General features: G+C 28.1%; 2 long non-coding RNA genes across 2 annotated transcripts; both read left to right on the top strand.

Annotated features, from left to right (window-relative positions):
- Positions 1-34,145: 34,145 nt before the first annotated feature.
- LOC129005926 (uncharacterized) lies at positions 34,146-35,984 on the top strand. Its single transcript, XR_008491882.1, has 2 exons — positions 34,146-34,226; positions 35,037-35,984. It is a non-coding gene; the product is annotated as an uncharacterized LOC129005926 (long non-coding RNA).
- Positions 35,985-48,237: 12,253 nt separating this feature from the next.
- Positions 48,238-50,074, top strand: LOC129005924 (uncharacterized). The gene is made up of 2 exons (XR_008491880.1): positions 48,238-48,318; positions 49,127-50,074. It is a non-coding gene; the product is annotated as an uncharacterized LOC129005924 (long non-coding RNA).
- Positions 50,075-72,089: the final 22,015 nt, after the last annotated feature.

A 72,089-nucleotide genomic window follows, 5' to 3' on the forward strand; every position in this document is an offset into this window, starting at 1 on the left:
TTTTAACATATTACATTTTAACATGTTACATTTTAACTTGTTACATTTTAATATGTTACATTTTAATATGTTACATTTTAACAAGATAAAATGTTACATTTTAACATGTTACATTTTAAAATGTTACATTTTACGATGTTACATTTTATCATGTTACATTTTAACATATTACATTTTAATATGTTACTTTTTAACATAATACATTTTAATATGTTACATTTTAACATGTTATATTTTAATATGTTACATTTTAAAATGTTGCTTTTTAACATGATAAAATGTTACATTTTAACATGTTACATTTTAAAATGTTACATTTTAACATGTTACATTTTAACATGTTACATTTTAAAATGTTACATTTTAACATGTTACATTTTAAAATGTTACATTTTAACATGTTACATTTTAACATGTTACATTTTACGACGTTACATTTTAACATGTAACATTTTAACATATTACATTTTAACATGTTACATTTTAACATGTTAAAATGTAATATGTTACATTTTAACATGTTGCATTTTAACATGATAAAATGTTACATTTTAACATGTTGCATTTTAACATAATAAAATGTTACATTTTAACACGTTACATTTAAAAATGTTACATTTTAGGATGTTACATTTTAACATGTTACATTTTAACATATTACATTTTAAAATGTTACATTTTAACTTGTTACATTTTAAAATGTTACATTTTAACATAATACATTTTAATATGTTACATTTTAACATGTTGCATTTTAACATGATCAAATGTTTCATTTTAACATGTTACATTTTAATATGTTACATTTTAACAAGTTACATTTTAACATGTTACATTTAAAAATGTTACATTTTAACATGATACATTTTAAAATGTTACATTTTAACATGTTACATTTTAAAATGTTACATTTTAACTTGTTACATTTTAAAATGTTACATTTTAACATTTTTTATTTTAAAATGTTACATTTTAACATGTTACAATTTTAACATGTTACATTCTAACATGTTACATTTTACGACGTTACATTTTAACATGTATCATTTTAACATATTACATTTTAACATGTTACATTTTTACTTGTTACATTTTAATATGTTACATTTTAATATGTTACATTTTAACAAGATAAAATGTTACATTTTAACATGTTACATTTTAAAATGTTACATTTTACGATGTTACATTTTATCATGTTACATTTTAACATATTACATTTTAACATGTTACTTTTTAACATAATACATTTTAATATGTTACATTTTAACATGTTATATTTTAATATGTTACATTTTAAAATGTTGCTTATTAACATGATAAAATGTTACATTTTACCATGTTACATTTTAAAATGTTACATTTTAGGATGTTACATTTTAACATGTTACATTTTAACATATTACATTTTAACATGTTACATTTTAACATAATACATTTTAATATGTTACATTTTAACATGTTGCATTTTAACATGATAAAATGTTACATTTTAACATGTTACATTTTAATGTGTTACATTTTAACATGTTACATTTTAGCATATTACATTTTAACATGATAAAATGTTACATTTTAACGTGTTACATTTTAATATGTTACATTTTAACATGTTACATTTTAACATGTTAAATTTTAATATGTTACATTTTAACATGTTGCATTTTAACATAATAAAATGTTACATTTTAACATGTTGCATTTTAACATAATAAAATGTTACATTTTAACACGTTACATTTAAAAATGTTACATTTTACGATGTTACATTTTAACATGTTACATTTTAGCATATTACATTTTAACGTGTTACATTTTAACATGTTACATTTTAATATGTTACATTTTAACATGTTGCATTTTAACATGATAAAATGTGAAATTTTAACATGTTACATTTTAATATATTACATTTTAACATGTTACATTTTAATATGTTACATTTTAACATGTTGAATTTTAACATGATAAAATGTTACATTTTATCATGTTAAATTTTAAAATGTTACATTTTAACATGTTACATTTTAAAATGTTACATTTTAACATGTTACATTTTAGCATATTACATTTTAACATGATAAAAAGTTACATTTTAACGTGTTACATTTTAATATGTTACATTTTAACATGTTGCATTTTAACATGATAAAATGTTACATTTAACATGTTACATTTTAAAATGTTACATTTTAACATGGTACATTTTAAAATGTTACATTTTAACATGTTACATTTTAAAATGTTACATTTTAACATGTTACATTTTAAAATGTTACATTTTAACATGTTACATTTTAACATGTTACATTTTACGACGTTACATTTTAACATGTAACATTTTAACATATTACATTTTAACATGTTACATTTTAACATGTTAAATTTTAATATGTTACATTTTAACATGTTGCATTTTAACATGATAAAATGTTACATTTTAAGATGTTGCATTTTAACATAATAAAATGTTACATTTTAACACGTTACATTTAAAAATGTTACATTTTACGATGTTACATTTTAACAAGTTACATTTTAGCATATTACATTTTAACATGTTACATTTTAACATGTTACATTTTAAAATGTTACATTTTAGGATGTTACATTTTAACATGTTACATTTTAACATATTACATTTTAACATGTTACATTTTAACATAATACATTTTAATATGTTACATTTTAACATGTTGCATTTTAACATGATCAAATGTTTCATTTTAACATGTTACATTTAAAAATGTTACATTTTAACATGATACATTTTAAAATGTTACATTTTAACATGTTACATTTTAAAATGTTACATTTTAACTTGTTACATTTTAAAATGTTACATTTTAACATTTTTTATTTTAAAATGTTACATTTTAACATGTAACAATTTTAACATGTTACATTTTAACATGTTACATTTTACGACGTTACATTTTAACATGTAACATTTTAACATATTACATTTTAACATGTTACATTTTAACTTGTTACATTTTAATATGTTACATTTTAATATGTTACATTTTAACAAGATAAAATATTACATTTTAACATGTTACATTTTAAAATGTTACATTTTACGATGTAACATTTTATCATGTTACATTTTAACATATTACATTTTAACATGTTACTTTTTAACATAATACATTTTAATATGTTACATTTTAACATGTTATATTTTAGTATGTTACATTTTAAAATGTTGCTTTTTAACATGATAAAATGTTACATTTTACCATATTACATTTTAAAATGTTACATTTTAGGATGTTACATTTTAACATGTTACATTTTAACATATTACATTTTAACATGTTACATTTTAACATAATACAGTTTAATATGTTACATTTTAACATGTTGCATTTTAACATGATAAAATGTTACATTTTCATTTTATCATGTTACATTTTAATGTGTTACATTTTAACATGTTACATTTTAGCATATTACATTTTAACATGATAAAATGTTACATTTTAACGTGTTACATTTTAATATGTTATATTTTAACATGTTACATTTTAACATGTTAAATTTTAATATGTTACATTTTAACATGTTGCATTTTAACATGATAAAATGTTACATTTTAACATGTTGCATTTTAACATAATAAAATGTTACATTTTAACACGTTACATTTAAAAATGTTACATTTTACGATGTTACATTTTAACATGTTACATTTTAGCATATTACATTTTAACGTGTTACATTTTAACATGTTACATTTTAATATGTTACATTTTAACATGTTGCATTTTAACATGATAAAATGTGAAATTTTAACATGTTACATTTTAATATATTACATTTTAACATGTTACATTTTAATATGTTACATTTTAACATGTTGCATTTTAACATGATAAAATGTTACATTTTATCATGTTAAATTTTAAAATGTTACATTTTAACATGTTACATTTTAAAATGTTACATTTTAACATGTTACATTTTAGCATATTACATTTTAACATGATAAAAAGTTACATTTTAACGTGTTACATTTTAATATGTTACATTTTAACATGTTGCATTTTAACATGATAAAATGTTACATTTAACATGTTACATTTTAAAATGTTACATTTTAACATGGTACATTTTAAAATGTTACATTTTAACATGTTACATTTTAAAATGTTACATTTTAACATGTTACATTTTAAAATGTTACATTTTAACATGTTACATTTTAACATGTTACATTTTACGACGTTACATTTTAACATGTAACATTTTAACATATTACATTTTAACATGTTACATTTTAACATGTTAAATTTTAATATGTTACATTTTAACATGTTGCATTTTAACATGATAAAATGTTACATTTTAAGATGTTGCATTTTAACATAATAAAATGTTACATTTTAACACGTTACATTTAAAAATGTTACATTTTACGATGTTACATTTTAACAAGTTACATTTTAGCATATTACATTTTAACATGTTACATTTTAACATGTTACATTTTAAAATGTTACATTTTAGGATGTTACATTTTAACATGTTACATTTTAACATATTACATTTTAACATGTTACATTTTAACATAATACATTTTAATATGTTACATTTTAACATGTTGCATTTTAACATGATCAAATGTTTCATTTTAACATGTTACATTTAAAAATCTTACATTTTAACATGATACATTTTAAAATGTTACATTTTAACATGTTACATTTTAAAATGTTACATTTTAACTTGTTACATTTTAAAATGTTACATTTTAACATTTTTTATTTTAAAATGTTACATTTTAACATGTAACAATTTTAACATGTTACATTTTAACATGTTACATTTTACGACGTTACATTTTAACATGTAACATTTTAACATATTACATTTTAACATGTTACATTTTAACTTGTTACATTTTAATATGTTACATTTTAATATGTTACATTTTAACAAGATAAAATGTTACATTTTAACATGTTACATTTTAAAATGTTACATTTTACGATGTAACATTTTATCATGTTACATTTTAACATATTACATTTTAACATGTTACTTTTTAACATAATACATTTTAATATGTTACATTTTAACATGTTATATTTTAGTATGTTACATTTTAAAATGTTGCTTTTTAACATGATAAAATGTTACATTTTACCATATTACATTTTAAAATGTTACATTTTAGGATGTTACATTTTAACATGTTACATTTTAACATATTACATTTTAACATGTTACATTTTAACATAATACAGTTTAATATGTTACATTTTAACATGTTGCATTTTAACATGATAAAATGTTACATTTTCATTTTATCATGTTACATTTTAATGTGTTACATTTTAACATGTTACATTTTAGCATATTACATTTTAACATGATAAAATGTTACATTTTAACGTGTTACATTTTAATATGTTATATTTTAACATGTTACATTTTAACATGTTAAATTTTAATATGTTACATTTTAACATGTTGCATTTTAACATGATAAAATGTTACATTTTAACTTGTTGCATTTTAACATAATAAAATGTTACATTTTAACACGTTACATTTAAAAATGTTACATTTTACGATGTTACATTTTAACATGTTACATTTTAGCATATTACATTTTAACGTGTTACATTTTAACATGTTACATTTTAATATGTTACATTTTAACATGTTGCATTTTAACATGATAAAATGTGAAATTTTAACATGTTACATTTTAATATATTACATTTTAACATGTTACATTTTAATATGTTACATTTTAACATGTTGCATTTTAACATGATAAAATGTTACATTTTATCATGTTACATTTTAAAATGTTACATTTTAACATGTTACATTTTAAAATGTTACATTTTAACATGTTACATTTTAGCATATTACATTTTAACATGATAAAAAGTTACATTTTAACGTGTTACATTTTAATATGTTACATTTTAACATGTTGCATTTTAACATGATAAAATGTTACATTTAACATGTTACATTTTAAAATGTTTTATTTTAACATGTTACATTTTAAAATGTTACATTTTAACATGTTACATTTTAGCATATTACATTTTAACATGATAAAATGTTACATTTTAACGTGTTACATTTTAATATGTTACATTTTAACATGTTACATTTTAAAATGTTACATTTTAACTTGTTACATTTTAAAATGTTACATTTTAACATTTTTTATTTTAAAATGTTACATTTTAACATGTTACAATTTTAACATGTTACATTTTAACATGTTACATTTTACGACGTTACATTTTAACATGTTACATTTTAACATATTACATTTTAACATGTTACATTTTAACTTGTTACATTTTAATATGTTACATTTTAATATGTTACATTTTAACAAGATAAAATGTTACATTTTAACATGTTACATTTTAAAATGTTACATTTTACGATGTTACATTTTATCATGTTACATTTTAACATATTACATTTTAACATGTTACTTTTTAACATAATACATTTTAATATGTTACATTTTAACATGTTATATTTTAATATGTTACATTTTAAAATGTTGCTTTTTAACATGATAAAATGTTACATTTTACCATGTTACATTTTAAAATGTTACATTTTAGGATGTTACATTTTAACATGTTACACTTTAACATATTACATTTTAACATGTTACATTTTAACATAATACATTTTAATATGTTACATTTTAACATGTTGCATTTTAACATGATAAAATGTTACATTTTAACATGTTACATTTTAATGTGTTACATTTTAACATGTTACATTTTAGCATATTACATTTTAACATGATAAAATGTTACATTTTAACATGATAAAATGTTACATTTTAACATGATAAAATGTTACATTTTAACGTGTTACATTTTAATATGTTACATTTTAACATGTTACATTTTAACATGTTAAATTTTAATATGTTACATTTTAACATGTTGCATTTTAACATGATAAAATGTTACATTTTAACTTGTTGCATTTTAACATAATAAAATGTTACATTTTAACACGTTACATTTAAAAATGTTACATTTTACGATGTTACATTTTAACATGTTACATTTTAGCATATTACATTTTAACGTGTTACATTTTAACATGTTACATTTTAATATGTTACATTTTAACATGTTGCATTTTAACATGATAAAATGTGAAATTTTAACATGTTACATTTTAATATATTACATTTTAACATGTTACATTTTAATATGTTACATTTTAACATGTTGCATTTTAACATGATAAAATGTTACATTTTATCATGTTAAATTTTAAAATGTTACATTTTAACATGTTACATTTTAAAATGTTACATTTTAACATGTTACATTTTAGCATATTACATTTTAACATGATAAAAAGTTACATTTTAACGTGTTACATTTTAATATGTTACATTTTAACATGTTGCATTTTAACATGATAAAATGTTACATTTAACATGTTACATTTTAAAATGTTACATTTTAACATGGTACATTTTAAAATGTTACATTTTAACATGTTACATTTTAAAATGTTACATTTTAACATGTTACATTTTAAAATGTTACATTTTAACATGTTACATTTTAACATGTTACATTTTACGACGTTACATTTTAACATGTAACATTTTAACATATTACATTTTAACATGTTACATTTTAACATGTTAAATTTTAATATGTTACATTTTAACATGTTGCATTTTAACATGATAAAATGTTACATTTTAAGATGTTGCATTTTAACATAATAAAATGTTACATTTTAACACGTTACATTTAAAAATGTTACATTTTACGATGTTACATTTTAACAAGTTACATTTTAGCATATTACATTTTAACATGTTACATTTTAACATGTTACATTTTAAAATGTTACATTTTAGGATGTTACATTTTAACATGTTACATTTTAACATATTACATTTTAACATGTTACATTTTAACATAATACATTTTAATATGTTACATTTTAACATGTTGCATTTTAACATGATCAAATGTTTCATTTTAACATGTTACATTTAAAAATCTTACATTTTAACATGATACATTTTAAAATGTTACATTTTAACATGTTACATTTTAAAATGTTACATTTTAACTTGTTACATTTTAAAATGTTACATTTTAACATTTTTTATTTTAAAATGTTACATTTTAACATGTAACAATTTTAACATGTTACATTTTAACATGTTACATTTTACGACGTTACATTTTAACATGTAACATTTTAACATATTACATTTTAACATGTTACATTTTAACTTGTTACATTTTAATATGTTACATTTTAATATGTTACATTTTAACAAGATAAAATGTTACATTTTAACATGTTACATTTTAAAATGTTACATTTTACGATGTAACATTTTATCATGTTACATTTTAACATATTACATTTTAACATGTTACTTTTTAACATAATACATTTTAATATGTTACATTTTAACATGTTATATTTTAGTATGTTACATTTTAAAATGTTGCTTTTTAACATGATAAAATGTTACATTTTACCATATTACATTTTAAAATGTTACATTTTAGGATGTTACATTTTAACATGTTACATTTTAACATATTACATTTTAACATGTTACATTTTAACATAATACAGTTTAATATGTTACATTTTAACATGTTGCATTTTAACATGATAAAATGTTACATTTTCATTTTATCATGTTACATTTTAATGTGTTACATTTTAACATGTTACATTTTAGCATATTACATTTTAACATGATAAAATGTTACATTTTAACGTGTTACATTTTAATATGTTATATTTTAACATGTTACATTTTAACATGTTAAATTTTAATATGTTACATTTTAACATGTTGCATTTTAACATGATAAAATGTTACATTTTAACTTGTTGCATTTTAACATAATAAAATGTTACATTTTAACACGTTACATTTAAAAATGTTACATTTTACGATGTTACATTTTAACATGTTACATTTTAGCATATTACATTTTAACGTGTTACATTTTAACATGTTACATTTTAATATGTTACATTTTAACATGTTGCATTTTAACATGATAAAATGTGAAATTTTAACATGTTACATTTTAATATATTACATTTTAACATGTTACATTTTAATATGTTACATTTTAACATGTTGCATTTTAACATGATAAAATGTTACATTTTATCATGTTACATTTTAAAATGTTACATTTTAACATGTTACATTTTAAAATGTTACATTTTAACATGTTACATTTTAGCATATTACATTTTAACATGATAAAAAGTTACATTTTAACGTGTTACATTTTAATATGTTACATTTTAACATGTTGCATTTTAACATGATAAAATGTTACATTTAACATGTTACATTTTAAAATGTTTTATTTTAACATGTTACATTTTAAAATGTTACATTTTAACATGTTACATTTTAGCATATTACATTTTAACATGATAAAATGTTACATTTTAACGTGTTACATTTTAATATGTTACATTTTAACATGTTACATTTTAAAATGTTACATTTTAACTTGTTACATTTTAAAATGTTACATTTTAACATTTTTTATTTTAAAATGTTACATTTTAACATGTTACAATTTTAACATGTTACATTTTAACATGTTACATTTTACGACGTTACATTTTAACATGTTACATTTTAACATATTACATTTTAACATGTTACATTTTAACTTGTTACATTTTAATATGTTACATTTTAATATGTTACATTTTAACAAGATAAAATGTTACATTTTAACATGTTACATTTTAAAATGTTACATTTTACGATGTTACATTTTATCATGTTACATTTTAACATATTACATTTTAACATGTTACTTTTTAACATAATACATTTTAATATGTTACATTTTAACATGTTATATTTTAATATGTTACATTTTAAAATGTTGCTTTTTAACATGATAAAATGTTACATTTTACCATGTTACATTTTAAAATGTTACATTTTAGGATGTTACATTTTAACATGTTACACTTTAACATATTACATTTTAACATGTTACATTTTAACATAATACATTTTAATATGTTACATTTTAACATGTTGCATTTTAACATGATAAAATGTTACATTTTAACATGTTACATTTTAATGTGTTACATTTTAACATGTTACATTTTAGCATATTACATTTTAACATGATAAAATGTTACATTTTAACATGATAAAATGTTACATTTTAACATGATAAAATGTTACATTTTAACGTGTTACATTTTAATATGTTACATTTTAACATGTTACATTTTAACATGTTACATTTTAATATGTTACATTTTAACATGTTGCATTTTAACATAATAAAATGTTACATTTTAACATGTTGCATTTTAACATAATAAAATGTTACATTTTAACACGTTACATTTAAAAATGTTACATTTTACGATGTTACATTTTAACATGTTACATTTTAGCATATTACATTTTAACGTGTTACATTTTAACATGTTACATTTTAATATGTTACATTTTAACATGTTGCATTTTAACATGATAAAATGTGAAATTTTAACATGTTACATTTTAATATATTACATTTTAACATGTTACATTTTAATATGTTACATTTTAACATGTTGCATTTTAACATGATAAAATGTTACATTTTATCATGTAAAATTTTAAAATGTTACATTTTAACATGTTACATTTTAAAATGTTACATTTTAACATGTTACATTTTAGCATATTACATTTTAACATGATAAAAAGTTACATTTTAACGTGTTACATTTTAATATGTTACATTTTAACATGTTGCATTTTAACGTGATAAAATGTTACATTTAACATGTTACATTTTGAAATGTTACATTTTAACATGGTACATTTTAAAATGTTACATTTTAACATGTTACATTTTAAAATGTTACATTTTAACATGTTACATTTTAAAATGTTACATTTTAACATGTTACATTTTAAAATGTTACATTTTAACATGTTACATTTTAACATGTTACATTTTACGACGTTACATTTTAACATGTTACATTTTAACATATTACATTTTAACATGTTACATTTTAACATGTTAAATTTTAATATGTTACATTTTAACATGTTGCATTTTAACATGATAAAATGTTACATTTTAAGATGTTACATTTAAAAATGTTACATTTTACGATGTTACATTTTAACATGTTACATTTTAGCATATTACATTTTAACATGTTACATTTTAACATGTTACATTTTAAAATGTTACATTTTAGGATGTTACATTTTAGAATGTTACATTTTAACATATTACATTTTAACATGTTACATTTTAACATAATACATTTTAATATGTTACATTCTAACATGTTGCATTTTAACATGATCAAATGTTTCATTTTAACATGTTACATTTAAAAATGTTACATTTTAACATGATACATTTTAAAATGTTACATTTTAACATGTTACATTTTAAAATGTTACATTTTAACTTGTTACATTTTAAAATGTTACATTTTAACATTTTTTATTTTAAAATGTTACATTTTAACATGTAACTATTTTAACATGTTACATTTTAACATGTTACATTTTACGACGTTACATTTTAACATGTAACATTTTAACATATTACATTTTAACATGTTACATTTTAACTTGTTACATTTTAATATGTTACATTTTAATATGTTACATTTTAACAAGATAAAATGTTACATTTTAACATGTTACATTTTAAAATGTTACATTTTACGATGTAACATTTTATCATGTTACATTTTAACATATTACATTTTAACATGTTACTTTTTAACATAATACATTTTAATATGTTACATTTTAACATGTTATATTTTAGTATGTTACATTTTAAAATGTTGCTTTTTAACATGATAAAATGTTACATTTTACCATATTACATTTTAAAATGTTACATTTTAGGATGTTACATTTTAACATGTTACATTTTAACATATTACATTTTAACATGTTACATTTTAACATAATACATTTTAATATGTTACATTTTAACATGTTGCATTTTAACATGATAAAATGTTACATTTTCATTTTATCATGTTACATTTTAATGTGTTACATTTTAACATGTTACATTTTAGCATATTACATTTTAACATGATAAAATGTTACATTTTAACGTGTTACATTTTAATATGTTATATTTTAACATGTTACATTTTAACATGTAAAATTTTAATATGTTACATTTTAACATGTTGCATTTTAACATGATAAAATGTTACATTTGAACTTGTTGCATTTTAACATAATAAAATGTTACATTTTAACACGTTACATTTAAAAATGTTACATTTTACGATGTTACATTTTAACATGTTACATTTTAGCATATTACATTTTAACGTGTTACATTTTAACATGTTACATTTTAATATGTTACATTTTAACATGTTGCATTTTAACATGATAAAATGTGAAATTTTAACATGTTACATTTTAATATATTACATTTTAACATGTTACATTTTAATATGTTACATTTTAACATGTTGCATTTTAACATGATAAAATGTTACATTTTATCATGTTACATTTTAAAATGTTACATTTTAACATGTTACATTTTAAAATGTTACATTTTAACATGTTACATTTTAGCATATTACATTTTAACATGATAAAAAGTTACATTTTAACATGTTACATTTTAATATGTTACATTTTAACATGTTGCATTTTAACATGATAAAATGTTACATTTAACATGTTACATTTTAAAATGTTTTATTTTAACATGTTACATTTTAAAATGTTACATTTTAACATGTTACATTTTAAAATGTTACATTTTAACATGTTACATTTTAAAATGTTTTATTTTAACATGTTACATTTTAAAATGTTACATTTTAACATGTTACATTTTAAAATGTTACATTTTAACATGTTACATTTTACGAAGTTACATTTTAACATGTAACATTTTAACATATTACATTTTAACATGTTACATTTTAACATGTTAAATTTTAATATGTTACATTTTAACATGTTGCATTTTAACATGATAAAATGTTACATTTTAACATGTTGCATTTTAACATAATAAAATGTTACATTTTAACACGTTACATTTAAAAATGTTACATTTTACGATGTTACATTTTAACATGTTACATTTTAGCATATTACGTTTTTACATGTTACATTTTAACATGATAAAATGTTACATTTTAACATGTTACATTTTAATATGTTACATTATAACATGTTGCATTTTAACATGTTACATTTTACGATGTTAAATTTTAGCATGTTACATTTTAGCATATTACATTTTAACATGTTACATTTTAACATGTTACATTTTAAAATGTTACATTTTAGGATGTTACATTTTAACATGTTACATTTTAACATATTACAATTTAAATGTTACATTTTAACATTTTTTATTTTAAAATGTTACATTTTAACATGTTACATTTTAAAATGTTACATTTTAACATGTTACATTTTAACATGTTACATTTTACGACGTTACATTTTAACATGTAACATTTTAACATATTACATTTTAACATGTTACATTTTAACATGTTACATTTTAATATGTTACATTTTAACATGTTGCATTTTAACATGATAAAATGTTACATTTTAACATGTTACATTTTAACATGATAAAATGTTACATTTTAACATGTTGCATTTTAACATAATAAAATGTTACATTTTAACACGTTACATTTAAAAATGTTACATTTTACGATGATACATTTTAACATGTTACATTTTAGCATATTACGTTTTTACATGTTACATTTTAACATGATAAAATGTTACATTTTAACATGTTACATTTTAATATGTTACATTATAACATGTTGCATTTAAACATGATAAAATGTTACATTTTAACATGTTTTATTTTAAAATGTTACATTTTACGATGTTACATTTTAGCATGTTACATTTTAGCATATTACATTTTAACATGTTACATTTTAACATGTTACATTTTAATATGTTACATTTTAACATGTTGCATTTTAACATGATAAAATGTTACATTTTAAAATGTTACATCTTAATATTCTACATCTTATTATGTTGCATTTTAACATGATAAACTGTTACATTTTAGCATGTTACATTTTAATATGTTACATTTTAACATGTTATATTTTAACATGTTGCATTTTAACATGATAAAATGTTATATTTTAACATGTTACATTTAAAAATGTTACATTTTACGATGTTACATTTTAACATGATAAAATGTTACATTTTAACATGTTACATTTTAATATGTTACATTATAACATGTTGCATTTTAACATGTTACATTTTACGATGTTAAATTTTAGCATGTTACATTTTAGCATATTACATTTTAACATGTTACATTTTAACATGTTACATTTAAAAATGTTACATTATAGGATGTTACATTTTAACATGTTACATTTTAACATATTACATTTTAACATGTTACATTTTAACATAATACATTTTAATATGTTACATTTTAACATGTTGCATTTTAACATGATCAAATGTTTCATTTTAACATGTTACATTTTAATATGTTACATTTTAACAAGTTACATTTTAACATGTTACATTTAAAAATGTTACATTTTAACATGTTACATTTTAACATGTTACATTTTAACATGTTACATTTTAAAATGTTACATTTTAACATGTTACATTTTAAAATGTTACATTTTAACTTGTTACATTTTAAAATGTTACATTTTAACATTTTTTATTTTAAAATGTTACATTTTAACATGTTACAATTTTAACACGTTACATTTAAAAATGTTACATTTTACGATGATACATTTTAACATGTTACATTTTAGCATATTACGTTTTTACATGTTACATTTTAACATGATAAAATGTTACATTTTAACATGTTACATTTTAATATGTTACAATATAACATGTTGCATTTAAACATGATAAAATGTTACATTTTAACATGTTTTATTTTAAAATGTTACATTTTACGATGTTACATTTTAGCATGTTACATTTTAGCATATTACATTTTAACATGTTACATTTTAACATGTTACATTTTAATATGTTACATTTTAACATGTTGCATTTTAACATGATAAAATGTTACATTTTAAAATGTTACATCTTAATATTCTACATCTTATTATGTTGCATTTTAACATGATAAACTGTTACATTTTAGCATGTTACATTTTAATATGTTACATTTTAACATGTTATATTTTAACATGTTGCATTTTAACATGATAAAATGTTATATTTTAACATGTTACATTTAAAAATGTTACATTTTACGATGTTACATTTTAACATGTTACATTTTAGCATATTACGTTTTTACATGTTACATTTTAACATGATAAAATGTTACATTTTAACATGTTACATTTTAATATGTTACATTATAACATGTTGCATTTTAACATGTTACATTTTACGATGTTAAATTTTAGCATGTTACATTTTAGCATATTACATTTTAACATGTTACATTTTAACATGTTACATTTAAAAATGTTACATTATAGGATGTTACATTTTAACATGTTACATTTTAACATATTACATTTTAACATGTTACATTTTAACATAATACATTTTAATATGTTACATTTTAACATGTTGCATTTTAACATGATCAAATGTTTCATTTTAACATGTTACATTTTAATATGTTACATTTTAACAAGTTACATTTTAACATGTTACATTTAAAAATGTTACATTTTAACATGTTACATTTTAAAATGTTACATTTTAACATGTTACATTTTAAAATGTTACATTTTAACTTGTTACATTTTAAAATGTTACATTTTAACATTTTTTATTTTAAAATGTTACATTTTAACATGTTACAATTTTAACATGTTACATTTTAACATGTTACATTTTACGACGTTACATTTTAACATGTTACATTTTACAATGTTACATTTTAAAATGTTACATTTTAGGATGTTACATTTTAACATGTAACATTTTAACATATTACATTTTAACATGTTACATTTTAACTTGTTACATTTTAATATGTTACATTTTAATATGTTACATTTTAACATGATAAAATGTTACATTTTAACATGTTACATTTTAAAATGTTACATTTTACGATGTTACATTTTATCATGTTACATTTTAACATATTACATTTTAACATGTTACTTTTTAACATAATACATTTTAATATGTTACATTTTAACATGTTATATTTTAATATGTTACATTTTAAAATGTTGCTTTTTAACATGATAAAATGTTACATTTTAGGATGTTACATTTTAACATGTTGCATTTTAACATGATAAAATGTTACATTTTACCATGTTACATTTTAAAATGTTACATTTTAGGATGTTACATTTTAACATGTTACATTTTAACATATTACATTTTAACATGTTACATTTTAACATAATACATTTTAATATGTTACATTTTAACATGTTGCATTTTAACATGATAAAATGTTACATTTTAACATGTTACATTTTAATGTGTTACATTTTAACATGTTACATTTTAGCATAATACATTTTAACATGATAAAATGTTACATTTTAACGTGTTACATTTTAATATGTTACATTTTAACATGTTACATTTTAACATGTTAAATTTTAATATGTTACATTTTAACATGTTGCATTTTAACATTTAAAAATGTTACATTTTACGATGTTACATTTAAAAATGTTACATTTTACGATGTTACATTTAAAACTGTTACATTTTACGATGTTACATTTTAACATGTTACATTTTAGCATATTACATTTTAACGTGGTACATTTTAACATGTTACATTTTAATATGTTACATTTTAACATGTTGCATTTTAACATGATAAAATGTGAAATTTTAACATGTTACATTTTAATATATTACATTTTAACATGTTACATTTTAATATGTTACATTTTAACATGTTGCATTTTAACATGATAAAATGTTACATTTTATCATGTTACATTTTAAAATGTTACATTTTAACATGTTACATTTTAAAATGTTACATTTTAACATGTTACATTTTAGCATATTACATTTTAACATGATAAAAAGTTACATTTTAATGTGTTACATTTTAATATGTTACATTTTAACATGTTGCATTTTAACATGATAAAATGTTACATTTAACATGTTACATTTTAAAATGTTACATTTTAACATGTTACATTTTAAAATGTTTCATTTTAAAATGTTACATTTTAACATGTTACATTTTAAAATGTTACATTTTAACATGTTACATTTTAAAATGTTACATTTTAACATGTTACATTTTAAAATGTTACATTTTAACATGTTACATTTTAAAATGTTACATTTTAACATGTTACATTTTAACATGTTACATTTTACGACGTTACATTTTAACATGTAACATTTTAACATATTACATTTTAACATGTTACATTTTAACATGTTAAATTTTAATATGTTACATTTTAACATGTTGCATTTTAACATGATAAAATGTTACATTTTAACATGTTGCATTTTAACATAATAAAATGTTACATTTTAACACGTTACATTTAAAAATGTTACATTTTAGGATGTTACATTTTAACATGTTACATTTTAACATATTACATTTTAACATGTTACATTTTAACATAATACATTTTAATATGTTACATTTTAAAATGTTACATTTTAATATGTTACATTTTAACATGTTGCATTTTAACATGATAAAATGTTACATTTAACATGTTACATTTGAAAATGTTACATTTAAACATGTTACATTTTAAAATGTTACATTTTAACATGTTACATTTTAAAATGTTACATTTAAACATGTTACATTTTAAAATGTTACATTTTAACATGTTACATTTTAAAATGTTACATTTTAACATGTTACATTTTAAAATGTTACATTTTAACATGTTACATTTTAAAATGTTACATTTTAACATGTTACATTTTAACATGTTACATTTTACGACGTTACATTTTAACATGTAACATTTTAACATATTACATTTTAACATGTTACATTTTAACATGTTACATTTTAATATGTTACATTTAAACATGTTGCATTTTAACATGATAAAATGTTACATTTTAACATGTTACATTTTAACATGATAAAATGTTACATTTTAACATGTTGCATTTTAACATAATAAAATGTTACATTTTAACACGTTACATTTAAAAATGTTACATTTTACGATGTTACATTTTAACATGTTACATTTTAGCATATTACGTTTTTACATGTTACATTTTAACATGATAAAATGTTACATTTTAACATGTTACATTTTAATATGTTACATTATAACATGTTGCATTTTAACATGATAAAATGTTACATTTTAACATGTTTTATTTTAAAATGTTACATTTTACGATGTTACATTTTAGCATGTTACATTTTAGCATATTACATTTTAACATGTTACATTTTAACATGTTACATTTTAATATGTTACATTTTAACATGTTGCATTTTAACATGATAAAATGTTACATTTTAAAATGTTACATCTTAATATTCTACATCTTATTATGTTGCATTTTAACATGATAAACTGTTACATTTTAGCATGTTACATTTTAATATGTTACATTTTAACATGTTATATTTTAACATGTTGCATTTTAACATGATAAAATGTTATATTTTAACATGTTACATTTAAAAATGTTACATTTTACGATGTTACATTTTAACATGTTACATTTTAGCATATTACGTTTTTACATGTTACATTTTAACATGATAAAATGTTACATTTTAACATGTTACATTTTAATATGTTACATTATAACATGTTGCATTTTAACATGTTACATTTTACGATGTTAAATTTTAGCATGTTACATTTTAGCATATTACATTTTAACATGTTACATTTTAACATGTTACATTTAAAAATGTTACATTTTAGGATGTTACATTTTAACATGTTACATTTTAACATATTACATTTTAACATGTTACATTTTAACATAATACATTTTAATATGTTACATTTTAAATTGTTACATTTTAACTTGTTACATTTTAAAATGTTACATTTTAACATTTTTTATTTTAAAATGTTACATTTTAACATGTTACAATTTTAACATGTTACATTTTAACATGTTACATTTTACGACGTTACATTTTAACATGTTACATTTTACAATGTTACATTTTAAAATGTTACATTTTAGGATGTTACATTTTAACATGTAACATTTTAACATATTACATTTTAACATGTTACATTTTAACTTGTTAGATTTTAATATGTTACATTTTAATATGTTACATTTTAACATGATAAAATGTTACATTTTAACATGTTACATTTTAAAATTTTACATTTTACGATGTTACATTTTATCATGTTACATTTTAACATATTACATTTTAACATGTTACTTTTTAACATAATACATTTTAATATGTTACATTTTAACATGTTATATTTTAATATGTTACATTTTAAAATGTTGCTTTTTAACATGATAAAATGTTACATTTTAGGATGTTACATTTTAACATGTTGCATTTTAACATGATAAAATGTTACATTTTACCATGTTACATTTTAAAATGTTACATTTTAGGATGTTACTTTTTAACATGTTACATTTTAACATATTACATTTTAACATGTTACATTTTAACATAATACATTTTAATATGTTACATTTTAACATGTTGCATTTTAACATGATAAAATGTTACATTTTAACATGTTACATTTTAGCATATTACATTTTAACATGATAACATGTTACATTTTAACGTGTTACATTTTAATATGTTACATTTTAACATGTTACATTTTAACATGTTAAATTTTAATATGTTACATTTTAACATGTTGCATTTTAACATGATAAAATGTTACATTTTAACATGTTGCATTTTAACATAATAAAATGTTACATTTTAACACGTTACATTTAAAAATGTTACATTTTACGATGTTACATTTTAACATGTTACATTTTAGCATATTACATTTTAACGTGTTACATTTTAACATGTTACATTTTAATATGTTACATTTTAACATGTTGCATTTTAACATGATAAAATGTGAAATTTTAACATGTTACATTTTAATATATTACATTTTAACATGTTACATTTTAATATGTTACATTTTAACATGTTGCATTTTAACATGATAAAATGTTACATTTTATCATGTTACATTTTAAAATGTTACATTTTAACATGTTAAATTTTAAAATGTTACATTTTAACATGTTACATTTTAGCATATTACATTTTAACATGATAAAAAGTTACATTTTAACGTGTTACATTTTAATATGTTACATTTTAACATGTTGCATTTTAACATGATAAAATGTTACATTTAACATGTTACATTTTAAAATGTTACATTTTAACATGTTACATTTTAACATGTTACATTTTACGACGTTACATATTGACATGTATCATTTTTACATATTACATTTTAACATGTTACATTTTAACATGTTAAATTTTAATATGTTACATTTTAACATGTTGCATTTTAACATGATAAAATGTTACATTTTAACATGTTGCATTTTAACATAATAAAATGTTACATTTTAACACGTTACATTTAAAAATGTTACATTTTACGATGTTACATTTTAACATGTTACATTTTAGCATATTACGTTTTTACATGTTACATTTTAACATGATAAAATGTTACATTTTAACATGTTACATTTTAATATGTTACATTATAACATGTTGCATTTTAACATGTTACATTTTACGATGTTAAATTTTAGCATGTTACATTTTAGCATATTACATTTTAACATGTTACATTTTAGCATATTACATTTTAACATGTTACATTTTAACATTTTACATTTTAAAATGTTACATTTTAGGATGTTACATTTTAACATGTTACATTTTAACATATTACATTTTAACATGTTACATTTTAACATAATACATTTTAATATGTTACATTTTAACATGTTGCATCTTAACATGATCAAATGTTTCATTTTAACATGTTACATTTTAATATGTTACATTTTAACAAGTTACATTTTAACATTTTACATTTTAAAATGTTACATTTTAACATTTTTTATTTTAAAATGTTACATTTTAACTTGTTACATTTTAAAATGTTACATTTTAACATTTTTTATTTTAAAATGTTACATTTTAACATGTTACATTTTAAAATGTTACATTTTAACATGTTACATTTTAACATGTTACATTTTACGACGTTACATTTTAACATGTAACATTTTAACATATTACATTTTAACATGTTACATTTTAACATGTTAAATTTTAATATGTTACATTTTAACATGTTGCATTTTAACATGATAAAATGTTACATTTTATCATGTTACATTTTAAAATGTTACATTTTAACATGTTACATTTTAAAATGTTACATTTTAACATGTTACATTTTAGCATATTACATTTTAACATGATAAAATGTTACATTTTAACGTGTTACATTTTAATATGTTACATTTTAACATGTTGCATTTTAACATGATAAAATGTTACATTTAACATGTTACATTTTAAAATGTTACATTATAACATGTTACATTTTAAAATGTTACATTTTAACAAGTTACATTTTAAAATGTTACATTTTAACATGTTACATTTTAAAATGTTACATTTTAACATGTTACATTTTAACATGTTACATTTTACGACGTTACATTTTAACATGTAACATTTTAACATATTACATTTTAACATGTTACATTTTAACATGTTAAATTTTAATATGTTACATTTTAACATGTTACATTTTAAAATGTTACATTTTAACATGTAACATTTTAAAATGTTACATTTTAACTTGTTACATTTTAACATGTAACATTTTAAAATGTTACATTTTAACTTGTTACATTTTAAAATGTTACATTTTAACATTTTTTATTTTACAATGTTACATTTTAACATGTTACAATTTTAACATGTTACATTTTAACATGTTACATTTTACGACGTTACATTTTAACATGTTACATTTTACAATGTTACATTTTAAAATGTTACATTTTAGGATGTTACATTTTAACATGTAACATTTTAACATATTACATTTTAACATGTTACATTTTAACTTGTTACATTTTAATATTCTACATCTTAACATGTTGCATTTTAACACGATAAACTGTTACATTTTAGCATGTTACATTTTAATATGTTACATTTTAACATGTTACATTTAAACATGTTGCATTTTAACATGATAAAATGTTATATTTTAACATGTTACATTAAAAAATGTTACATTTTACGACGTTACATTTTAACATGTTACATTTTAGCATATTACGTTTTTACATGTTACATTTTAACATGATAAAATGTTACATTTTAAAATGTTACATTTTAATATGTTACATTATAACATGTTGCATTTTAACATGTTACATTTTACGATGTTAAATTTTAGCATGTTACATTTTAGCATATTACATTTTAACATGTTACATTTTAACATGTTACATTTTTAAATGTTACTTTTTAGGATTTTACATTTTAACATGTTACATTTTAACATAATACATTTTAGCATATTACATTTTAACATGTTACATTTTTACATGTTACATTTTAAAATGTTACATTTTAAAATGTTACATTTTAGGATGTTACATTTTAACATGTTACATTTTAACATGTTACATTTTAGGATGTTACATTTTAACATGTTACATTTTAACGTATTACATTTTAACATGTTACATTTTAACATAATACGTTTTAATATGTTACATTTTAACATGTTAAATTTTAATATGTTACATTTTAACATGTTGCATTTTAACATGTTACATTTTACGACGTTACATTTTAACATGTAACATTTTAACATATTACATTTTAACATGTTACATTTTAACATGTTAAATTTTAATATGTTACATTTTAACATGTTGCATTTTAACATGATAAAATGTTACATTTTATCATGTTACATTTTAAAATGTTACATTTTAACATGTTACATTTTAAAATGTTACATTTTAACATGTTACATTTTAGCATATTACATTTTAACATGATAAAATGTTACATTTTAACGTGTTACATTTTAATATGTTACATTTTAACATGTTGCATTTTAACATGATAAAATGTTATATTTTAACATGTTACATTTAAAAATGTTACATTTTACGATGTTACATTTTAACATGTTACATTTTAGCATATTACGTTTTTACATGTTACATTTTAACATGATAAAATGTTACATTTTAACATGTTACATTTTAATATGTTACATTATAACATGTTGCATTTTAACATGTTACATTTTACGATGTTAAATTTTAGCATGTTACATTTTAGCATATTACATTTTAACATGTTACATTTTAACATGTTACATTTAAAAATGTTACATTTTAGGATGTTACATTTTAACATGTTACATTTTAACATATTACATTTTAACATGTTACATTTTAACATAATACATTTTAATATGTTACATTTTAAATTGTTACATTTTAACTTGTTACATTTTAAAATGTTACATTTTAACATTTTTTATTTTAAAATGTTACATTTTAACATGTTACAATTTTAACATGTTACATTTTAACATGTTACATTTTACGACGTTACATTTTAACATGTTACATTTTACAATGTTACATTTTAAAATGTTACATTTTAGGATGTTACATTTTAACATGTAACATTTTAACATATTACATTTTAACATGTTACATTTTAACTTGTTAGATTTTAATATGTTACATTTTAATATGTTACATTTTAACATGATAAAATGTTACATTTTAACATGTTACATTTTAAAATTTTACATTTTACGATGTTACATTTTATCATGTTACATTTTAACATATTACATTTTAACATGTTACTTTTTAACATAATACATTTTAATATGTTACATTTTAACATGTTATATTTTAATATGTTACATTTTAAAATGTTGCTTTTTAACATGATAAAATGTTACATTTTAGGATGTTACATTTTAACATGTTGCATTTTAACATGATAAAATGTTACATTTTACCATGTTACATTTTAAAATGTTACATTTTAGGATGTTACTTTTTAACATGTTACATTTTAACATATTACATTTTAACATGTTACATTTTAACATAATACATTTTAATATGTTACATTTTAACATGTTGCATTTTAACATGATAAAATGTTACATTTTAACATGTTACATTTTAGCATATTACATTTTAACATGATAACATGTTACATTTTAACGTGTTACATTTTAATATGTTACATTTTAACATGTTACATTTTAACATGTTAAATTTTAATATGTTACATTTTAACATGTTGCATTTTAACATGATAAAATGTTACATTTTAACATGTTGCATTTTAACATAATAAAATGTTACATTTTAACACGTTACATTTAAAAATGTTACATTTTACGATGTTACATTTTAACATGTTACATTTTAGCATATTACATTTTAACGTGTTACATTTTAACATGTTACATTTTAATATGTTACATTTTAACATGTTGCATTTTAACATGATAAAATGTGAAATTTTAACATGTTACATTTTAATATATTACATTTTAACATGTTACATTTTAATATGTTACATTTTAACATGTTGCATTTTAACATGATAAAATGTTACATTTTATCATGTTACATTTTAAAATGTTACATTTTAACATGTTAAATTTTAAAATGTTACATTTTAACATGTTACATTTTAGCATATTACATTTTAACATGATAAAAAGTTACATTTTAACGTGTTACATTTTAATATGTTACATTTTAACATGTTGCATTTTAACATGATAAAATGTTACATTTAACATGTTACATTTTAAAATGTTACATTTTAACATGTTACATTTTAACATGTTACATTTTACGACGTTACATATTGACATGTATCATTTTTACATATTACATTTTAACATGTTACATTTTAACATGTTAAATTTTAATATGTTACATTTTAACATGTTGCATTTTAACATGATAAAATGTTACATTTTAACATGTTGCATTTTAACATAATAAAATGTTACATTTTAACACGTTACATTTAAAAATGTTACATTTTACGATGTTACATTTTAACATGTTACATTTTAGCATATTACGTTTTTACATGTTACATTTTAACATGATAAAATGTTACATTTTAACATGTTACATTTTAATATGTTACATTATAACATGTTGCATTTTAACATGTTACATTTTACGATGTTAAATTTTAGCATGTTACATTTTAGCATATTACATTTTAACATGTTACATTTTAGCATATTACATTTTAACATGTTACATTTTAACATTTTACATTTTAAAATGTTACATTTTAGGATGTTACATTTTAACATGTTACATTTTAACATATTACATTTTAACATGTTACATTTTAACATAATACATTTTAATATGTTACATTTTAACATGTTGCATCTTAACATGATCAAATGTTTCATTTTAACATGTTACATTTTAATATGTTACATTTTAACAAGTTACATTTTAACATTTTACATTTTAAAATGTTACATTTTAACATTTTTTATTTTAAAATGTTACATTTTAACTTGTTACATTTTAAAATGTTACATTTTAACATTTTTTATTTTAAAATGTTACATTTTAACATGTTACATTTTAAAATGTTACATTTTAACATGTTACATTTTAACATGTTACATTTTACGACGTTACATTTTAACATGTAACATTTTAACATATTACATTTTAACATGTTACATTTTAACATGTTAAATTTTAATATGTTACATTTTAACATGTTGCATTTTAACATGATAAAATGTTACATTTTATCATGTTACATTTTAAAATGTTACATTTTAACATGTTACATTTTAAAATGTTACATTTTAACATGTTACATTTTAGCATATTACATTTTAACATGATAAAATGTTACATTTTAACGTGTTACATTTTAATATGTTACATTTTAACATGTTGCATTTTAACATGATAAAATGTTACATTTAACATGTTACATTTTAAAATGTTACATTATAACATGTTACATTTTAAAATGTTACATTTTAACAAGTTACATTTTAAAATGTTACATTTTAACATGTTACATTTTAAAATGTTACATTTTAACATGTTACATTTTAACATGTTACATTTTACGACGTTACATTTTAACATGTAACATTTTAACATATTACATTTTAACATGTTACATTTTAACATGTTAAATTTTAATATGTTACATTTTAACATGTTACATTTTAAAATGTTACATTTTAACATGTAACATTTTAAAATGTTACATTTTAACTTGTTACATTTTAACATGTAACATTTTAAAATGTTACATTTTAACTTGTTACATTTTAAAATGTTACATTTTAACATTTTTTATTTTACAATGTTACATTTTAACATGTTACAATTTTAACATGTTACATTTTAACATGTTACATTTTACGACGTTACATTTTAACATGTTACATTTTACAATGTTACATTTTAAAATGTTACATTTTAGGATGTTACATTTTAACATGTAACATTTTAACATATTACATTTTAACATGTTACATTTTAACTTGTTACATTTTAATATTCTACATCTTAACATGTTGCATTTTAACACGATAAACTGTTACATTTTAGCATGTTACATTTTAATATGTTACATTTTAACATGTTACATTTAAACATGTTGCATTTTAACATGATAAAATGTTATATTTTAACATGTTACATTAAAAAATGTTACATTTTACGACGTTACATTTTAACATGTTACATTTTAGCATATTACGTTTTTACATGTTACATTTTAACATGATAAAATGTTACATTTTAAAATGTTACATTTTAATATGTTACATTATAACATGTTGCATTTTAACATGTTACATTTTACGATGTTAAATTTTAGCATGTTACATTTTAGCATATTACATTTTAACATGTTACATTTTAACATGTTACATTTTTAAATGTTACTTTTTAGGATTTTACATTTTAACATGTTACATTTTAACATAATACATTTTAGCATATTACATTTTAACATGTTACATTTTTACATGTTACATTTTAAAATGTTACATTTTAAAATGTTACATTTTAGGATGTTACATTTTAACATGTTACATTTTAACATGTTACATTTTAGGATGTTACATTTTAACATGTTACATTTTAACGTATTACATTTTAACATGTTACATTTTAACATAATACGTTTTAATATGTTACATTTTAACATGTTAAATTTTAATATGTTACATTTTAACATGTTGCATTTTAACATGTTACATTTTACGACGTTACATTTTAACATGTAACATTTTAACATATTACATTTTAACATGTTACATTTTAACATGTTAAATTTTAATATGTTACATTTTAACATGTTGCATTTTAACATGATAAAATGTTACATTTTATCATGTTACATTTTAAAATGTTACATTTTAACATGTTACATTTTAAAATGTTACATTTTAACATGTTACATTTTAGCATATTACATTTTAACATGATAAAATGTTACATTTTAACGTGTTACATTTTAATATGTTACATTTTAACATGTTGCATTTTAACATGATAAAATGTTACATTTAACATGTTACATTTTAAAATGTTACATTATAACATGTTACATTTTAAAATGTTACATTTTAACAAGTTACATTTTAAAATGTTACATTTTAACATGTTACATTTTAAAATGTTACATTTTAACATGTTACATTTTAACATGTTACATTTTACGACGTTACATTTTAACATGTAACATTTTAACATATTACATTTTAACATGTTACATTTTAACATGTTAAATTTTAATATGTTACATTTTAACATGTTACATTTTAAAATGTTACATTTTAACATGTAACATTTTAAAATGTTACATTTTAACTTGTTACATTTTAACATGTAACATTTTAAAATGTTACATTTTAACTTGTTACATTTTAAAATGTTACATTTTAACATTTTTTATTTTACAATGTTACATTTTAACATGTTACAATTTTAACATGTTACATTTTAACATGTTACATTTTACGACGTTACATTTTAACATGTTACATTTTACAATGTTACATTTTAAAATGTTACATTTTAGGATGTTACATTTTAACATGTAACATTTTAACATATTACATTTTAACATGTTACATTTTAACTTGTTACATTTTAATATTCTACATCTTAACATGTTGCATTTTAACACGATAAACTGTTACATTTTAGCATGTTACATTTTAATATGTTACATTTTAACATGTTACATTTAAACATGTTGCATTTTAACATGATAAAATGTTATATTTTAACATGTTACATTAAAAAATGTTACATTTTACGACGTTACATTTTAACATGTTACATTTTAGCATATTACGTTTTTACATGTTACATTTTAACATGATAAAATGTTACATTTTAAAATGTTACATTTTAATATGTTACATTATAACATGTTGCATTTTAACATGTTACATTTTACGATGTTAAATTTTAGCATGTTACATTTTAGCATATTACATTTTAACATGTTACATTTTAACATGTTACATTTTTAAATGTTACTTTTTAGGATTTTACATTTTAACATGTTACATTTTAACATAATACATTTTAGCATATTACATTTTAACATGTTACATTTTTACATGTTACATTTTAAAATGTTACATTTTAAAATGTTACATTTTAGGATGTTACATTTTAACATGTTACATTTTAACATGTTACATTTTAGGATGTTACATTTTAACATGTTACATTTTAACGTATTACATTTTAACATGTTACATTTTAACATAATACGTTTTAATATGTTACATTTTAACATGTTGCATTTTAATATGATAGAATGTTACATTTAAAATGTTACATTTTAAAATGTTACATTTTAACATGTTACATTTTAAAATGTTACATTTCAGGATGTTACATTTTAACATGTTACATTTTAAAATGTTACATTTTAACATGTTACATTTTAGGATGTTACATTTTAACATGTTACATTTTAACGTATTACATTTTAACATGTTACATTTTAACATAATACATTTTAATATGTTACATTTTAACATGTTGCATTTTAACATAATAAAATGTTACATTTAACATGTTACATTTTAAAATGTTACATTTTAACATGTTACATTTTAAAATGTTACATTTTAACATTTTACATTTTAAAATGTTACATTTTAACATTTTACATTTTAAAATGTTACATTTTAACGTGTTACATTTTAAAATGTTACATTTTAACATGTTACATTTTAGCATATTACATTTTAACATGATAAAAAGTTACATTTTAACGTGTTACATTTTAATATGTTACATTTTAACATGTTGCATTTTAACATGATAAAATGTTACATTTAACATGTTACATTTTAAAATGTTACATTTTAACATGTTACATTTTAAAATGTTACATTTTAACATGTTACATTTTAAAATGTTACATTTTAACATGTTATATTTTAAAATGTTACATTTTAACATGTTACATTTTAACATGTTACATTTTACGACGTTACATTTTAACATGTAACATATTAACATATTACATTTTAACATGTTACATTTTAACATGTTAAATTTTAATATGTTACATTTTACATGTTGCATTTTAACATAATAAAATGTTACATTTTAACACGTTACATTTAAAAATGTTACATTTTACGATGTTACATTTTAACATGTTACATTTTAGCATATTACGTTTTTACATGTTACATTTTAACATGATAAAATGTTACATTTTAACATGTAACATTTTAATATGTTACATTATAACATGTTACATTTTAAAATGTTACATTTTAGGATGTTACATTTTAACATGTTACATTTTAACATATTACATTTTAACATGTTACATTTTAACATAATACATTTTAATATGTTACATTTTAACATGTTGCATTTTAACATGATCAAATGTTTCATTTTAACATGTTACATTTTAATATGTTACATTTTAACAAGTTACATTTTAACATGTTACATTTTAAAATGTTACATTTTAACATTTTTTATTTTAAAATGTTACATTTTAACTTGTTACATCTTAAAATGTTACATTTTAACATTTTTTATTTTAAAATGTTACATTTTAACATGTTACATTTTAAAATGTTACATTTTAACATGTTACATTTTAACATGTTACATTTTACGACGTTACATTTTAACATGTAACATTTAAACATATTACATTTTAACATGTTACATTTTAACATGTTAAATTTTAATATGTTACATTTTAACATGTTGCTTTTTAACATGATAAAATGTTACATTTTATCATGTTACATTTTAAAATGTTACATTTTAACATGTTACATTTTAAAATGTTACATTTTAACATGTTACATTTTAGCATATTACATTTTAACATGATAAAATGTTACATTTTAACGTGTTACATTTTAATATGTTACATTTTAACATGATAAAATGTTACATTTTATCATGTTACATTTTAAAATGTTACATTTTAACATGTTACATTTTAACATGTTACATTTTAAAATGTTACATTTTAACATGTTACATTTTAACATGTTACATTTTACGACGTTACATTTTAACATGTAACATTTTAACATATTACATTTTAACATGTTACATTTTAACATGTTAAATTTTAATATGTTACATTTTAACATGTTACATTTTAAAATGTTACATTTTAACATGTTACATTTTAAAATGTTACATTTTAACTTGTTACATTTTAAAATGTTACATTTTAACATTTTTTATTTTAAAATGTTACATTTTAACATGTTACAATTTTAACATGTTACATTTTAACATGTTACATTTTACGACGTTACATTTTAACATGTTACATATTAGGATGTTACATTTTAACATGTTACATTTTAGGATGTTACATTTTAACATGTTACATTTTAACGTATTACATTTTAACATGTTACATTTTAACATAATACGTTTTAATATGTTACATTTTAACATGTTGCATTTTAATATGATAGAATGTTACATTTAAAATGTTACATTTTAAAATGTTACATTTTAACATGTTACATTTTAAAATGTTACATTTCAGGATGTTACATTTTAACATGTTACATTTTAACATGATAAAATGTTACATTTTAACATGTTACATTTTAAAATGTTACATTTTAGGATGTTACATTTTAACATGTTACATTTTAACGTATTACATTTTAACATGTTACATTTTAAAATGTTACATTTTAACATGTTACATTTTAAAATGTTACATTTTAACATGTTACATTTTAAAATGTTACATTTTAACATGTTATATTTTAAAATGTTACATTTTAACATGTTACATTTTAACATGTTACATTTTACGACGTTACATTTTAACATGTTACATTTTACGACGTTACATTTTAACATGTAACATATTAACATATTACATTTTAACATGTTACATTTTAACATGTTAAATTTTAATATGTTACATTTTACATGTTGCATTTTAACATAATAAAATGTTACATTTTAACACGTTACATTTAAAAATGTTACATTTTACGATGTTACATTTTAACATGTTACATTTTAGCATATTACGTTTTTACATGTTACATTTTAACATGATAAAATGTTACATTTTAACATGTTACATTTTAATATGTTACATTATAACATGTTGCATTTTAACATGTTACATTTTACGATGTTAAATTTTAGCATGTTACATTTTAGCATATTACATTTTAACATGTTACATTTTAACATGTTACATTTTAAAATGTTACATTTTAGGATGTTACATTTTAACATGTTACATTTTAACATGTTACATTTTAACATGTTACATTTTACGACGTTACATTTTAACATGTAACATTTAAACATATTACATTTTAACATGTTACATTTTAACATGTTAAATTTTAATATGGGTCATTTTAACATGTTGCTTTTTAACATGATAAAATGTTACATTTTATCATGTTACATTTTAAAATGTTACATTTTAACATGTTACATTTTAAAATGTTACATTTTAACATGTTACATTTTAGCATATTACATTTTAACATGATAAAATGTTACATTTTAACGTGTTACATTTTAATATGTTACATTTTAACATGATAAAATGTTACATTTTATCATGTTACATTTTAAAATGTTACATTTTAACATGTTACATTTTAAAATGTTACATTTTAACATGTTACATTTTAACATGTTACATTTTACGACGTTACATTTTAACATGTTACATTTTACGACGTTACATTTTAACATGTAACATTTTAACATATTACATTTTAACATGTTACATTTTAACATGTTAAATTTTAATATGTTACATTTTAACATGTTACATTTTAAAATGTTACATTTTAACATGTTACATTTTAAAATGTTACATTTTAACTTGTTACATTTTAAAATGTTACATTTTAACATTTTTTATTTTAAAATGTTACATTTTAACATGTTACAATTATAACATGTTACATTTTAACATGTTACATTTTACGACGTTACATTTTAACATGTTACATTTTACAATGTTACATTTTAAAATGTTACATTTTAGGATGTTACATTTTAACATGTAACATTTTAACATATTACATTTTAACATGTTACATTTTAACTTGTTACATTTTAATATTCTACATCTTAACATGTTGCATTTTTAACACGATAAACTGTTACATTTTAGCATGTTACATTTTAATATGTTACATTTTAACATGTTACATTTTAACATGTTGCATTTTATCATGATAAAATGTTATATTTTAACATGTTACATTAAAAAATGTTACATTTTACGACGTTACATTTTAACATGTTATATTTTAGCATATTACGTTTTTACATGTTACATTTTAACATGATAAAATGTTACATTTTAATATGTTACATTATAACATGTTGCATTTTAACATGTTACATTTTACGATGTTAAATTTTAGCATGTTACATTTTAGCATATTACATTTTAACATGTTACATTTTAACATGTTACATTTTTAAATGTTACTTTTTAGGATGTTACATTTTAACATGTTACATTTTAACATATTACATTTTAACATGTTACATTTTAACATAATACATTTTAGCATATTACATTTTAACATGTTACATTTTTACATGTTACATTTTAAAATGTTACATTTTAAAATGTTACATTTTAGGATGTTACATTTTAACATGTTACATTTTAGGATGTTACATTTTAACATGTTACATTTTAACGTATTACATTTTAACATGTTACATTTTAACATAATACGTTTTAATATGTTACATTTTAACATGTTGCATTTTAATATGATAGAATGTTACATTTAACATGTTACATTTTAAAATGTTACATTTTAACATGTTACATTTTAAAATGTTACATTTTAACATGTTACATTTTAAAATGTTACATTTCAGGATGTTACATTTTAACATGTTACATTTTAACATGATAAAATGTTACATTTTAACATGTTACATTTTAAAATGTTACATTTTAGGATGTTACATTTTAACATGTTACATTTTAACGTATTACATTTTAACATAATACATTTTAATATGTTACATTTTAACATGTTACATTTTGTGCCGGAAATTCACCAGAAATTTTTGAATTTTTTCCGTCACCAGTTTTTTTGGGTCATAAGAGAACTTAATCAATGATGAGAGTTTTCTCTAAAACATTCTTATAGTGCGAGAACACCGAGTTTCTGAGATTTTAATTTGCGTGTGTGGTAGAACTGGGAGCATCGGCAATGACAACCCGAAAATTGACAACGTTATAGGAAATCAAGTGGAAGTTTATTTGTTTGAGATATTTAATATTACTTTGGTTTAGAATTTAAGGCGTATTGGAAATCATGTTGGTGGACGATATTAATTTTGTGTTACTTTTTCCAGTCGTTTGACTATGTTTAAATCCGCTACTGTTGTTTAAGTTTCGGTTTTGGTTTCAGTCGTTAGTTGAGTCGGCGTCCCGGTTTCTTTTTCTCTTGCCTCGCCATCTTGCAGAGAAGTACCATGTAGTTTTTCTCACTCTAGAACTTTTACCTAAGTCTTTTGAATTTTGTTTCCTTAAATATGTTTGAGTGATATCATTTTAAATTTCATGTTTGACTGACTCACCCACAACCCCATTATAATGGTAAGTTGAATTTGTATTAACTACTAATTAAGATCTCAAAACTGACTCAGAGAAAAATGCTGATTAGTTCGTTTCGCCGGTAGGAAGTTTCATACCTGTTAAAATGTTACACATTTTTTAAGATTCAAAAGTTCTGTTAATCTCATTTTAATCCCTGACTTGTAAAATTTCTTTTCCTTTGTTTAATGAGTATAAAATAAACTGTATCATACCCACTAGCCTAGGCCTACACTTGAATTATTTGGCAGGTATATTTTTGAAAGAAATCTCTGTATTGGTATCTAGTAACGATTAATTATTGTTTATTGCATTGCTGTAACTTTGTCAGACATCCAGGAGGCTCTGTGTTTAAGATAAATTTAATTTCTGGTCTTTTAGTTAGCTGGAAGGATAGGACTAAAGATTGCAGGCTAGGCCTACCAGATCCAATGACTGGTTAACGGCACATGTGGCGATTTGGTTTTGCAGATAAAGGAAAAACACTGTTATTGTTTCACACAGGCATAAATATTTTGGTTTCTATAAATTTTGTAAATTTTAATAAAATAGTGAGTTATACTACTTAGGCCTATTATGGAAACACTTGTAAAAAAAAAAGGAAACTTATCTTTGTCAGTTCAGATTTGGTTTTAGTAGGTTTTATTTCCAATTGTATGTAGCTATTTTCTTTAAATATCAAAATGTTCTAACATGTAATGTGAACTAAATGAATCTCAAATTTTGAGTGTTAAAGATGTAACGAATTTCACTTTCATTTAAAACTTAGACCTATTGTATACAGATTACTATGTATGAAGTTTTTCGTAACAGGGGTTCGACTTCCTGGGACGAACACGCTGAGGTCATCGTAGAACTAACTTGAAGCCGCAGGCCTACTAGCCTAGACACCTGGGTATGGGAAAGCAACACCACTTAGAGGAACCTCTTGTCTACCCTGTGTTTGGAGGCGAGGACCCTTTTTGAGTCTGTCGGACCTGGAGTTTTTCAACGCTAGAGTACATCCATGGGCAACTACCTACTTCTGTCCACCTCGCCAACACACCTCAAAATTGCTCGATACTCAGGTGACTTCTAAACTTTTTGGAAATTATTTTGCTTCAGCGGATGGACTGATCTACAACTTTCAAAGTGAAATCTAAATTAGGCCTAGGCCTATTTGAACTTAGTGGGTGCACCCATGGACTCAAATTAACTTCATGTATACAACTTTATAAATTTTGGTTATTATTTCTGGCCTAACTTTAACTTGGTGATTTCCAGCGAATTTTTGGTAGAGATTCTTGTAACGTTAAACTGTTTTATCTGTTCTGAATTTTAGCTTTAACTTTAACTCATTTTATATTGAATTTTATTCTGTAAACCCATACTGGGAAGAATTAAAAGATGTTTTGATTAAATTTCACTTAACTTTAACTTTTATAAATTTTTTGGCCAAGCTTCAATAGGTTACAGCACAGACTTGGTGTCCCAGGAATTACTGTTTAGATTTATAGTTAGTTTCTTTATTGCAGGTTGTAATTTTATTTAAGTATTTGTATCTTTTAAGAGTTTTGGGCCCAAAATCTCGTCTTGTGTTAAGGTTGGCGAAACAAAGGTTTTAGTTGATAAGTAATTCAACATTTTGACTTTTCAGGTGTTAATTATTTAGGAATTTGTCTACGCTTTTATCATACTTGTAGTAAATTTGTCATTTATGGTTTGAACCAGTTTGTAAAAGGGTATTTGTTTTTCTTTTAATAAATCAGGGTGAGTCAGTTACGATGTGTTATCATTTCCCGGTCCTGCTGACCTGTTTGAGATTGTCCCACCCTTCAGGTGGTACAAATTCTGCGCCACTCTGCTAACAGGTCGAGGAACGGGCTGTGATAAAGTAAATTTTTAAAGTTTTTCCTTTTTGTAGAGGAGTGGAAAGTAAAGATGTGCTAGGTAAAAGAAAAGACGCACATAAACGGCATCATAAACCCAAGAGAAAGTACAGGCGACAATGGACCAGGGCTAAAACAAACAAGTTGTCAGCTAACATTTCTACAGTTTCTAGGAGTAACTATGGAGTCCCCTGGGTCAGAGTAAATTTTGGAGGATTGTGTGTAAATGCTTTAATGGATTCAGGTTCTTCTAGATGTTTGATCAGCCATGACCTTTATGCTACTTTACAAAAAAGGGATCTTGTGTATGAATGGGTTTCTACAGACATAACTTGTGTCACGGCCACCAGTTCACCTATTGCAATTGAAGGATTAGCCACTGTTAAAGTAAGAATTTCAGATTTTACATGGAAACTGAAGTTTTTAGTTTCAAGAAATTTAGGAATGGGATGTATATTAGGAGCTGATTTTATAAGTAAGGCTGGGTTAGTTTTGGATATTCAATCACAATACTTGTACTTTAAGTTTAACCGCAAAGTAAAGATTCCGTTAGCCAATTGTAGTGATCCTGACTTAGTCACCCATACTTCCCAGGGCAAAGTTTCAAAAAACAATTTAATTGTGAGTGATAGCAAGACCAAGGATTTGTTAACTCCCAGTGAAAGGAAGGCTGTAGAAGATCTTTGTGCTAAATTTCCAGATGTCCTTACTAAGAAGTTAGGATTGACGCATCTAATCGAATACGACATAAAACTAAAGGAAAACGTGGTAGTTAAGTCACATCCCTATAAGTTATCCCCACCTAAGATGGAAGTTATGAGGAATCATATTGACGAATTACTATCAAAAAATATAATTGAGCCTTCTATTTCCCCTCACTCTAGTGCTGCCTTCCTGGTTCCCAAAGGGACGCAAAGTGAAAATCCTACTGAACAACAATGGCGTTGTGTTATTGACTTTCGTAAATTAAATCAATATATTGAGATTGAACAAGTTCCACTCCCCGATCTGCACTCTGCATTTCATTGGTTTAGTAAGGCTAGGTATTTCAGTTGTATCGATTTGAATCAGGCCTACCATCAAATTCCTCTCTCTGACCGATCCAAAGCATTGACGGCTTTCTGTGTGCCTTGGAACCTATACCAATTCACTAGGGTGCCTTTTGGGTTAGCAACAGGAGCTCAAGTTTTGACACGACTGTTAGACCACATTTTCAGTGACATTAAGTTCAGATATGTTTTAAATTTTTTGGATGATTGTGTGATATATTCAGAGTCTTTTGAAGACCATCTCAAACATTTAGAGGAAGTCTTTACCCGTTTAAGAACAGCAGGATTGACAGTAAATCCCAAGAAGTTAAATTTAGCTGTAAAGGAGATCTCTTTCCTTGGACACATCGTTTCTCATCGTGGCGTATCCATTGATGCTAATAGAACTCAAAGCATTAGGGACTATCAACCTCCCAAAGATGTTAAAGGTGTGTCACGCTTCGTGGGAATGGTGAATTTCTACTCTAAATTCATACCTAAGTATGCGGAAATATGTGCACCCTTGAATAAGTTGCGGAAGAAAGGAGCTATCTTCAAGTGGGGAGAAGAAGAGGACCAGGCCTTCGTAGCTCTCAAGGAAGCTCTGATGAACCCCCCAGTACTCAGGATGGTTGATTTCTCAAAGGAACTAATTCTAACAACGGACAGCAGCGGGATTGCTATCGCGGTGGTATTGCAACAAGAGACAGATGGAGTTAGACAGCCTGTGGCTTACTATTCTAGGACCCTTTCGGAAAGTGAGCGCAAGTTCTCCATTTATGAACTTGAGGGGTTAGCGGTTGTTGAAGCGATTGAAAAGTTTCGATCTTACCTGGAACATGCACCTTTTCTCTTGGAGACCGATAACCAGGCCTTGTCATGGATTTTAGCTCACCCAAAACAGATTGGAAGGATAGGGAGATGGGTTATGAGAATAATGTCTTTAAAGTTTAGGGTTCAACATATCAGGTCAACTATGAATGTGGTGGCAGATGCGCTTTCACGGATGTATGACTCATGCAATCAGGAGACGTCAAGTAGGGAAACCAAAGAGGGAGAAGTAGAAAATCTAGTGGGAGGTTTGTTGGTAGATTTTCCTTTGGCCTTTTCTGATTTGATTTCACACCAGCGTAAGGATGAGGAAATACAAAGAATTGTGGAGAAAGTAAAAGAAGGAAATGCCCCTCCAGCGTTTACGTTGAACAAGGGAATTTTGTATTGGCAAGGTGGAAAAGGCATTAAGAAAATTGAATTGCCCTTGAGTTTGGTACCTTTGGTTTTTGATTATTTTCACTGCTCGGCTGTAGGAGGACATCTTGGTAAGCACAAAACCACGTTAAAGATAGGAGAGTTCTTTCATTGGCCGAATTGGCGTGATGAGATAGCGGAACGAGTAAAAGGATGCGAAATTTGTAGTTTGAGTAAACCTGCCCAAGATTCTCACATAGGAAAGTTGGCGTCAGATGTTTCCGATTATGTAATGGAGAAGATTTATGTGGATTTTGTTGGCCCTTACCCTAGGAGTCGGCAAGGAAACCAGTACTTATTGACAGCCACAGATTCTTTCAGTAAATTTGTTTGGATTTTCCCGATTAGGCAGGCTAAAGCTGAGATTGCGTGTCGGACTCTAAAGGAGAGACTTTTCCAGCATTTCTCTTATCCAAAATGGATTGTGTCAGACAATGGCACGCCTTTCACTAGCAAGCTTTTTAAGAATTTCTGTTTCACTCATGGGATACGACATATTACTACCTCACCTTATAGGCCACATGGTAACCAAGTTGAGCGTTTTCACAGAAATTTAAGATCTGCACTAATCGCTTTCCACGCTGAAAGTCAAAACAGGTGGGATGAGAATATTCCGTGGTTGGAGTTGGCTTTCAATTCAGCCGTACATGAAGCCAATAACGACACACCTTTCAAATTGATGTGTTTCCATAATAGGCCTAAGTAGTATAACTCACTATTTTATTAAAATTTACAAAATTTATAGAAACCAAAATATTTATGCCTGTGTGAAACAATAACAGTGTTTTTCCTTTATCTGCAAAACCAAATCGCCACATGTGCCGTTAACCAGTCATTGGATCTGGTAGGCCTAGCCTGCAATCTTTAGTCCTATCCTTCCAGCTAACTAAAAGACCAGAAATTAAATTTATCTTAAACACAGAGCCTCCTGGATGTCTGACAAAGTTACAGCAATGCAATAAACAATAATTAATCGTTACTAGATACCAATACAGAGATTTCTTTCAAAAATATACCTGCCAAATAATTCAAGTGTAGGCCTAGGCTAGTGGGTATGATACAGTTTATTTTATACTCATTAAACAAAGGAAAAGAAATTTTACAAGTCAGGGATTAAAATGAGATTAACAGAACTTTTGAATCTTAAAAAATGTGTAACATTTTAACAGGTATGACACTTCCTACCGGCGAAACGAACTAATCAGCATTTTTCTCTGAGTCAGTTTTGAGATCTTAATTAGTAGTTAATACAAATTCAACTTACCATTATAATGGGGTTGAGGGTGAGTCAGTCAAACATGAAATTTAAAATGATATCACTCAAACATATTTAAGGAAACAAAATTCAAAAGACTTAGGTAAAAGTTCTAGAGTGAGAAAAACTACATGGTACTTCTCTGCAAGATGGCGAGGCAAGAGAAAAAGAAACCGGGACGCCGACTCAACTAACGACTGAAACCAAAACCGAAACTTAAACAACAGTAGCGGATTTAAACATAGTCAAACGACTGGAAAAAGTAACACAAAATTAATATCGTCCACCAACATGATTTCCAATACGCCTTAAATTCTAAAACAAAGTAATATTAAATATCTCAAACAAATAAACTTCCACTTGATTTCCTATAACGTTGTCAATTTTCGGGTTGTCATTGCCGATGCTCCCAGTTCTACCACACACGCAAAATAAAATCTCAGAAACTCGGTGTTCTCGCACTATAAGAATGTTTTAGAGAAAACTCTCATCATTGATTAAGTTCTCTTATGACCCAAAAAAACTGGTGACGGAAAAAATTCAAAAATTTCTGGTGAATTTCCGGCACATACTCCCTCCTCCAAAACAATGAACCCCGGTTCATTGAAACCTATGAAAACTTAAATTCTAAATACTAATATCTACTGCCATGGTCTTTTATAGTTTTTCATCGATGAAATAATTTTTATTTACACATTTGTAGTACTACTTTCTTGTCTCGTTATGCCTGCATAACGGAAATTGTCTGAGCCGGGTAAATAATGAAAACAAGAAGTTGATCAGGCTTCTTATCTTACATATAAGTCCAAATAGTAAACACTTGTTTGTACCTAACCATTGTTAGATTTATGGTAACACTTTAAATGAGAGACGTGACTTTTCCTGTAAACTCGGTTTGTTTTCATGTCCCACAGTTCCGCGGTAACTGGGGATAAGAAACGTATAATCCTAAACGGTCCCTTCCACCTATAACTGAGTTTGGCAGCTACTTTGTCCTTTCCTCTACTTTGTGGAAAATCTTTGCACCACACTAATTGTCCTACTACAAAAGGGGAATCTCTATGTTCTCTGTCATATTTTACTCTGACCCTCTCATGAGCCCTGACTAGATTTCTTTTAGCCCGAAGCCAATGCTCTTTAATTTCTCCAGATTGGATAATGGGTAGTTGGGTCGGAAACCAAACATCAATTTGAAAGGTGTGTCGTTATTGGCTTCATGTACGGCTGAATTGAAAGCCAACTCCAACCACGGAATATTCTCATCCCACCTGTTTTGACTTTCAGCGTGGAAAGCGATTAGTGCAGATCTTAAATTTCTGTGAAAACGCTCAACTTGGTTACCATGTGGCCTATAAGGTGAGGTAGTAATATGTCGTATCCCATGAGTGAAACAGAAATTCTTAAAAAGCTTGCTAGTGAAAGGCGTGCCATTGTCTGACACAATCCATTTTGGATAAGAGAAATGCTGGAAAAGTCTCTCCTTTAGAGTCCGACACGCAATCTCAGCTTTAGCCTGCCTAATCGGGAAAATCCAAACAAATTTACTGAAAGAATCTGTGGCTGTCAATAAGTACTGGTTTCCTTGCCGACTCCTAGGGTAAGGGCCAACAAAATCCACATAAATCTTCTCCATTACATAATCGGAAACATCTGACGCCAACTTTCCTATGTGAGAATCTTGGGCAGGTTTACTCAAACTACAAATTTCGCATCCTTTTACTCGTTCCGCTATCTCATCACGCCAATTCGGCCAATGAAAGAACTCTCCTATCTTTAACGTGGTTTTGTGCTTACCAAGATGTCCTCCTACAGCCGAGCAGTGAAAATAATCAAAAACCAAAGGTACCAAACTCAAGGGCAATTCAATTTTCTTAATGCCTTTTCCACCTTGCCAATACAAAATTCCCTTGTTCAACGTAAACGCTGGAGGGGCATTTCCTTCTTTTACTTTCTCCACAATTCTTTGTATTTCCTCATCCTTACGCTGGTGTGAAATCAAATCAGAAAAGGCCAAAGGAAAATCTACCAACAAACCTCCCACTAGATTTTCTACTTCTCCCTCTTTGGTTTCCCTACTTGACGTCTCCTGATTGCATGAGTCATACATCCGTGAAAGCGCATCTGCCACCACATTCATAGTTGACCTGATATGTTGAACCCTAAACTTTAAAGACATTATTCTCATAACCCATCTCCCTATCCTTCCAATCTGTTTTGGGTGAGCTAAAATCCATGACAAGGCCTGGTTATCGGTCTCCAAGAGAAAAGGTGCATGTTCCAGGTAAGATCGAAACTTTTCAATCGCTTCAACAACCGCTAACCCCTCAAGTTCATAAATGGAGAACTTGCGCTCACTTTCCGAAAGGGTCCTAGAATAGTAAGCCACAGGCTGTCTAACTCCATCTGTCTCTTGTTGCAATACCGCCGCGATAGCAATCCCGCTGCTGTCCGTTGTTAGAATTAGTTCCTTTGAGAAATCAACCATCCTGAGTACTGGGGGGTTCATCAGAGCTTCCTTGAGAGCTACGAAGGCCTGGTCCTCTTCTTCTCCCCACTTGAAGATAGCTCCTTTCTTCCGCAACTTATTCAAGGGTGCACATATTTCCGCATACTTAGGTATGAATTTAGAGTAGAAATTCACCATTCCCACGAAGCGTGACACACCTTTAACATCTTTGGGAGGTTGATAGTCCCTAATGCTTTGAGTTCTATTAGCATCAATGGATACGCCACGATGAGAAACGATGTGTCCAAGGAAAGAGATCTCCTTTACAGCTAAATTTAACTTCTTGGGATTTACTGTCAATCCTGCTGTTCTTAAACGGGTAAAGACTTCCTCTAAATGTTTGAGATGGTCTTCAAAAGACTCTGAATATATCACACAATCATCCAAAAAATTTAAAACATATCTGAACTTAATGTCACTGAAAATGTGGTCTAACAGTCGTGTCAAAACTTGAGCTCCTGTTGCTAACCCAAAAGGCACCCTAGTGAATTGGTATAGGTTCCAAGGCACACAGAAAGCCGTCAATGCTTTGGATCGGTCAGAGAGAGGAATTTGATGGTAGGCCTGATTCAAATCGATACAACTGAAATACCTAGCCTTACTAAACCAATGAAATGCAGAGTGCAGATCGGGGAGTGGAACTTGTTCAATCTCAATATATTGATTTAATTTACGAAAGTCAATAACACAACGCCATTGTTGTTCAGTAGGATTTTCACTTTGCGTCCCTTTGGGAACCAGGAAGGCAGCACTAGAGTGAGGGGAAATAGAAGGCTCAATTATATTTTTTGATAGTAATTCGTCAATATGATTCCTCATAACTTCCATCTTAGGTGGGGATAACTTATAGGGATGTGACTTAACTACCACGTTTTCCTTTAGTTTTATGTCGTATTCGATTAGATGCGTCAATCCTAACTTCTTAGTAAGGACATCTGGAAATTTAGCACAAAGATCTTCTACAGCCTTCCTTTCACTGGGAGTTAACAAATCCTTGGTCTTGCTATCACTCACAATTAAATTGTTTTTTGAAACTTTGCCCTGGGAAGTATGGGTGACTAAGTCAGGATCACTACAATTGGCTAACGGAATCTTTACTTTGCGGTTAAACTTAAAGTACAAGTATTGTGATTGAATATCCAAAACTAACCCAGCCTTACTTATAAAATCAGCTCCTAATATACATCCCATTCCTAAATTTCTTGAAACTAAAAACTTCAGTTTCCATGTAAAATCTGAAATTCTTACTTTAACAGTGGCTAATCCTTCAATTGCAATAGGTGAACTGGTGGCCGTGACACAAGTTATGTCTGTAGAAACCCATTCATACACAAGATCCCTTTTTTGTAAAGTAGCATAAAGGTCATGGCTGATCAAACATCTAGAAGAACCTGAATCCATTAAAGCATTTACACACAATCCTCCAAAATTTACTCTGACCCAGGGGACTCCATAGTTACTCCTAGAAACTGTAGAAATGTTAGCTGACAACTTGTTTGTTTTAGCCCTGGTCCATTGTCGCCTGTACTTTCTCTTGGGTTTATGACGCCGTGAAACGTTTTGAGGTACGTGCCGGCCAAACGCCCTCACGCCAACTAGTTTTTTGGATCACTACGACCTTGCCTACAAAACCTCCAAATATGTCCGACTTGACCGCAGTTGTAACATCGAGGTGGTCCCCGTGCACCATCTTGTCTTGGGAAGTGTTCTTGACCAGTAGTACTTGGTGGCTTTGAAGTTGATTCTCTGACAGCATTGACTGCGCTTCGTTGTCCCAAAAATTTTCCCCCTGAAAAGTTCTGAATCGGGGTACGGTGTCTATCGGCATACCCTAGGTTCTGAGAGTAAATGCACAATCTGTCTAGTTCTTGAAGATTGGTAGGCCTAGTTGAAAATACAAAGCGGGACCTTTCGACCGGGTTTAATCCCTCAAGGATAACATTTACCAATTCCGCCTCATTCACTGGTACGCGTAAGAGCTCAGCGGATCCTTTTATATCAGCTATGTAACATGGCAGTGGTTCCCCATTCCGTTGGAGCCTATGAAAAAGTTCTTGTTTCATTCCCTGATATTGCCGGTTTGGGATAAAAAATTCAATGATGTCCCCATGGTACTTATCGAAAGACCACCCCTCGCTTAAGGCTAATTTTGTTCTCTCGGCCAGAGGTCCTCGGGTGAAAGGATAAATTAAGTGCAATAGTTCCAAGTCAGTAGCACCCGGTTGCTGTTTCATTTTGAGAACTCGCCTTAAGAAATCCATTAGTTTAGGCAAAAACAATCCATCAGTCTCAGGTATTTCCTTCAAAAATCTATCCATTGGGTGGGGTAATTTACTATACAATGATACCTTACTAACCTGGCTAGTTACTCTGTTTACCTCTTCCCTAGCGTTGAAATGCTGGTTCGGTGAACTCAAATTTATTAGACTGTGGGATGTGGCTTGGTTTAGGTTAGGTTCGGTTTTACTCTGGGGACTTTCGATACTTCCCCCCTCTACAGTATTCTCTATAGGCCTATGCTGTTCAGGATGTACCACCAGTGGCTGCAAAATCTTTAATTCCTGCTGCTCCTTTTCTTCTTCCCCAGCCTTCGTTGTTGGTTCATTAGAGGCTGCCTCTATCCTCTCTAATTCTCTCAATCTGTCTTCGATTACCTTAAGAAGGTTAGGCGTTAGAGATTGCATACCTTGTACAGCCTTCTTTTCCTTAGCATCCATACCCTCCCCTAAACTTACGAGGATCCCTAGCCGCCTCAACAAATGTTCAAGTCTAGCTTTGTATCGTTTCAGGGCACTGTGTGAACTTTCTACATCAATTCCCTCTACTATACCAGAAAACTCTTCGTACCTGCGATAACAACGATTCACCTCATCTGTGACCTTAAAATAACTTACACCCTCAAGGTTCTTTGCATCAGAATCAACATTGTCCGAAAAAGCTTGACGCAAATTACGCCTCATCGAGTTCACATCTAATTTCTCAAAATCCAGTCCACGTACCGCTAACTCAAAAATAAGATCCTCTTTCAACAAAAGGTCCGGATTGAAAGCCATGTTGGTTCGCCCTAATTTAACAACAACCTAACACAAACTAAATAAAGCGTCTTTTCTTTTACCTAGCACATCTTTACTTTCCACTCCTCTACAAAAAGGAAAAACTTTAAAAATTTACTTTATCACAGCCCGTTCCTCGACCTGTTAGCAGAGTGGCGCAGAATTTGTACCACCTGAAGGGTGGGACAATCTCAAACAGGTCAGCAGGACCGGGAAATGATAACACATCGTAACTGACTCACCCTGATTTATTAAAAGAAAAACAAATACCCTTTTACAAACTGGTTCAAACCATAAATGACAAATTTACTACAAGTATGATAAAAGCGTAGACAAATTCCTAAATAATTAACACCTGAAAAGTCAAAATGTTGAATTACTTATCAACTAAAACCTTTGTTTCGCCAACCTTAACACAAGACGAGATTTTGGGCCCAAAACTCTTAAAAGATACAAATACTTAAATAAAATTACAACCTGCAATAAAGAAACTAACTATAAATCTAAACAGTAATTCCTGGGACACCAAGTCTGTGCTGTAACCTATTGAAGCTTGGCCAAAAAATTTATAAAAGTTAAAGTTAAGTGAAATTTAATCAAAACATCTTTTAATTCTTCCCAGTATGGGTTTACAGAATAAAATTCAATATAAAATGAGTTAAAGTTAAAGCTAAAATTCAGAACAGATAAAACAGTTTAACGTTACAAGAATCTCTACCAAAAATTCGCTGGAAATCACCAAGTTAAAGTTAGGCCAGAAATAATAACCAAAATTTATAAAGTTGTATACATGAAGTTAATTTGAGTCCATGGGTGCACCCACTAAGTTCAAATAGGCCTAGGCCTAATTTAGATTTCACTTTGAAAGTTGTAGATCAGTCCATCCGCTGAAGCAAAATAATTTCCAAAAAGTTTAGAAGTCACCTGAGTATCGAGCAATTTTGAGGTGTGTTGGCGAGGTGGACAGAAGTAGGTAGTTGCCCATGGATGTACTCTAGCGTTGAAAAACTCCAGGTCCGACAGACTCAAAAAGGGTCCTCGCCTCCAAACACAGGGTAGACAAGAGGTTCCTCTAAGTGGTGTTGCTTTCCCATACCCAGGTGTCTAGGCTAGTAGGCCTGCGGCTTCAAGTTAGTTCTACGATGACCTCAGCGTGTTCGTCCCAGGAAGTCGAACCCCTGTTACGAAAAACTTCATACATAGTAATCTGTATACAATAGGTCTAAGTTTTAAATGAAAGTGAAATTCGTTACATCTTTAACACTCAAAATTTGAGATTCATTTAGTTCACATTACATGTTAGAACATTTTGATATTTAAAGAAAATAGCTACATACAATTGGAAATAAAACCTACTAAAACCAAATCTGAACTGACAAAGATAAGTTTCCTTTTTTTTACAAGTGTTTCCATAATAGGCCTAAGTAGTATAACTCACTATTTTATTAAAATTTACAAAATTTATAGAAACCAAAATATTTATGCCTGTGTGAAACAATAACAGTGTTTTTCCTTTATCTGCAAAACCAAATCGCCACATGTGCCGTTAACCAGTCATTGGATCTGGTAGGCCTAGCCTGCAATCTTTAGTCCTATCCTTCCAGCTAACTAAAAGACCAGAAATTAAATTTATCTTAAACACAGAGCCTCCTGGATGTCTGACAACTTTTTAAATGTTACTTTTTAGGATGTTACATTTTAACATGTTACATTTTAACATATTACAATTTAACATGTTACATTTTAACATAATACATTTTTGCATATTACATTTTAACATGTTACATTTTTACATGTTACATTTTAAAATGTTACATTTTAAAATGTTACATTTTAGGATGTTACATTTTAACATGTTACATTTTAGGATGTTACATTTTAACATGTTACATTTTAACGTATTACATTTTAACTTGTTACATTTTAACATAATACGTTTTAATATGTTACATTTTAACATGTTGCATTTTAATATGATAGAATGTTACATTTAACATGTTACATTTTAAAATGTTACATTTTAACATGTTACATTTTAAAATGTTACATTTTAACATGTTACATTTTAAAATGTTACATTTCAGGATGTTACATTTTAACATGTTACATTTTAACATGATAAAATGTTACATTTTAACATGTTACATTTTAAAATGTTACATTTTAGTATGTTACATTTTAACATGTTACATTTTAACGTATTACATTTTAACATAATACATTTTAATATGTTACATTTTAACATGTTGCATTTTAACATGATAAAATGTTACATTTAACATGTTACATTTTAAAATGTTACATTTTAACATGTTACATTTTAAAATGTTACATTTTAACATTTTACATTTTAAAATGTTACATTTTAACATTTTACATTTTAAAATGTTACATTTTAACATTTTACATTTTAAAATGTTACATTTTAACATGTTACATTTTACAATGTTACATTTTAAAATGTTACATTTTAGGATGTTACATTTTAACATGTAACATTTTAACATATTACATTTTAACATGTTACATTTTTAACATGTTACATTTTAACATGTTACATTTTAACATGTTACATTTTGTGCCGGAAATTCACCAGAAATTTTTGAATTTTTTCCGTCACCAGTTTTTTTGGGTCATAAGAGAACTTAATCAATGATGAGAGTTTTCTCTAAAACATTCTTATAGTGCGAGAACACCGAGTTTCTGAGATTTTATTTTGCGTGTGTGGTAGAACTGGGAGCATCGGCAATGACAACCCGAAAATTGACAACGTTATAGGAAATCAAGTGGAAGTTTATTTGTTTGAGATATTTAATATTACTTTGGTTTAGAATTTAAGGCGTATTGGAAATCATGTTGGTGGACGATATTAATTTTGTGTTACTTTTTCCAGTCGTTTGACTATGTTTAAATCCGCTACTGTTGTTTAAGTTTCGGTTTTGGTTTCAGTCGTTAGTTGAGTCGGCGTCCCGGTTTCTTTTTCTCTTGCCTCGCCATCTTGCAGAGAAGTACCATGTAGTTTTTCTCACTCTAGAACTTTTACCTAAGTCTTTTGAATTTTGTTTCCTTAAATATGTTTGAGTGATATCATTTTAAATTTCATGTTTGACTGACTCACCCACAACCCCATTATAATGGTAAGTTGAATTTGTATTAACTACTAATTAAGATCTCAAAACTGACTCAGAGAAAAATGCTGATTAGTTCGTTTCGCCGGTAGGAAGTTTCATACCTGTTAAAATGTTACACATTTTTTAAGATTCAAAAGTTCTGTTAATCTCATTTTAATCCCTGACTTGTAAAATTTCTTTTCCTTTGTTTAATGAGTATAAAATAAACTGTATCATACCCACTAGCCTAGGCCTACACTTGAATTATTTGGCAGGTATATTTTTGAAAGAAATCTCTGTATTGGTATCTAGTAACGATTAATTATTGTTTATTGCATTGCTGTAACTTTGTCAGACATCCAGGAGGCTCTGTGTTTAAGATAAATTTAATTTCTGGTCTTTTAGTTAGCTGGAAGGATAGGACTAAAGATTGCAGGCTAGGCCTACCAGATCCAATGACTGGTTAACGGCACATGTGGCGATTTGGTTTTGCAGATAAAGGAAAAACACTGTTATTGTTTCACACAGGCATAAATATTTTGGTTTCTATAAATTTTGTAAATTTTAATAAAATAGTGAGTTATACTACTTAGGCCTATTATGGAAACACTTGTAAAAAAAAGGAAACTTATCTTTGTCAGTTCAGATTTGGTTTTAGTAGGTTTTATTTCCAATTGTATGTAGCTATTTTCTTTAAATATCAAAATGTTCTAACATGTAATGTGAACTAAATGAATCTCAAATTTTGAGTGTTAAAGATGTAACGAATTTCACTTTCATTTAAAACTTAGACCTATTGTATACAGATTACTATGTATGAAGTTTTTCGTAACAGGGGTTCGACTTCCTGGGACGAACACGCTGAGGTCATCGTAGAACTAACTTGAAGCCGCAGGCCTACTAGCCTAGACACCTGGGTATGGGAAAGCAACACCACTTAGAGGAACCTCTTGTCTACCCTGTGTTTGGAGGCGAGGACCCTTTTTGAGTCTGTCGGACCTGGAGTTTTTCAACGCTAGAGTACATCCATGGGCAACTACCTACTTCTGTCCACCTCGCCAACACACCTCAAAATTGCTCGATACTCAGGTGACTTCTAAACTTTTTGGAAATTATTTTGCTTCAGCGGATGGACTGATCTACAACTTTCAAAGTGAAATCTAAATTAGGCCTAGGCCTATTTGAACTTAGTGGGTGCACCCATGGACTCAAATTAACTTCATGTATACAACTTTATAAATTTTGGTTATTATTTCTGGCCTAACTTTAACTTGGTGATTTCCAGCGAATTTTTGGTAGAGATTCTTGTAACGTTAAACTGTTTTATCTGTTCTGAATTTTAGCTTTAACTTTAACTCATTTTATATTGAATTTTATTCTGTAAACCCATACTGGGAAGAATTAAAAGATGTTTTGATTAAATTTCACTTAACTTTAACTTTTATAAATTTTTTGGCCAAGCTTCAATAGGTTACAGCACAGACTTGGTGTCCCAGGAATTACTGTTTAGATTTATAGTTAGTTTCTTTATTGCAGGTTGTAATTTTATTTAAGTATTTGTATCTTTTAAGAGTTTTGGGCCCAAAATCTCGTCTTGTGTTAAGGTTGGCGAAACAAAGGTTTTAGTTGATAAGTAATTCAACATTTTGACTTTTCAGGTGTTAATTATTTAGGAATTTGTCTACGCTTTTATCATACTTGTAGTAAATTTGTCATTTATGGTTTGAACCAGTTTGTAAAAGGGTATTTGTTTTTCTTTTAATAAATCAGGGTGAGTCAGTTACGATGTGTTATCATTTCCCGGTCCTGCTGACCTGTTTGAGATTGTCCCACCCTTCAGGTGGTACAAATTCTGCGCCACTCTGCTAACAGGTCGAGGAACGGGCTGTGATAAAGTAAATTTTTAAAGTTTTTCCTTTTTGTAGAGGAGTGGAAAGTAAAGATGTGCTAGGTAAAAGAAAAGACGCTTTATTTAGTTTGTGTTAGGTTGTTGTTAAATTAGGGCGAACCAACATGGCTTTCAATCCGGACCTTTTGTTGAAAGAGGATCTTATTTTTGAGTTAGCGGTACGTGGACTGGATTTTGAGAAATTAGATGTGAACTCGATGAGGCGTAATTTGCGTCAAGCTTTTTCGGACAATGTTGATTCTGATGCAAAGAACCTTGAGGGTGTAAGTTATTTTAAGGTCACAGATGAGGTGAATCGTTGTTATCGCAGGTACGAAGAGTTTTCTGGTATAGTAGAGGGAATTGATGTAGAAAGTTCACACAGTGCCCTGAAACGATACAAAGCTAGACTTGAACATTTGTTGAGGCGGCTAGGGATCCTCGTAAGTTTAGGGGAGGGTATGGATGCTAAGGAAAAGAAGGCTGTACAAGGTATGCAATCTCTAACGCCTAACCTTCTTAAGGTAATCGAAGACAGATTGAGAGAATTAGAGAGGATAGAGGCAGCCTCTAATGAACCAACAACGAAGGCTGGGGAAGAAGAAAAGGAGCAGCAGGAATTAAAGATTTTGCAGCCACTGGTGGTACATCCTGAACAGCATAGGCCTATAGAGAATACTGTAGAGGGGGGAAGTATCGAAAGTCCCCAGAGTAAAACCGAACCTAACCTAAACCAAGCCACATCCCACAGTCTAATAAATTTGAGTTCACCGAACCAGCATTTCAACGCTAGGGAAGAGGTAAACAGAGTAACTAGCCAGGTTAGTAAGGTATCATTGTATAGTAAATTACCCCACCCAATGGATAGATTTTTGAAGGAAATACCTGAGACTGATGGATTGTTTTTGCCTAAACTAATGGATTTCTTAAGGCGAGTTCTCAAAATGAAACAGCAACCGGGTGCTACTGACTTGGAACTATTGCACTTAATTTATCCTTTCACCCGAGGACCTCTGGCCGAGAGAACAAAATTAGCCTTAAGCGAGGGGTGGTCTTTCGATAAGTACCATGGGGACATCATTGAATTTTTTATCCCAAACCGGCAATATCAGGGAATGAAACAAGAACTTTTTCATAGGCTCCAATGGAATGGGGAACCACTGCCATGTTACATAGCTGATATAAAAGGATCCGCTGAGCTCTTACGCGTACCAGTGAATGAGGCGGAATTGGTAAATGTTATCCTTGAGGGATTAAACCCGGTCGAAAGGTCCCGCTATGTATTTTCAACTAGGCCTACCAATCTTCAAGAACTAGACAGATTGTGCATTTACTCTCAGAACCTAGGGTATGCCGATAGACACCGTACCCCGATTCAGAACTTTTCAGGGGGAAAATTTTTGGGACAACGAAGCGCAGTCAATGCTGTCAGAGAATCAACTTCAAAGCCACCAAGTACTACTGGTCAAGAACACTTCCCAAGACAAGATGGTGCACGGGGACCACCTCGATGTTACAACTGCGGTCAAGTCGGACATATTTGGAGGTTTTGTAGGCAAGGTCGTAGTGATCCAAAAAACTAGTTGGCGTGAGGGCGTTTGGCCGGCACGTACCTCAAAACGTTTCACGGCGTCATAAACCCAAGAGAAAGTACAGGCGACAATGGACCAGGGCTAAAACAAACAAGTTGTCAGCTAACATTTCTACAGTTTCTAGGAGTAACTATGGAGTCCCCTGGGTCAGAGTAAATTTTGGAGGATTGTGTGTAAATGCTTTAATGGATTCAGGTTCTTCTAGATGTTTGATCAGCCATGACCTTTATGCTACTTTACAAAAAAGGGATCTTGTGTATGAATGGGTTTCTACAGACATAACTTGTGTCACGGCCACCAGTTCACCTATTGCAATTGAAGGATTAGCCACTGTTAAAGTAAGAATTTCAGATTTTACATGGAAACTGAAGTTTTTAGTTTCAAGAAATTTAGGAATGGGATGTATATTAGGAGCTGATTTTATAAGTAAGGCTGGGTTAGTTTTGGATATTCAATCACAATACTTGTACTTTAAGTTTAACCGCAAAGTAAAGATTCCGTTAGCCAATTGTAGTGATCCTGACTTAGTCACCCATACTTCCCAGGGCAAAGTTTCAAAAAACAATTTAATTGTGAGTGATAGCAAGACCAAGGATTTGTTAACTCCCAGTGAAAGGAAGGCTGTAGAAGATCTTTGTGCTAAATTTCCAGATGTCCTTACTAAGAAGTTAGGATTGACGCATCTAATCGAATACGACATAAAACTAAAGGAAAACGTGGTAGTTAAGTCACATCCCTATAAGTTATCCCCACCTAAGATGGAAGTTATGAGGAATCATATTGACGAATTACTATCAAAAAATATAATTGAGCCTTCTATTTCCCCTCACTCTAGTGCTGCCTTCCTGGTTCCCAAAGGGACGCAAAGTGAAAATCCTACTGAACAACAATGGCGTTGTGTTATTGACTTTCGTAAATTAAATCAATATATTGAGATTGAACAAGTTCCACTCCCCGATCTGCACTCTGCATTTCATTGGTTTAGTAAGGCTAGGTATTTCAGTTGTATCGATTTGAATCAGGCCTACCATCAAATTCCTCTCTCTGACCGATCCAAAGCATTGACGGCTTTCTGTGTGCCTTGGAACCTATACCAATTCACTAGGGTGCCTTTTGGGTTAGCAACAGGAGCTCAAGTTTTGACACGACTGTTAGACCACATTTTCAGTGACATTAAGTTCAGATATGTTTTAAATTTTTTGGATGATTGTGTGATATATTCAGAGTCTTTTGAAGACCATCTCAAACATTTAGAGGAAGTCTTTACCCGTTTAAGAACAGCAGGATTGACAGTAAATCCCAAGAAGTTAAATTTAGCTGTAAAGGAGATCTCTTTCCTTGGACACATCGTTTCTCATCGTGGCGTATCCATTGATGCTAATAGAACTCAAAGCATTAGGGACTATCAACCTCCCAAAGATGTTAAAGGTGTGTCACGCTTCGTGGGAATGGTGAATTTCTACTCTAAATTCATACCTAAGTATGCGGAAATATGTGCACCCTTGAATAAGTTGCGGAAGAAAGGAGCTATCTTCAAGTGGGGAGAAGAAGAGGACCAGGCCTTCGTAGCTCTCAAGGAAGCTCTGATGAACCCCCCAGTACTCAGGATGGTTGATTTCTCAAAGGAACTAATTCTAACAACGGACAGCAGCGGGATTGCTATCGCGGTGGTATTGCAACAAGAGACAGATGGAGTTAGACAGCCTGTGGCTTACTATTCTAGGACCCTTTCGGAAAGTGAGCGCAAGTTCTCCATTTATGAACTTGAGGGGTTAGCGGTTGTTGAAGCGATTGAAAAGTTTCGATCTTACCTGGAACATGCACCTTTTCTCTTGGAGACCGATAACCAGGCCTTGTCATGGATTTTAGCTCACCCAAAACAGATTGGAAGGATAGGGAGATGGGTTATGAGAATAATGTCTTTAAAGTTTAGGGTTCAACATATCAGGTCAACTATGAATGTGGTGGCAGATGCGCTTTCACGGATGTATGACTCATGCAATCAGGAGACGTCAAGTAGGGAAACCAAAGAGGGAGAAGTAGAAAATCTAGTGGGAGGTTTGTTGGTAGATTTTCCTTTGGCCTTTTCTGATTTGATTTCACACCAGCGTAAGGATGAGGAAATACAAAGAATTGTGGAGAAAGTAAAAGAAGGAAATGCCCCTCCAGCGTTTACGTTGAACAAGGGAATTTTGTATTGGCAAGGTGGAAAAGGCATTAAGAAAATTGAATTGCCCTTGAGTTTGGTACCTTTGGTTTTTGATTATTTTCACTGCTCGGCTGTAGGAGGACATCTTGGTAAGCACAAAACCACGTTAAAGATAGGAGAGTTCTTTCATTGGCCGAATTGGCGTGATGAGATAGCGGAACGAGTAAAAGGATGCGAAATTTGTAGTTTGAGTAAACCTGCCCAAGATTCTCACATAGGAAAGTTGGCGTCAGATGTTTCCGATTATGTAATGGAGAAGATTTATGTGGATTTTGTTGGCCCTTACCCTAGGAGTCGGCAAGGAAACCAGTACTTATTGACAGCCACAGATTCTTTCAGTAAATTTGTTTGGATTTTCCCGATTAGGCAGGCTAAAGCTGAGATTGCGTGTCGGACTCTAAAGGAGAGACTTTTCCAGCATTTCTCTTATCCAAAATGGATTGTGTCAGACAATGGCACGCCTTTCACTAGCAAGCTTTTTAAGAATTTCTGTTTCACTCATGGGATACGACATATTACTACCTCACCTTATAGGCCACATGGTAACCAAGTTGAGCGTTTTCACAGAAATTTAAGATCTGCACTAATCGCTTTCCACGCTGAAAGTCAAAACAGGTGGGATGAGAATATTCCGTGGTTGGAGTTGGCTTTCAATTCAGCCGTACATGAAGCCAATAACGACACACCTTTCAAATTGATGTTTGGTTTCCGACCCAACTACCCATTATCCAATCTGGAGAAATTAAAGAGCATTGGCTTCGGGCTAAAAGAAATCTAGTCAGGGCTCATGAGAGGGTCAGAGTAAAATATGACAGAGAACATAGAGATTCCCCTTTTGTAGTAGGACAATTAGTGTGGTGCAAAGATTTTCCACAAAGTAGAGGAAAGGACAAAGTAGCTGCCAAACTCAGTTATAGGTGGAAGGGACCGTTTAGGATTATACGTTTCTTATCCCCAGTTACCGCGGAACTGTGGGACATGAAAACAAACCGAGTTTACAGGAAAAGTCACGTCTCTCATTTAAAGTGTTACCATAAATCTAACAATGGTTAGGTACAAACAAGTGTTTACTATTTGGACTTATATGTAAGATAAGAAGCCTGATCAACTTCTTGTTTTCATTATTTACCCGGCTCAGACAATTTCCGTTATGCAGGCATAACGAGACAAGAAAGTAGTACTACAAATGTGTAAATAAAAATTATTTCATCGATGAAAAACTATAAAAGACCATGGCAGTAGATATTAGTATTTAGAATTTAAGTTTTCATAGGTTTCAATGAACCGGGGTTCATTGTTTTGGAGGAGGGAGTATGTGCCGGAAATTCACCAGAAATTTTTGAATTTTTTCCGTCACCAGTTTTTTTGGGTCATAAGAGAACTTAATCAATGATGAGAGTTTTCTCTAAAACATTCTTATAGTGCGAGAACACCGAGTTTCTGAGATTTTATTTTGCGTGTGTGGTAGAACTGGGAGCATCGGCAATGACAACCCGAAAATTGACAACGTTATAGGAAATCAAGTGGAAGTTTATTTGTTTGAGATATTTAATATTACTTTGTTTTAGAATTTAAGGCGTATTGGAAATCATGTTGGTGGACGATATTAATTTTGTGTTACTTTTTCCAGTCGTTTGACTATGTTTAAATCCGCTACTGTTGTTTAAGTTTCGGTTTTGGTTTCAGTCGTTAGTTGAGTCGGCGTCCCGGTTTCTTTTTCTCTTGCCTCGCCATCTTGCAGAGAAGTACCATGTAGTTTTTCTCACTCTAGAACTTTTACCTAAGTCTTTTGAATTTTGTTTCCTTAAATATGTTTGAGTGATATCATTTTAAATTTCATGTTTGACTGACTCACCCTCAACCCCATTATAATGGTAAGTTGAATTTGTATTAACTACTAATTAAGATCTCAAAACTGACTCAGAGAAAAATGCTGATTAGTTCGTTTCGCCGGTAGGAAGTGTCATACCTGTTAAAATGTTACACATTTTTTAAGATTCAAAAGTTCTGTTAATCTCATTTTAATCCCTGACTTGTAAAATTTCTTTTCCTTTGTTTAATGAGTATAAAATAAACTGTATCATACCCACTAGCCTAGGCCTACACTTGAATTATTTGGCAGGTATATTTTTGAAAGAAATCTCTGTATTGGTATCTAGTAACGATTAATTATTGTTTATTGCATTGCTGTAACTTTGTCAGACATCCAGGAGGCTCTGTGTTTAAGATAAATTTAATTTCTGGTCTTTTAGTTAGCTGGAAGGATAGGACTAAAGATTGCAGGCTAGGCCTACCAGATCCAATGACTGGTTAACGGCACATGTGGCGATTTGGTTTTGCAGATAAAGGAAAAACACTGTTATTGTTTCACACAGGCATAAATATTTTGGTTTCTATAAATTTTGTAAATTTTAATAAAATAGTGAGTTATACTACTTAGGCCTATTATGGAAACACATCAATTTGAAAGGTGTGTCGTTATTGGCTTCATGTACGGCTGAATTGAAAGCCAACTCCAACCACGGAATATTCTCATCCCACCTGTTTTGACTTTCAGCGTGGAAAGCGATTAGTGCAGATCTTAAATTTCTGTGAAAACGCTCAACTTGGTTACCATGTGGCCTATAAGGTGAGGTAGTAATATGTCGTATCCCATGAGTGAAACAGAAATTCTTAAAAAGCTTGCTAGTGAAAGGCGTGCCATTGTCTGACACAATCCATTTTGGATAAGAGAAATGCTGGAAAAGTCTCTCCTTTAGAGTCCGACACGCAATCTCAGCTTTAGCCTGCCTAATCGGGAAAATCCAAACAAATTTACTGAAAGAATCTGTGGCTGTCAATAAGTACTGGTTTCCTTGCCGACTCCTAGGGTAAGGGCCAACAAAATCCACATAAATCTTCTCCATTACATAATCGGAAACATCTGACGCCAACTTTCCTATGTGAGAATCTTGGGCAGGTTTACTCAAACTACAAATTTCGCATCCTTTTACTCGTTCCGCTATCTCATCACGCCAATTCGGCCAATGAAAGAACTCTCCTATCTTTAACGTGGTTTTGTGCTTACCAAGATGTCCTCCTACAGCCGAGCAGTGAAAATAATCAAAAACCAAAGGTACCAAACTCAAGGGCAATTCAATTTTCTTAATGCCTTTTCCACCTTGCCAATACAAAATTCCCTTGTTCAACGTAAACGCTGGAGGGGCATTTCCTTCTTTTACTTTCTCCACAATTCTTTGTATTTCCTCATCCTTACGCTGGTGTGAAATCAAATCAGAAAAGGCCAAAGGAAAATCTACCAACAAACCTCCCACTAGATTTTCTACTTCTCCCTCTTTGGTTTCCCTACTTGACGTCTCCTGATTGCATGAGTCATACATCCGTGAAAGCGCATCTGCCACCACATTCATAGTTGACCTGATATGTTGAACCCTAAACTTTAAAGACATTATTCTCATAACCCATCTCCCTATCCTTCCAATCTGTTTTGGGTGAGCTAAAATCCATGACAAGGCCTGGTTATCGGTCTCCAAGAGAAAAGGTGCATGTTCCAGGTAAGATCGAAACTTTTCAATCGCTTCAACAACCGCTAACCCCTCAAGTTCATAAATGGAGAACTTGCGCTCACTTTCCGAAAGGGTCCTAGAATAGTAAGCCACAGGCTGTCTAACTCCATCTGTCTCTTGTTGCAATACCACCGCGATAGCAATCCCGCTGCTGTCCGTTGTTAGAATTAGTTCCTTTGAGAAATCAACCATCCTGAGTACTGGGGGGTTCATCAGAGCTTCCTTGAGAGCTACGAAGGCCTGGTCCTCTTCTTCTCCCCACTTGAAGATAGCTCCTTTCTTCCGCAACTTATTCAAGGGTGCACATATTTCCGCATACTTAGGTATGAATTTAGAGTAGAAATTCACCATTCCCACGAAGCGTGACACACCTTTAACATCTTTGGGAGGTTGATAGTCCCTAATGCTTTGAGTTCTATTAGCATCAATGGATACGCCACGATGAGAAACGATGTGTCCAAGGAAAGAGATCTCCTTTACAGCTAAATTTAACTTCTTGGGATTTACTGTCAATCCTGCTGTTCTTAAACGGGTAAAGACTTCCTCTAAATGTTTGAGATGGTCTTCAAAAGACTCTGAATATATCACACAATCATCCAAAAAATTTAAAACATATCTGAACTTAATGTCACTGAAAATGTGGTCTAACAGTCGTGTCAAAACTTGAGCTCCTGTTGCTAACCCAAAAGGCACCCTAGTGAATTGGTATAGGTTCCAAGGCACACAGAAAGCCGTCAATGCTTTGGATCGGTCAGAGAGAGGAATTTGATGGTAGGCCTGATTCAAATCGATACAACTGAAATACCTAGCCTTACTAAACCAATGAAATGCAGAGTGCAGATCGGGGAGTGGAACTTGTTCAATCTCAATATATTGATTTAATTTACGAAAGTCAATAACACAACGCCATTGTTGTTCAGTAGGATTTTCACTTTGCGTCCCTTTGGGAACCAGGAAGGCAGCACTAGAGTGAGGGGAAATAGAAGGCTCAATTATATTTTTTGATAGTAATTCGTCAATATGATTCCTCATAACTTCCATCTTAGGTGGGGATAACTTATAGGGATGTGACTTAACTACCACGTTTTCCTTTAGTTTTATGTCGTATTCGATTAGATGCGTCAATCCTAACTTCTTAGTAAGGACATCTGGAAATTTAGCACAAAGATCTTCTACAGCCTTCCTTTCACTGGGAGTTAACAAATCCTTGGTCTTGCTATCACTCACAATTAAATTGTTTTTTGAAACTTTGCCCTGGGAAGTATGGGTGACTAAGTCAGGATCACTACAATTGGCTAACGGAATCTTTACTTTGCGGTTAAACTTAAAGTACAAGTATTGTGATTGAATATCCAAAACTAACCCAGCCTTACTTATAAAATCAGCTCCTAATATACATCCCATTCCTAAATTTCTTGAAACTAAAAACTTCAGTTTCCATGTAAAATCTGAAATTCTTACTTTAACAGTGGCTAATCCTTCAATTGCAATAGGTGAACTGGTGGCCGTGACACAAGTTATGTCTGTAGAAACCCATTCATACACAAGATCCCTTTTTTGTAAAGTAGCATAAAGGTCATGGCTGATCAAACATCTAGAAGAACCTGAATCCATTAAAGCATTTACACACAATCCTCCAAAATTTACTCTGACCCAGGGGACTCCATAGTTACTCCTAGAAACTGTAGAAATGTTAGCTGACAACTTGTTTGTTTTAGCCCTGGTCCATTGTCGCCTGTACTTTCTCTTGGGTTTATGATGCCGTTTATGTGCGTCTTTTCTTTTACCTAGCACATCTTTACTTTCCACTCCTCTACAAAAAGGAAAAACTTTAAAAATTTACTTTATCACAGCCCGTTCCTCGACCTGTTAGCAGAGTGGCGCAGAATTTGTACCACCTGAAGGGTGGGACAATCTCAAACAGGTCAGCAGGACCGGGAAATGATAACACATCGTAACTGACTCACCCTGATTTATTAAAAGAAAAACAAATACCCTTTTACAAACTGGTTCAAACCATAAATGACAAATTTACTACAAGTATGATAAAAGCGTAGACAAATTCCTAAATAATTAACACCTGAAAAGTCAAAATGTTGAATTACTTATCAACTAAAACCTTTGTTTCGCCAACCTTAACACAAGACGAGATTTTGGGCCCAAAACTCTTAAAAGATACAAATACTTAAATAAAATTACAACCTGCAATAAAGAAACTAACTATAAATCTAAACAGTAATTCCTGGGACACCAAGTCTGTGCTGTAACCTATTGAAGCTTGGCCAAAAAATTTATAAAAGTTAAAGTTAAGTGAAATTTAATCAAAACATCTTTTAATTCTTCCCAGTATGGGTTTACAGAATAAAATTCAATATAAAATGAGTTAAAGTTAAAGCTAAAATTCAGAACAGATAAAACAGTTTAACGTTACAAGAATCTCTACCAAAAATTCGCTGGAAATCACCAAGTTAAAGTTAGGCCAGAAATAATAACCAAAATTTATAAAGTTGTATACATGAAGTTAATTTGAGTCCATGGGTGCACCCACTAAGTTCAAATAGGCCTAAGCCTAATTTAGATTTCACTTTGAAAGTTGTAGATCAGTCCATCCGCTGAAGCAAAATAATTTCCAAAAAGTTTAGAAGTCACCTGAGTATCGAGCAATTTTGAGGTGTGTTGGCGAGGTGGACAGAAGTAGGTAGTTGCCCATGGATGTACTCTAGCGTTGAAAAACTCCAGGTCCGACAGACTCAAAAAGGGTCCTCGCCTCCAAACACAGGGTAGACAAGAGGTTCCTCTAAGTGGTGTTGCTTTCCCATACCCAGGTGTCTAGGCTAGTAGGCCTGCGGCTTCAAGTTAGTTCTACGATGACCTCAGCGTGTTCGTCCCAGGAAGTCGAACCCCTGTTACGAAAAACTTCATACATAGTAATCTGTATACAATAGGTCTAAGTTTTAAATGAAAGTGAAATTCGTTACATCTTTAACACTCAAAATTTGAGATTCATTTAGTTCACATTACATGTTAGAACATTTTGATATTTAAAGAAAATAGCTACATACAATTGGAAATAAAACCTACTAAAACCAAATCTGAACTGACAAAGATAAGTTTCCTTTTTTTTTTACAAGTGTTTCCATAATAGGCCTAAGTAGTATAACTCACTATTTTATTAAAATTTACAAAATTTATAGAAACCAAAATATTTATGCCTGTGTGAAACAATAACAGTGTTTTTCCTTTATCTGCAAAACCAAATCGCCACATGTGCCGTTAACCAGTCATTGGATCTGGTAGGCCTAGCCTGCAATCTTTAGTCCTATCCTTCCAGCTAACTAAAAGACCAGAAATTAAATTTATCTTAAACACAGAGCCTCCTGGATGTCTGACAAAGTTACAGCAATGCAATAAACAATAATTAATCGTTACTAGATACCAATACAGAGATTTCTTTCAAAAATATACCTGCCAAATAATTCAAGTGTAGGCCTAGGCTAGTGGGTATGATACAGTTTATTTTATACTCATTAAACAAAGGAAAAGAAATTTTACAAGTCAGGGATTAAAATGAGATTAACAGAACTTTTGAATCTTAAAAAATGTGTAACATTTTAACAGGTATGACACTTCCTACCGGCGAAACGAACTAATCAGCATTTTTCTCTGAGTCAGTTTTGAGATCTTAATTAGTAGTTAATACAAATTCAACTTACCATTATAATGGGGTTGAGGGTGAGTCAGTCAAACATGAAATTTAAAATGATATCACTCAAACATATTTAAGGAAACAAAATTCAAAAGACTTAGGTAAAAGTTCTAGAGTGAGAAAAACTACATGGTACTTCTCTGCAAGATGGCGAGGCAAGAGAAAAAGAAACCGGGACGCCGACTCAACTAACGACTGAAACCAAAACCGAAACTTAAACAACAGTAGCGGATTTAAACATAGTCAAACGACTGGAAAAAGTAACACAAAATTAATATCGTCCACCAACATGATTTCCAATACGCCTTAAATTCTAAAACAAAGTAATATTAAATATCTCAAACAAATAAACTTCCACTTGATTTCCTATAACGTTGTCAATTTTCGGGTTGTCATTGCCGATGCTCCCAGTTCTACCACACACGCAAAATAAAATCTCAGAAACTCGGTGTTCTCGCACTATAAGAATGTTTTAGAGAAAACTCTCATCATTGATTAAGTTCTCTTATGACCCAAAAAAACTGGTGACGGAAAAAATTCAAAAATTTCTGGTGAATTTCCGGCACATACTCCCTCCTCCAAAACAATGAACCCCGGTTCATTGAAACCTATGAAAACTTAAATTCTAAATACTAATATCTACTGCCATGGTCTTTTATAGTTTTTCATCGATGAAATAATTTTTATTTACACATTTGTAGTACTACTTTCTTGTCTCGTTATGCCTGCATAACGGAAATTGTCTGAGCCGGGTAAATAATGAAAACAAGAAGTTGATCAGGCTTCTTATCTTACATATAAGTCCAAATAGTAAACACTTGTTTGTACCTAACCATTGTTAGATTTATGGTAACACTTTAAATGAGAGACGTGACTTTTCCTGTAAACTCGGTTTGTTTTCATGTCCCACAGTTCCGCGGTAACTGGGGATAAGAAACGTATAATCCTAAACGGTCCCTTCCACCTATAACTGAGTTTGGCAGCTACTTTGTCCTTTCCTCTACTTTGTGGAAAATCTTTGCACCACACTAATTGTCCTACTACAAAAGGGGAATCTCTATGTTCTCTGTCATATTTTACTCTGACCCTCTCATGAGCCCTGACTAGATTTCTTTTAGCCCGAAGCCAATGCTCTTTAATTTCTCCAGATTGGATAATGGGTAGTTGGGTCGGAAACCAAACATCAATTTGAAAGGTGTGTCGTTATTGGCTTCATGTACGGCTGAATTGAAAGCCAACTCCAACCACGGAATATTCTCATCCCACCTGTTTTGACTTTCAGCGTGGAAAGCGATTAGTGCAGATCTTAAATTTCTGTGAAAACGCTCAACTTGGTTACCATGTGGCCTATAAGGTGAGGTAGTAATATGTCGTATCCCATGAGTGAAACAGAAATTCTTAAAAAGCTTGCTAGTGAAAGGCGTGCCATTGTCTGACACAATCCATTTTGGATAAGAGAAATGCTGGAAAAGTCTCTCCTTTAGAGTCCGACACGCAATCTCAGCTTTAGCCTGCCTAATCGGGAAAATCCAAACAAATTTACTGAAAGAATCTGTGGCTGTCAATAAGTACTGGTTTCCTTGCCGACTCCTAGGGTAAGGGCCAACAAAATCCACATAAATCTTCTCCATTACATAATCGGAAACATCTGACGCCAACTTTCCTATGTGAGAATCTTGGGCAGGTTTACTCAAACTACAAATTTCGCATCCTTTTACTCGTTCCGCTATCTCATCACGCCAATTCGGCCAATGAAAGAACTCTCCTATCTTTAACGTGGTTTTGTGCTTACCAAGATGTCCTCCTACAGCCGAGCAGTGAAAATAATCAAAAACCAAAGGTACCAAACTCAAGGGCAATTCAATTTTCTTAATGCCTTTTCCACCTTGCCAATACAAAATTCCCTTGTTCAACGTAAACGCTGGAGGGGCATTTCCTTCTTTTACTTTCTCCACAATTCTTTGTATTTCCTCATCCTTACGCTGGTGTGAAATCAAATCAGAAAAGGCCAAAGGAAAATCTACCAACAAACCTCCCACTAGATTTTCTACTTCTCCCTCTTTGGTTTCCCTACTTGACGTCTCCTGATTGCATGAGTCATACATCCGTGAAAGCGCATCTGCCACCACATTCATAGTTGACCTGATATGTTGAACCCTAAACTTTAAAGACATTATTCTCATAACCCATCTCCCTATCCTTCCAATCTGTTTTGGGTGAGCTAAAATCCATGACAAGGCCTGGTTATCGGTCTCCAAGAGAAAAGGTGCATGTTCCAGGTAAGATCGAAACTTTTCAATCGCTTCAACAACCGCTAACCCCTCAAGTTCATAAATGGAGAACTTGCGCTCACTTTCCGAAAGGGTCCTAGAATAGTAAGCCACAGGCTGTCTAACTCCATCTGTCTCTTGTTGCAATACCGCCGCGATAGCAATCCCGCTGCTGTCCGTTGTTAGAATTAGTTCCTTTGAGAAATCAACCATCCTGAGTACTGGGGGGTTCATCAGAGCTTCCTTGAGAGCTACGAAGGCCTGGTCCTCTTCTTCTCCCCACTTGAAGATAGCTCCTTTCTTCCGCAACTTATTCAAGGGTGCACATATTTCCGCATACTTAGGTATGAATTTAGAGTAGAAATTCACCATTCCCACGAAGCGTGACACACCTTTAACATCTTTGGGAGGTTGATAGTCCCTAATGCTTTGAGTTCTATTAGCATCAATGGATACGCCACGATGAGAAACGATGTGTCCAAGGAAAGAGATCTCCTTTACAGCTAAATTTAACTTCTTGGGATTTACTGTCAATCCTGCTGTTCTTAAACGGGTAAAGACTTCCTCTAAATGTTTGAGATGGTCTTCAAAAGACTCTGAATATATCACACAATCATCCAAAAAATTTAAAACATATCTGAACTTAATGTCACTGAAAATGTGGTCTAACAGTCGTGTCAAAACTTGAGCTCCTGTTGCTAACCCAAAAGGCACCCTAGTGAATTGGTATAGGTTCCAAGGCACACAGAAAGCCGTCAATGCTTTGGATCGGTCAGAGAGAGGAATTTGATGGTAGGCCTGATTCAAATCGATACAACTGAAATACCTAGCCTTACTAAACCAATGAAATGCAGAGTGCAGATCGGGGAGTGGAACTTGTTCAATCTCAATATATTGATTTAATTTACGAAAGTCAATAACACAACGCCATTGTTGTTCAGTAGGATTTTCACTTTGCGTCCCTTTGGGAACCAGGAAGGCAGCACTAGAGTGAGGGGAAATAGAAGGCTCAATTATATTTTTTGATAGTAATTCGTCAATATGATTCCTCATAACTTCCATCTTAGGTGGGGATAACTTATAGGGATGTGACTTAACTACCACGTTTTCCTTTAGTTTTATGTCGTATTCGATTAGATGCGTCAATCCTAACTTCTTAGTAAGGACATCTGGAAATTTAGCACAAAGATCTTCTACAGCCTTCCTTTCACTGGGAGTTAACAAATCCTTGGTCTTGCTATCACTCACAATTAAATTGTTTTTTGAAACTTTGCCCTGGGAAGTATGGGTGACTAAGTCAGGATCACTACAATTGGCTAACGGAATCTTTACTTTGCGGTTAAACTTAAAGTACAAGTATTGTGATTGAATATCCAAAACTAACCCAGCCTTACTTATAAAATCAGCTCCTAATATACATCCCATTCCTAAATTTCTTGAAACTAAAAACTTCAGTTTCCATGTAAAATCTGAAATTCTTACTTTAACAGTGGCTAATCCTTCAATTGCAATAGGTGAACTGGTGGCCGTGACACAAGTTATGTCTGTAGAAACCCATTCATACACAAGATCCCTTTTTTGTAAAGTAGCATAAAGGTCATGGCTGATCAAACATCTAGAAGAACCTGAATCCATTAAAGCATTTACACACAATCCTCCAAAATTTACTCTGACCCAGGGGACTCCATAGTTACTCCTAGAAACTGTAGAAATGTTAGCTGACAACTTGTTTGTTTTAGCCCTGGTCCATTGTCGCCTGTACTTTCTCTTGGGTTTATGACGCCGTGAAACGTTTTGAGGTACGTGCCGGCCAAACGCCCTCACGCCAACTAGTTTTTTGGATCACTACGACCTTGCCTACAAAACCTCCAAATATGTCCGACTTGACCGCAGTTGTAACATCGAGGTGGTCCCCGTGCACCATCTTGTCTTGGGAAGTGTTCTTGACCAGTAGTACTTGGTGGCTTTGAAGTTGATTCTCTGACAGCATTGACTGCGCTTCGTTGTCCCAAAAATTTTCCCCCTGAAAAGTTCTGAATCGGGGTACGGTGTCTATCGGCATACCCTAGGTTCTGAGAGTAAATGCACAATCTGTCTAGTTCTTGAAGATTGGTAGGCCTAGTTGAAAATACAAAGCGGGACCTTTCGACCGGGTTTAATCCCTCAAGGATAACATTTACCAATTCCGCCTCATTCACTGGTACGCGTAAGAGCTCAGCGGATCCTTTTATATCAGCTATGTAACATGGCAGTGGTTCCCCATTCCATTGGAGCCTATGAAAAAGTTCTTGTTTCATTCCCTGATATTGCCGGTTTGGGATAAAAAATTCAATGATGTCCCCATGGTACTTATCGAAAGACCACCCCTCGCTTAAGGCTAATTTTGTTCTCTCGGCCAGAGGTCCTCGGGTGAAAGGATAAATTAAGTGCAATAGTTCCAAGTCAGTAGCACCCGGTTGCTGTTTCATTTTGAGAACTCGCCTTAAGAAATCCATTAGTTTAGGCAAAAACAATCCATCAGTCTCAGGTATTTCCTTCAAAAATCTATCCATTGGGTGGGGTAATTTACTATACAATGATACCTTACTAACCTGGCTAGTTACTCTGTTTACCTCTTCCCTAGCGTTGAAATGCTGGTTCGGTGAACTCAAATTTATTAGACTGTGGGATGTGGCTTGGTTTAGGTTAGGTTCGGTTTTACTCTGGGGACTTTCGATACTTCCCCCCTCTACAGTATTCTCTATAGGCCTATGCTGTTCAGGATGTACCACCAGTGGCTGCAAAATCTTTAATTCCTGCTGCTCCTTTTCTTCTTCCCCAGCCTTCGTTGTTGGTTCATTAGAGGCTGCCTCTATCCTCTCTAATTCTCTCAATCTGTCTTCGATTACCTTAAGAAGGTTAGGCGTTAGAGATTGCATACCTTGTACAGCCTTCTTTTCCTTAGCATCCATACCCTCCCCTAAACTTACGAGGATCCCTAGCCGCCTCAACAAATGTTCAAGTCTAGCTTTGTATCGTTTCAGGGCACTGTGTGAACTTTCTACATCAATTCCCTCTACTATACCAGAAAACTCTTCGTACCTGCGATAACAACGATTCACCTCATCTGTGACCTTAAAATAACTTACACCCTCAAGGTTCTTTGCATCAGAATCAACAGTGTCCGAAAAAGCTTGACGCAAATTACGCCTCATCGAGTTCACATCTAATTTCTCAAAATCCAGTCCACGTACCGCTAACTCAAAAATAAGATCCTCTTTCAAACAAACTCTTACAAACTGGTTCAAACCATAAATGACAAATTTACTACAAGTATGATAAAAGCGTAGACAAATTCCTAAATAATTAACACCTGAAAAGTCAAAATGTTGAATTACTTATCAACTAAAACCTTTGTTTCGCCAACCTTAACACAAGACGAGATTTTGGGCCCAAAACTCTTAAAAGATACAAATACTTAAATAAAATTACAACCTGCAATAAAGAAACTAACTATAAATCTAAACAGTAATTCCTGGGACACCAAGTCTGTGCTGTAACCTATTGAAGCTTGGCCAAAAAATTTATAAAAGTTAAAGTTAAGTGAAATTTAATCAAAACATCTTTTAATTCTTCCCAGTATGGGTTTACAGAATAAAATTCAATATAAAATGAGTTAAAGTTAAAGCTAAAATTCAGAACAGATAAAACAGTTTAACGTTACAAGAATCTCTACCAAAAATTCGCTGGAAATCACCAAGTTAAAGTTAGGCCAGAAATAATAACCAAAATTTATAAAGTTGTATACATGAAGTTAATTTGAGTCCATCCTCTAACAAAGTAACCCACTAAGTTCAAATAGGCCTAGGCCTAATTTAGATTTCACTTTGAAAGTTGTAGATCAGTCCATCCGCTGAAGCAAAATAATTTCCAAAAAGTTTAGAAGTCACCTGAGTATCGAGCAATTTTGAGGTGTGTTGGCGAGGTGGACAGAAGTAGGTAGTTGCCCATGGATGTACTCTAGCGTTGAAAAACTCCAGGTCCGACAGACTCAAAAAGGGTCCTCGCCTCCAAACACAGGGTAGACAAGTGGTTCCTCTAAGTGGTGTTGCTTTCCCATACCCAGGTGTCTAGGCTAGTAGGCCTGCGGCTTCAAGTTAGTTCTACGATGACCTCAGCGTGTTCGTCCCAGGAAGTCGAACCCCTGTTACGAAAAACTTCATACATAGTAATCTGTATACAATAGGTCTAAGTTTTAAATGAAAGTGAAATTCGTTACATCTTTAACACTCAAAATTTGAGATTCATTTAGTTCACATTACATGTTAGAACATTTTGATATTTAAAGAAAATAGCTACATACAATTGGAAATAAAACCTACTAAAACCAAATCTGAACTGACAAAGATAAGTTTCCTTTTTTTTTACAAGTGTTTCCATAATAGGCCTAAGTAGTATAACTCACTATTTTATTAAAATTTACAAAATTTATAGAAACCAAAATATTTATCCTTGTGTGAAACAATAACAGTGTTTTTCCTTTATCTGCAAAACCAAATCGCCACATGTGCCGTTAACCAGTCATTGGATCTGGTAGGCCTAGCCTGCAATCTTTAGTCCTATCCTTCCAGCTAACTAAAAGACCAGAAATTAAATTTATCTTAAACACAGAGCCTCCTGGATGTCTGACAAAGTTACAGCAATGCAATAAACAATAATTAATCGTTACTAGATACCAATACAGAGATTTCTTTCAAAAATATACCTGCCAAATAATTCAAGTGTAGGCCTAGGCTAGTGGGTATGATACAGTTTATTTTATACTCATTAAACAAAGGAAAAGAAATTTTACAAGTCAGGGATTAAAATGAGATTAACAGAACTTTTGAATCTTAAAAAATGTGTAACATTTTAACAGGTATGAAACTTCCTACCGGCGAAACGAACTAATCAGCATTTTTCTCTGAGCCAGTTTTGAGATCTTAATTAGTAGTTAATACAAATTCAACTTACCATTATAATGGGGTTGTGGGTGAGTCAGTCAAACATGAAATTTAAAATGATATCACTCAAACATATTTAAGGAAACAAAATTCAAAAGACTTAGGTAAAAGTTCTAGAGTGAGAAAAACTACATGGTACTTCTCTGCAAGATGGCGAGGCAAGAGAAAAAGAAACCGGGACGCCGACTCAACTAACGACTGAAACCAAAACCGAAACTTAAACAACAGTAGCGGATTTAAACATAGTCAAACGACTGGAAAAAGTAACACAAAATTAATATCGTCCACCAACATGATTTCCAATACGCCTTAAATTCTAAACCAAAGTAATATTAAATATCTCAAACAAATAAACTTCCACTTGATTTCCTATAACGTTGTCAATTTTCGGGTTGTCATTGCCGATGCTCCCAGTTCTACCACACACGCAAAATAAAATCTCAGAAACTCGGTGTTCTCGCACTATAAGAATGTTTTAGAGAAAACTCTCATCATTGATTAAGTTCTCTTATGACCCAAAAAAACTGGTGACGGAAAAAATTCAAAAATTTCTGGTGAATTTCCGGCACAAAATGTAACATGTTAAAATGTAACATGTTAAAATGTAACATGTTAAAAATGTAACATGTTAAAATGTAATATGTTAAAATGTTACATGTTAAAATGTAACATCCTAAAATGTAACATTTTAAAATGTAACATTGTAAAATGTAACATGTTAAAATGTAACATTTTAAAATGTAAAATGTTAAAATGTAACATTTTAAAATGTAAAATGTTAAAATGTAACATTTTAAAATGTAAAATGTTAAAATGTAACATTTTAAAATGTAACATGTTAAAATGTAACATTTTAAAATGTAACATGTTAAATGTAACATTTTATCATGTTAAAATGCAACATGTTAAAATGTAACATATTAAAATGTATTATGTTAAAATGTAATACGTTAAAATGTAACATGTTAAAATGTAACATCCTAAAATGTAACATTTTAAAATGTAACATGTTAAAATGTAACATTTTATCATGTTAAAATGTAACATATTAAAATGTAACATCCTGAAATGTAACATTTTAAAATGTAACATGTTAAAATGTAACATTTTAAAATGTAACATGTTAAAATGTAACATTTTAAAATGTAACATGTTAAATGTAACATTCTATCATATTAAAATGCAACATGTTAAAATGTAACATATTAAAACGTATTTTGTTAAAATGTAACATGTTAAAATGTAATACGTTAAAATGTAACATGTTAAAATGTAACATCCTAAAATGTAACATGTTAAAATGTAACATCCTAAAATGTAACATTTTAAAATGTAACATTTTAAAATGTAACATGTAAAAATGTAACATGTTAAAATGTAATATGCTAAAATGTATTATGTTAAAATGTAACATGTTAAAATGTAATATGTTAAAATGTAACATGTTAAAATGTAACATCCTAAAAAGTAACATTTAAAAATGTAACATGTTAAAATGTAACATGTTAAAATGTAATATGCTAAAATGTAACATGCTAAAATTTAACATCGTAAAATGTAACATGTTAAAATGCAACATGTTATAATGTAACATATTAAAATGTAACATTTTATCATGTTAAAATGTAACATGTAAAAACGTAATATGCTAAAATGTAACATGTTAAAATGTAACGTCGTAAAATGTAACATTTTTTAATGTAACATGTTAAAATATAACATTTTATCATGTTAAAATGCAACATGTTAAAATGTAACATGTTAAAATGTAACATATTAAAATGTAACATGCTAAAATGTAACAGTTTATCGTGTTAAAATGCAACATGTTAAGATGTAGAATATTAAAATGTAACAAGTTAAAATGTAACATGTTAAAATGTAATATGTTAAAATGTTACATGTTAAAATGTAACATCCTAAAATGTAACATTTTAAAATGTAACATTGTAAAATGTAACAAGTTAAAATGTAACGTCGTAAAATGTAACATGTTAAAATGTAACATGTTAAAATTGTAACATGTTAAAATGTAACATTTTAAAATAAAAAATGTTAAAATGTAACATTTTAAAATGAAACAAGTTTAAATGTAACATTTTAAAATGTAACATGTTAAAATGTAACATTTTAAAATGTAACATGTTAAAATGTAACATATTAAAATTTAACATGTTAAAATGTAACATGTTAAAATGTAATATGTTAAAATGTTACATGTTAAAATGTAACGTCGTAAAATGTAACATGTTAAAATGTAACATGTTAAAATGTAACATTTTAAAATGTAACATGTTAAAATGTAACATTTTAAAATGTAACATGATAAAATGTAACATTTTATCATGTTAAAATGCAACATGTTAAAATGTAACATATTAAAATGTAACACGTTAAAATGTAACATTTTATCATGTTAAAATGTAATATGCTAAAATGTAACATGTTAAAATGTAACATTTTAAAATGTAACATGTTTAAATGTAACATTTTAAAATGTAACATGATAAAATGTAACATTTTATCATGTTAAAATGCAACATGTTAAAATGTAACATATTAAAATTTAACATGTTAAAATGTAACATGTTAAAATGTAATATGTTAAAATGTTACATGTTAAAATGTAACGTCGTAAAATGTAACATGTTAAAATGTAACATGTTAAAATGTAACATTTTAAAATGTAACATGTTAAAATGTAACATTTAAAAAAAAAAATGTTAAAATGTAACATTTTAAAATGTAACAAGTTAAAATGTAACTTGTTAAAATGTAACGTATTAAAATGTAACATGTTAAAATGAAACATTTGATCATGTTAAAATGCAACATGTTAAAATGTAACATATTAAAATGTATTATGTTAAAATGTAACATGTTAAAATGTAATATGTTAAAATGTAACATGTTAAAATGTAACATCCTAAAATGTAACATTTTAAAATGTAACATGTTAAAATGTAACATGTTAAAATGTAATATGCTAAAATGTAACATGCTAAAATTTAACATCGTAAAATGTAACATGTTAAAATGCAACATGTTATAATGTAACATATTAAAATGTAACATGTTAAAATGTAACATTTTATCATGTTAAAATGTAACATGTAAAAACGTAATATGCTAAAATGTAACATGTTAAAATGTAACATCGTAAAATGTAACATTTTTAAATGTAACGTGTTAAAATGTAACATTTTATTATGTTAAAATGCAACATGTTAAAATGTAACATTTTATCATGTTAAAATGCAACATGTTAAAATGTAACATATTAAAATTTAACATGTTAAAATGTAACATGTTAAAATGTAATATGTTAATATGTTACATGTTAAAATGTAACGTCGTAAAATGTAACATGTTAAAATGTAACATGTTAAAATGTAACATTTTAAAATATAACATGTTAAAATGTAACATTTTAAAATTTAACATGTTAAAATGTAACATTTTATCATGTTAAAATGCAACATGTTAAAATGTAACATATTAAAATGTAACACGTTAAAATGTAACTTTTTATCATGTTAAAATGTAATATGCTAAAATGTAACATGTTAAAATGTAACATTTTAA

Source organism: Macrosteles quadrilineatus, unplaced genomic scaffold, assembly GCF_028750875.1.
Source record: "Macrosteles quadrilineatus isolate MER2022 unplaced genomic scaffold, UCM_ALF_1.0 Scaffold_45__1_contigs__length_977938, whole genome shotgun sequence".
Taxonomy (NCBI): domain Eukaryota; kingdom Metazoa; phylum Arthropoda; class Insecta; order Hemiptera; family Cicadellidae; genus Macrosteles; species Macrosteles quadrilineatus.